This window comes from Macaca thibetana, chromosome 3 (assembly GCF_024542745.1).
Source record: "Macaca thibetana thibetana isolate TM-01 chromosome 3, ASM2454274v1, whole genome shotgun sequence".
NCBI lineage: Eukaryota > Metazoa > Chordata > Mammalia > Primates > Cercopithecidae > Macaca > Macaca thibetana.
Genome location: NC_065580.1, coordinates 49,623,153 through 49,695,241, shown reverse-complemented (window position 1 = coordinate 49,695,241; position 72,089 = coordinate 49,623,153).

Below are 72,089 nucleotides of genomic sequence, written 5' to 3'. Positions count from 1 at the left end.
ACATAAAGCAGAATAAAAGCAATTGGCAGAAAAAGCATTAGCATTGGGGTAGAAATTTAGATTTTGTAGCTGCTCAAGTAATGCAGGTGTCCATAAACTCCACATTCCATTATTGATGGTAAATCCTTGGCTCAAAAGACATCCTGTAATTCACACAACTGGTAAATACAGGAGGTGTTTCAATTTCATTTGGATTGAAGCAACACAAATGTCCTTCAACCAAACTGGTGAATAAACAAACAAATTTTGGTACATTCATAAAATAAAATACCTCACATATATATAATATTTAATATATATTATATAGCTGTATAATTTTAGCTATATATGATATAGCAATATGTTATATATTTATAGTATGTATATAGCTCTAACATTATATTCTATATATACACAATAAAATATGTTACATATTTTATATATATATATATATTAACAAACTCTAAAGGCTACATAGAGTGTGATTCTATTTATATTGTTAAGACAACCTGGAGATAGAACATAAATCAGTCAGAAGTTACCGGAGGCTAGGGCTGGAGGAAGAAGTTGATTTAAAAGGGTCATGAGGAAATGATTGAACTGTTCTACACTTTGATTATGGAATTTGTTTACACTGAAAAGAGTGAATTTTGGAGTGTATAAATTACACCTTTTTAAAAATGTTCTAAAGAAAAAAGGGAAAAAAACTTTGACCTCACATAGTTAATATGTAAATAATGATGTGGTATTTGCAAAGCATATAACATAATAGTATTCAGTATATATAAATAACTACAAATCAATAAGAATAACAGGAAATAACCATCCAATTAGAAATTCTGTGAATAATGTCAATAAAAAATTAACAAAAATGAGAACCTTAGTGGCCAAGAAACGAAAATATGCTCAACTTCATTTCTGAGTATTACAAAATATAGAAATAATGGACTTATTTTGCTAGAATGGCAAAAAATTAAAGAAGTATAATCATACGTGTTAGAATCTGGAGGAAAAGATACTAGGGGAAAATATATTCTTACAGAGTGGAGCATTTCAAAATTGATACAATCCTTTTAGGCAGATATCTATCAGTGTCCTGTAAAGCTGAAAATAAGCACACCCAATTACTCAGAAATTCTACTATTTATTCTAGACAGATTTCTGCACTTGTATAAAATGATATGTGTATACAAAATGTTCATCAAAGAATTACTTATAACAAAGAAATAGAAGCTATATCAGGAAAAATTAGAAGCATCAAATGTGGTGCTATTAAAAATATGGCTGATTCTGGTAACCTTAGCATTGAGTGAGTTTCTTTATCTGTAATAACAGAATTGTACTTTGTCTATCTCATGGTGTTAACTGGAATAAAATATTTCATCTGTACCTGGTATAATATAGGATTATTGATTACAATCATTGACACTCATCTTTATAAACCAGATATATATATATATATGTTTTGTAATGACTATATATAATTTAAGAGATACAGAAAAAATAAAAATCAATTTCTACAACACTGAAATCTCAATCAAAACATCTTCCTCAGATTTTCACATTGTTAGAGTAAGAGAATATATTTTCAGACTTATTCAAATAAATATTCCAATTTTCACTTCATTTTGTGTATACTTATCTTTTTTTTTTTTTTTTAATTTCTACAGACAGTGTCTTACTGTGTCATCCAGGCTGGAGTGCAGTGGTGCAATCACAGCTTACTGCAGCTTTGACCTCTTGGGTTTAAGTTATCCTCCCACCTCAGCCTCCTGAGAAGCTGAGACCACAGGTGTGCATCACTAAGCATGGTCAATTATTATTATTATTATTTTGTATTTTTTGTAGAGACAAAATCTTGCCAGGTTTCTCAGGCTGGTCTAAAACTCCTTGACTCAGCTATCTGCCCACCTCAGCCTCCCAAATGTGTATACTCATCTTGAGAATTTTAAACTTTTCCATATACCTTTTAGATTGAATTTGACCAATTTTACTCCTTCCCAGTTATTTGCAACTTTCACATCATTATAAAAGATATAAGTATAGAAAGAAAAAATTAATGAGTAAACTGGAGAGTATAGCTATAAATACACTGAATATATAAATTACTGTCAAAGCAGATATATTTTTTGAAAATGAAGAGTGGTGCTTACCAGACCAGGAACAAGGACAACTGATGTAAAACCCTGGGAAAACTGAGACAAGTTTCATAATAAATAATTAGTCTAACTACACACAGATCCAGTAAATGTATTGCAACATACACTAGCTAAAATGTCCCTCATTGTAATGAATATATTTTTACTTTTTCTTTAAAGTATTTTTCCATTCTTTCATTGTTACATCTACTGAGTTTCAGGACAGGAGTTAGGTGGTCTAATGCACCACTAAAGGAAATAGATGACATGTTCATTCTTGGGATATCTAGTCTCAAGCTTTCCTATTTTATAGGGATGTCAACACTTTTCAGTATTTTAAATGATTTACCATGAATCATGCATAACCCGTAACTAAGTCATCCTATTTAGGTAGAAATGTGAAGTGAAACCCATAAGAGAACATTATTTAAAGGAAAATCTATGCTCCCAAATTCCTGATGATTTCCAAACTAATTCCTTTTAGAGATCATCTTCAGGGAAGAAGTAGTGAAGTGTAGGAAAATCTCTATCTATCTATCTATCTATCTATCTATCTATCTATCTATCTATCTATCTATCTATCTATCTATCTCTGTCTGTCTGTCTGTCTGTCTGTCTGTCTGTCTGTCTGTCTATCTAATCTATCTGTCTGTCTGTCTATCAATCAATCAATGAAGTTGTCAGTCTGTGGGAATATCTTTTAAAGACAGATCATTTATCATAACAAGTGATTGAAGTAAAGAATATATTCAAATAGTGATAGGAACTTAAGGGACAGAAATAAGCAAAAACAATAATATTTTAAGGTTCCTTAAAGTCAGTTTTACATGATTTTTAGACTATCTCCTTTTCCTCTCCAAAATAACTTTTTATGATATGCTACATAGCTTCTGGTTTTCTAAGTCACCAGGAATAATAGTTTTCCAGATTTATGTTTACCAGTGGTAATAAATACATCATTTCAAATAGTCCTTCCATATTTTATAGGAAATATTGGTGTCCCCTCAATAATAGAAGTTTAAAAATTTATTTTTTATTTCAATAGCTTTAGGGGTACAAATGGTGTTTGTTTACATGGATGAATTGTATAGTGATGAAGTCTGGGATTTTAGTGCACTCATCACCTGAGCAGTGTACATTGTGCCCAATAGGTAGTTTTTCATCTCTCACCTTCCTCCCACCCTCCCCGCTTCCGAGTCTCCAATGTTCATTTCTATTCTCTATGCCTTTGCATGTCATAGTTTAGATCCCACTTTAAGTGAGAACATACAGTATTTCGTTTTCCATTTCTGAGTTACTTCATTTAGAATAATGTCCCCCAGTTCCATTCAAGTTGTGGTAAGACATTATTTCCTTATTTTTCGTGCCTGAGTAGTACTCCAGTGTGTGTGAGTGTGTGTGTGTGTGTGTGTGTGTGTGTGTGCACGCCACATTTTTCTTTATCCACTTATGGGTTGATGGGCACTTAGGTTAATTCCATATCTTTGCAATTGTGAATTATGCCACAATGAACACACATGTGCCAGTGTCTTTTTAATACATTGACTTCTTTTTCTTAGGGTAGATACCCAGTAGGAGGATTATTGGACTGAATGATGGATCTACTTTAGGTTCTTTATGAAATCTCGATTCCGTGTCCCATAGAGGTTGTTCTAATTTACATTAAACATCCACGCCAACATCTATGTTTTCTTTTTTTTAATGGTCATCTGGCTGGGGTAAGGTGTTATGGTGGTATCTCATTGTGGTTTTAATTTGCATTTCCCTGATAAATAGTAATATGAAACATTTTTCAATTGTTGGCCACTTGTATATCTTTTTTGAGAGATGTCTATTTATGTCATTTGCCCACTTTTTAATAGGATTATTTGATGATTTTCTTGCTAATTTGAGTTCCTGGTAGATTATGAATATTAGTCCTTTGTTGCATGAATAATTTTCAAATATTTTCTCTCATTCTGTAGGTTGTCTATTCTGATGATCATTTATTTTGCTGTGCAGAAGCATTTTAGTTTAATTAGGTCCCATTTATTTAGTTTTATTTTTGTTCCATTTGGTTTCAGGGTCTTCAAACCATGGCAAACAATTTATGTCCAGAAGAGTTTTTCTTCAGTTTTCTTCTAGAATTTTTATGGTTTCAGATTTTAAATTCTTTGATTCAGCTTGAGTTAATTTTTGTATATTGTGAGAGATAAATATCTAGTTTCATTAATCTACATGTGGCTATTCAATTTCCTCAGCACTATTTATTGAATAAAGTGTCCTTTCTCCTATTTGTATGTTTTGTCAAAGATCAGTTGGTTTTAAGTATTTGACTTTATTTCTTGGTCCTGTATTCTATTTCACTAGTCTGTGTATCTACTTTTATACCAATACCATGTCGTTTTGCTGACTATAGCCTTGTGGTATAGTTTGAAGTTAGGTAATGTGATGCTCTAGATTTGTTTCTCTTTGTTTATGATTGTTTAAGTTATTTGGGGTCTTTCTTGGTTCCATTTTAGGATTTTTTTTCTAATTCTGTGAAAAATGTTGGAATTTTGATAGGAATTGCATTAAATCAGTAGATTGCTTGAAGGAGACATCAAGTCATTCTCAGACAAGCAAATGATGGGGGAATTTGGCACTACTAGACTAGTCCTATAAAATATGCTAAAAGGAATTCTAAATCTTGAAACAATAGGTCTATACATATCAGAATAAAAACTCCTGAAAGCATAAAGTTTACTGGGCTTATAAAACAATAACATAAGCAAGGAAACAAAACCACTAGGAAACAATAAACACTGTGACAGAAACAGTACCTCATTTCTCAGTATTAACATTGAATATAAATAGTCTCAAAGCTCCATTTAAGAAACATACAGTGGCAAAACAGATATAAAATTTAAAAAATCTACTCTCTTCGATAATAGAAGTTTCTTGACAAAGAAACTTTACCAAGTGTATACTAAGCAGAAAAGAAGTAACATTTTTAAAAAATATTTTTTATCTTTTATTTATTTATTTATTTTAACTTTTATTTTACGTTTGGGGGTACATGTGCTGGTTTATTCTATAGGTAAACTTGTATCATGGGGGTTTGTTGTACAGATTATTTTGTCACCCAAGTATAAAGGCTAGAACATATGAGTTATTTTTCTTGATCTTCTTCCTCCTCCCTTCTCCCTCAAGTAGGCCCAAGTGTCTGTTGTTCTCCTCTATGTGTCCATGTGTTTTCATCATTTATCTTCCACTTATAAGAAGAACTTGTGGTATTTGGTTTTCTCTTCCTGCATTAGTTTGTAAAGGATAATGACTTCTAGCTCCATCCATGTTCCTGAAAAGAATATGATCTCATTCTTTTTGATGGCTGCATAGCATTCCATGGTGTATATGTACCACATTTTCTTTATCCAGTCTACCATTGATAGACATTTAGGTTGATTCCATGTCTTGCTATTGTGCATAGTGCTGCATTGAACACACAAGTGCACATGTCCTTGTAAGATAATTATTTATATTATTTTTGTATATACCCAGTAATGGGATTGCTGGGTTAAATAGTTCTTCTTTTATCACGTTGAGAAGTTACCACACTGCTTTCTGCATTGGATGAACTAATTTACCCTCCCACCAACAGTATATAAGCATTCATTTTTCTCCACAATCTTGGCAACACCTGTTATTTTTTGACTTTTTAATAATACTCATTCTGACTGGTATGAGATGGTATTTCATTGTTGGTTTGATTTGCATTTCTCTAATGATCAGTGATGTTGAGGTTTTTTTCACATGCTAGTTGGCAGCATGTAAGTCTTTTGAAGTGTCCGTTATTGTCCTTTGCCCACTTTTTAATGTTTTTTTTTTTTTTTTGAAATTTGTTTAAGTTTCTTATTGATACTGGATATTAGACCTTTGTCTGATACATAGTTTGCAAAACTTTTTCTCCTATTCTGTCAGTTGTCTGTTTACTCGGTTTATAGTTTCCTTTGTTGTGCATAAACTATTTAGTTTAATTAGACCCCATTGGTCAATTTTTGCTTCTGTTGCAATTGCTTTTGGTGCCTTCATTGTGAAATCTTTGCCTGTGACTATGTCCTGAATGGTATTACCTAGGTTGTCTTCCAGGGTTTTTTATAGGTTTGGGCTTTATGTTTGTCTTTAATCCATCTTGAGTTCATTTTTAATATGCTGTAAGTAAGGGGTCCAGTTTCAGTCTTCTGCAAATGGCTAGCTAGTTATAAGAGCACCACTTATTGATTAGGGAGTCCTTTCCCCATTGCTTGCTTTTGTCAGCTTTGTCAAAAATTGGATAGTTTAGGTGTGTGGCCTTATTCCTGGACCCTCTATTCTGTTCCATTTGTCTGGTGCCTGCTTATGTACCACTACCATGCTGTTTTGGTTACTGCAGCCATGTAGTATAGCTTGAAGTCTGGTAGTGTGATGCCTTAAGCTTTACAGAAAAGGGTTTCCATAAAATTCAACATCGCTTCACATTAACAACTCTCAATAAATTAGGTATTAAAGGAACATACCTCAAAATAAGAATAGTAATCTGTGACAAACCCATAGACAGCATCATACTCAATGGACAAAAGCTGGAAGCATTCCCCTTGCAAACTAGCACATGAAAAGGTTGTCCTCTCTCACCACTCCTATTCAACATACTATTGGAAATCCTGGACAGGACAATTGGGCAAGAAAAAGAAATAAAATGTATCCAAATAGGAAAAGAGGAATTCAAACTATCCCTATTTGCAGACAACATGATCTAGAAAAACCCATAGTCTCAGCCTGAGAGCTCTTTCAGCTCAGCTGATATTTAACTTTACCAAAGTTTTAGAATATAAACTCAATGTACAAAAATCACTAGCATTCCTATACACTAACAGCAGTGAAGCAGAGAGCCAGACCAGGAACTCAATTCCATTCACAATTGCCACAAAAAGATAAAATTCCTAGGAATACAGCTAATCAGGGAGATGAAAGATCTCTACAAGGAGAACTACAAACCACTGCTCAGAGAAATTAGAGATGACACAAGCAAATGGAAAAACAGTCCATGCTCATGGATAGGAAGAATCAATGCCGTTAAATGACCTTAATACTCAAAGCAATTTATAGATTCAATGTTATTTCTTTCCAACTAACAATGACATTCCTAACAGAATTAGGAAAAAACTTAAAAGTCCTATGGAACTGAAATAAAGGAGCCCAAATAGCCAAGACAATCCTAAGCATACATATATTTTTTTATTTTTTATTTTTTATTGTTGCAGGTTTTGTTTTGAGGACATCTGTTCTGCTCCTGAATTGGTCAGTAATTGACAGTCATTATATATCTAAATACATTTGTCTCTTCAGACTTTAATTATGTGAGCACACAGATTGGTGTGAGCCTTTAACATTTCTTCTAATTCAAATACTTGGTTAATATTTTATTTTAATATTGTAATAGAACCTCCCATATTCTATCTCTTTTATTATTTTCATCTCTTAAATATTTCCCCTATGTAGTTTTCTAGTTTTCTCCTTCTTTTTCTTCATGGAGAAACTTCTGAAATAATAGATTTTGTCTGTTTCTCTACATCTAAAACTCCCATTCAATGACACCTCAACTCTCTAATATGGTTTCTTCTCTTGTTCCTTAGCTGAAATTACTACTTTTTCGTTCACCTAGGACCTTTGCATTACTAAACCGAGATAAACTTATGAGTTCTTATCTCACTTAAACCCATTGCAGGACATGACGTTGTGGAGCACTTTCTCTTTTATTATGTTCTCCCTATCGTGGTCTTCCATGACAGTACCATATTCTTTTTATTTTTTCCTACTTCTTTAGGTACTCTACCTTTTTACTTTCTGTACCTTTTTCTTTGGTACTGGTATTCTCCAGTTTCATCTTCAACTCTTACTTTACTCAATCCTGTAAAATTTTATGTTTACATAGAAATAAGTTAATATCTATAAATTCAGTACCACTTATCCTTATGTTTCTAAATCTCTATCACTAAATCAAATTTTTCTTAGGTTCTGTTTTACCACATATAGAATATTTATCTGAATATCCCAACAGAAAGCTAAAATTTAACAAATCGAAAAAATCATTTTAGTTCTCTACTCTCCAAATTTGTTTCTCCCACTGTGTTCTTTATCCTTGCATATTGCACTAGTTATTTAGTTGGCTGTCTTTAAATTATCCTCAATTTTGCTTACAAATTTTTTTTCTTTGTGTGTGTATGATGCAGACATTTAAAATCTGTTCTCATCACATGTCTATGGATGGTGCTAGGTGTGTTAATTCGATTTTATAATTATTACACAATGCAGAAATGTACCAAATTATCAAATTGCATATCTTGAATGTATACAATTTTGTCAATTATACCTCATTAAATATGGAAACATTATCAAACTATTTTATACCTAATATAATATCTTGGGGGGACTAGCCCTGTGATTTTTTTGTGAGTATATATTAATAATCTAATAGCTTGCTGAGTGTTCTCTTGTTTTCCACTCCAACCTTTGTTTAAAATATTGGCATAGCTTGAGCTTTATAAAGCAGAAAAGTTATTCGAGTGCTTGTCCCGTTGGAATCCTTCAATATCTTCTCTTTGATATTAAGATATAGTCAGAATTACTTAACATGGGGTAAAAACCCTTTCATATTTGCTCCTGTCCGTCTTTTCTGACTACTCCACCACAGAGCTGTCTCTGGTGCGTGAATCTTTGGAGTCTATGAAAACCTCCTGAGCCCCAATTCCTAGAAAAGTATTTCATATTGAAAATATTTTCATCTAATCAACAAGAAATGTAGGCAAAATTTGTTTTAAAAAGAAGAAAAGAAATGGTGGGAAGATGTTAATTATATAAGTCTTTTTAAATTGAAGGATAGCTTATAAAATGTAATCAAGGTAATAGAGAATTATATTTTCTCAACTATATAGAATAACGCTTTCATTTAAGAATCAGAAACCTAAATTCTCGTCTTGAATCTCTTATTAATTAGTTGTGTGACTTTCAACAAATTGCATAACTTTTCAGGGACTCAGTTTCTTACCTGTAAAATAATTTCATAGTGTTGTTAGATTATTTCTCCAGCTTCTTCTAGTTCTGACTTTCTGTGCAGCCTGGTACTGTTCCATGGTAGTGATTTAATGAGACACATTAACTTTTCAGGCCTCTAAGGAACAATTTCCTTAGCACTCAAACATAGTGTTTCACCCTAGTGTCTGTCCTATATCTAAGTATGTTTTGCCCCAGGGAAAATAGGCTCAGAGTGCTGTGATGACAGAGAATATTTTCTCATTTCCTTTGGTCTTATATAAAAGGGAAAAAATAGTGTCATAACTCTGGTGGATTTATTTCTTGCTAACTATAAAGCTAAGAAATGCTTGAAAATATATCCCCAATGTCACTGATTAGAACGTCCTGTGGAAACAAATTAATTTTATCTAAATGACTTCTGAAAACTTGTGAAGGGCAAAGAACAGGTGAATACAGCTGTCCAATGAGTCATTTTACAATTTTAGGATGAAACTGACACCAATACCTTGTATGGTATTTGTGGAGCACACAGTACAACATGATTTTTCCCCAACTATGAGCAAAGTAATTCTTACTAATTGAGAAAAGGGAGGGATAACATTCTTAAAAATTATGGGTCCATTTAAATAACTAAATGTGCTATAAAGATGTATGCCAAGATTTTGGCAATAAGACTTGAATGATTTATGGATAAGTTAATACACATAGACCAAGTTGGATTTATGAGGCATGATATAATTAAGACAGTTTGAAAAAGAGTTTTATGTTAATGCAAATTGATAATGATACCGACTCCAGTGTTTGCAAATTCTGATAATGTCCAGAATGTATGTAATAGAATGAAGTAAAAATAGTCAAGCAAATATTAAATCATGTAAGTTTATAAGAATCTTGTCTTTGAAGATGATACTATTACCATAGCAAAATAGTTTGGATGTTCGTGGCATGATGCACTCAATTTAGAGAATGAAAAGAATCAATTAAATGCTGCCTCATTTGGGGGACATAGATATATGATTGAGATAATGGCTTTTTTGTTCTTGTAGAGTGGCTACGTGTTGATAATCACTATTAAGCAGTTTGTACTTATTTTGCTCTTTTTTAATCTTATATTTTGTGGTTAGAATGACTTGAGTCACTGGTATGATATGTTTTATATAATACATTCTTAATCACAGGGATTTGAACCAATTTAAGAGTTGCGAATTTAAAATACCTATTGTAATATATTCATACAAAGCCTAAAAAGTTTTGAATAAGATGCACATAATCTTTTTGACTGAAGAAACTAATATTTGAAATTTTATAACATGAAAATGTTTGAAACATTTCTACTCTCAGCAGAGTGGTGAATCAGACCCTTTGTAGAGTTTTTCTTCTACAAAACACTAGATCTTGGATAGAAATGCATTAGTGAGTCTCAAGAAATAAGGGAAATCTTCAAGGACCCAAACAAGCAAACCGTAAATCTCTGAGTTGAAATCTGAGCAGGAAGCAGTGAAGAATAACATAACCTGAAAGTTCTTTGTCTGAGGATCAAATTCCCATACCAACCCTTGGATCAAAGACCATTATGAGAGTCTATCACAGTGTGAAGACCAAATCAAGCTTCCCTTTCTGTGAGGGCCTTTGAGTGGTTATGAGAATCTCTTGGGTCATACCAGAAGCAGACATAAATCCTCTGTAGCTTAAAGTTTTTCACATTTAGGCCCTAGATTCCCACAGAGGAAGATCAGGAAAAGAAATGCTCATATTCAGAGGTCACAAAACATAAGAAGGCAAAAGGGTTGAGCATCAGGAGCATCAGCATGGAGACAAAGAACATTGGGTATTGCATTCATCGTTTACAGAATTAAAATAAAAACTAGGTGTAGCGTGTAAAAAATTAAAAAATGAAATCACAACGTAATCTACCAACAATAATTAGCAGATTTAAAATAAAACGTATAATTCAGAATTAAAAACTTAGCAGATAATTTGAACAAATGACTAGACACACTGAAGAATAAATCAGTAGTCAGAAAATCATATCAGAGAGAAAGAGAGAGAGACTGATTTAGACTTAGAGAGTCAAAGAAAGAAATTTACTTAGAGTTTAGAGTGAGAAGCTGTAACATATGTCTAATAAGACTTCCAGAATATGGGACTAAAGGTAAAATGAGATACATGAAGAGATATTTCTATAAATTGTCCAAAACTGATGAAATGCATGAGTCTACAGATAAAACAAAGTACAAAGTATACTAGGACAGACACCATCTCCACCCCCTACACACAAAGTTAGATACTTTAGTAAAACTCCAGAATATCGAGACAAAGAAGAGATCTTTCAAGCCACCAGACAAAATATAAAAATAAAGAAAATTGTACTAATGCAATTTTCTTACCAGCAACTGTGAAAGCCAAAACAGTGAAATAATATTTTCAATGCTGAAAGAAAACAACTGTCAAATGACACTTGTATTAACCAGAAAATCATCTTTCAAATATGATGGGCTTATTAATCTTTACCAGTTAAATAAACCCTGAGTAAATTTACCAAAAAACCTTCATTATCTCATAGAAAGGAAAATGACCGTATAAAGAAACTCTGAGATGCAAATAGGGATGGTCACATCAGATATTGCTAAACATAAAAAAAGTGTCACATGCACAAATTAACAGTTATATTAATGAAATAATAATGTCAAAATTGTAGACTATAATTCAAAGAAATAGGTAGTGAGATAACAATGCTATGCAAATGAAGTTATTGTGGTTGAAGTAAAATATCACAAAATCCTGATTTTTCTGGGAAAATGTTGTGATATTATTTCTAGATTTCATTAATTCAATCACATGTTTAAAGATAACTATTAAAAGAAACTATAGGCTGAGCGTGATGGCTCATGCCTATAATCCCAACACTTCAAGAGGCTGAGTCAGGAGGATTACTTGAGCCCAGGAGTCTGAGGCCAGTCTGGGAAATGTGCAAAATCCTGACTCTACAAAAAATACAAAACATAGCTGAACATGGGTGCTGCCTGCATGTAGACCCAGTTACTCATTAGGCTGAGTTTGGAGGATTGATTGAGCCCAAGAAGTTGAGGCTACATTAAGTCAAGGTCAGATCCCTGCATTCCAGCCTGGGTGACAAAGCAAGACCCTATTTAAAAAAATAAAGAAAAGAAAAAAAATATATAATTAGCATATGTAACATCCAAATAGTGAGGAAAATGGACTAGGAAAAACATGACAACTAAACAAAAACTAAATCCTCTTTTACAAAGTAGCTGCAAGGAAAGAGAAAAAGTAATCATAGAAAAAGTAAGAAAGTAGAAAAAAAATTGAATGGTGAAAATAGGTCCAAATATTTCAATCATCCAATGGCTAAAAAAATGATAATGAAGTAAATAAGTCAATTAAAATATGAAGCTTATCAGATAGTATAAGTACAAACTAATAACAAATAAACCACCACCAAAGCAAACTCCAAGTAAGGGAAATTTACAAGTAAAGGTAAGGACACTGATAAATAAAATAATAGAAAATGTTATCACAAAGTTGTGAATGAAAATTATTTTGGTGTCATTGCAGAAATCAGTTAAAATGATTTTTAAAGTGAAAGAGTGTCTTTAAAAACAAAGGGAATCTCAACATAAAGAGAAAACAACTTGAGACTTATCTGTATATAATAAATTAGCCTCAAAATATGTTATATTAGTATAAAAACTGTATGAATCATAGCATATGACTAAGAAATCTCCAACCTAGTAAAAGATTTCAAAATGCCTTTTACCTTTGTTGGATAGAATAAGAGAAAAAAAAGAGGAGGAAAATGAAAAGATTTGAGCAATATTAACATACAAACTGTAACCTGTACCAAGATTACTCTTTCTAAGATATGTAAATTGTTCATCAAATTATTTACATAATAAAATCTAAACAAATTTAAAAGAATAGATATCATACCAATTATTCTCAACCTTCTAAACATTTAGATTAGAAATAAATAACAATAAAACAAATTTAAAATTATCATGATTTAACAAGACTTTTATTGCACTGGTCATGTTTCTAGGCAATAAAGATAACACAGTGAACAAGACAAAGCAAAGCAAAATCTCTACTCTCATGGAGCTCACATTCTATTGGTAGGACATACAATGAAAAAGATAAATAAGAAAAATTTCTAATAAGACAGCAAAAAGTGCTAGAGAGAAGTATTCAGTGGGGATGAAAAATAAGAAGTGAACCTGGGTTGGGATAGTACAACCTGCAATATTAGACAACATGGCGCAGGAAGTACCCACTAAGAAAGTGGCTTTAGAGGTGAGATTAGATGGAAGTGAGAGTGAGCTGTGTGTCTCTTTGAAGAGCATTCCAGGCATTGGGAACAAGTATAAGTGTCTTAAGGCAAGAGTCTCCTGGTATGTTTCAATAATAGTCAAGTCCTGGTGTGACTTCAGCGGAGTAAGTAAAGGGGAATCAAGTCGGGATGAAATAAAAAAAGACTAGGCAATGGTAGAATGTGTGTAGGCTTTGTAGGCCACTGCAAAGTCGTTGAGTTTATGTTGAGTAAGACAAGAATCATAATCCTATTTAACTATTTTAAAGATCATTCTTGCCACTGTTTTGAGTGTATTAATAGATTATCATGCAAAGACAGAAACACGGATCTGCAAAGAAGAAACAGGGATGCCAATTAGAAGTTGCTTGCATGGTTCTTTCAAGAGGCCAATCTTTCCAAGTCATTCTGCAATGCCATCTCTACCATTTATCCACTCTTTAAATGTATGGATTGCTGCTGCACTTTCTATTCAGTTTCACTGTTGAATTTATCTGGTTTTGTGTTACACTGTACTATATTGTCTAAATTATCAGAGCCGTTACGGTAGTTGTTTAATGAGGTAAGCACTAGCCAACTCCTTAGGTAGGCTCCCTCTTAGAAAGTGTCCTATGTATTCTGGAATCTTTCTTTGGGCCTGATGCTGATTACTTATTCTTAGCCAATAATATACTTTTCAACCACATTGTCATTACCATTTAATATTACATTTGACAATTCAACAAATACCTATTAGACATCTATCATATGTGTTGACATGAGCTATATTTGGGGCTGTGGTACTGAACCATGATGTTATGGCTCCTAACTTAGAAGAGCTTATAGTCTTCTGGATTTCTTTTACCATCCTCAAAGATGCCAAGCAATATACATTTTTTAAATGTAGAGTTCAAAGTTGAAGAAGAAAATATAACCATCTTCCCCAAGATACTGAGATATGTAAACTGAGACTGATCCTAAGGAGTGTGCATCTGAGTGTAACTGATTTCCAGCCAGTTACCAATGTGTGTTTAAAGTGTGGAAGGTGTGCACATCTGTATGTTTATTTCATATTGGTGAAAGTCTAGAAAGTCGGTAAAAATCTGTTAAAGCAAAATTAGGAAGCCTGACCCTCAGGGTAGGCAGAAGAGGTGTTACTATCATATAATACATGTGCTTCTAAGAAGTTCCTGCCCTACTAAATAATCACCATCCTGAAATTATGGCTAAATTATAACCATTAGATGATTAAATCTTTAGGTAACAGAATTACCAACTGCTATAATGCAGCTAATTCTTGCATTATTGATGACAGTAGGGTAGGGAGTATTTTAATTAGGTAAAGTAAGATATTTAGAGGATTATGTAATTTATCAGTTACCTTCCAAAATGACAACCCGCCAAAAAAAAATTCAAAATGAAATAGGATTAGGAACATATCTAGAAATTATTCTCTTTGATGCCAGGTGACAAATAAAATGGGGGAGAGAGAGGATCAATAGAAATAAATGACGAATCAGGACTCCCACTTTCTTCTTTTAAAATTTTGTGGGTATATTGTAGGTGTATATATTTATGTGGTACAAGAGATGGTTTGACACAGGCATACAATGAACATGCACACTTTCATCCAGCCTATCTCATTCCTGCTGTTTGAACTTATCCTGTGAAATTATGGAGGGTTTCTTTCTCAAAGACTTTGCCAAGCTGGGCAACACTGCACCTGAAGAATGTAATGAAAACCAGAGAGCACATAAACTAGAAGAGCGCAGGTGAGATAGCAAAGACTTGTCAAAAGATAATAAGGTTTTCTTAATGTTTTTTCTAGAGAGGAGGTGCATTCAAATATAACAACAAAAGACACTAAGTTCTAACTGAGGAAAATATTAGAAGACAAGAAGTGCTATATAGTTCTGTATTCAATACCAATGGCAATGACCCGTCGGAATGAAGTGACAGAGAAGGTAATGGAGTTAAGATCGAGTTAAAATGGAAAAAGATGATCATCAATTGAATGACAGTTGCTGTTATCTGTTGCAGAGCAAATTTTTGAAAGTTTCTTTTGCATCCATAAGCAGGTTTAGGGCATCAGCAGACCCAGCTCCCAATGACCACTGCCAAAGGAAATTCTCCATATGTAGCTGAAACATCATACTTTACAAAAATGCATAAAGAGGATAGAAAAAGTGAGCAGAAGGAAGCCATTTTAATACTCTTCTGGTTGAGAACAACTTCTGTTTTAATGCTAAGGTTTGTGAGGCTTACATAAAATAAAAATATATTCGATTTTTAAAATAAAATCCCTGTCTATGCCACCTAAGTATATATAAAGGGTCCTAGATGGCATAGACCTTGATGTTGAGCAATAGTAAAATTTGATTTTTTGGGGGAAAAAAGGTAGAAATTTATTTTTATTTTTATTTTTCTTCCTTTTTTTTTTTTTTCTCTTTTCCCTCTTTTATTCATCAGACAGATTTAGAGCACAGATGAAGTACAGAAAGGACATAACATAAGGAACTTAAATGGAACAAGTAATGTCTAGCATCAGAACACATGGTTGAGTCTGTGATGTTTTCATTCTTTCCTTTAAATTTTAAATACAATCCCAATTTGAAGAAAGAAAAATGCTTCAGAAAGTTTATGTACCTGACTCCTCATTCTCCCTTGTTTTTATTACTTTCTAAATAAGACCATCTTTTAAGTGATTTTAAGGGGTACTTATGTTCCTTTATGAAAGAATAAATCAAGGATGTTTAACATCATAATTGTCCAGAAGGCTGATGTTAACCACATTTATTACATTGTTAAGGTAATGCTGAATTTCTAAATCAGATGCTGATTATTATTTTCTGCATGACTTTATCAACTGAAAATAATTACTGTTGCCTTTTAATTAGATTTATTGCCAAATAAATGAAATATCTTCCTGAGTTTTAAGCCATGTGTTCTTTATTTGAACTGTTTATGAAACAGAATGGTAGTTAATGTATGTGGTGTTTCCTCAAAAAAATTTTGTTTACCACAGAACAACTGAAATATCCACAAGACAGCTTCACTTTTACTACTTCATCTGGTTTCCCTGAATACATTGTGTGTAGTACTGTTGTCCAAACGAATGGAAATATTATTCTGCTTATGCAAAAATAATTTTGTATATGTTCATTTGTATGTTTGATAGAAAAAAAATTGAAATGCTTCTTATATTCATCATTTTAAAATTTTCCACATATTTCATATAACTCCAATATTTTAAAACAAAAATAGTTTACAAGGTTCACATAACTTTCAGTATAAAGTTAAGTCTATACAGCTGTCTTCATTCAGCCTGGAAAATATTATTTTTTTTAATTAATCACCTACTCTCATAGCAATTTATGTTGGGTATATGACCTTGGTAAGCTAAGATAATATGAAATAGCCACAAAATGGCAAATGAATTACAGTATGAAAGGTCATTTGTAAAATTTCGGACAGTATAAAACATTAGAAGGTCAAAAATCAATGGCACATTGTCCTGTGCTGGAAAACATCTTGATCTAATCAAGACGTTGTATAGGCTTTATAATCCAAAATAATTGTGCTGTCTGTAAAGTCAGACATTCAGATGTATAGCTACCATTTTAGTAAGAAATGAATCAAAGATTAAAAAGAGGTTGCATTTACATCTTTATTTTCTTATCTTTCTGGGTTTTTTTGTTTGTTTTTTTGAGACGGAGTCTCGCTCTGTCGCCCAGGCTGGAGTGCAGTGGAGCCATCTCGGCTCACTGCAAGCTCCGCCTCCCGGGTTCACGCCATTCTCCTGCCTCAACCTCCTGAGTAGCCGGCACTACAGGCGCCCGCCACCGCGCCTGACTAATTTTTTGTATTTTTAGTAGAGGCGGGGTTTCACCAGGATGGTCTCCATCTCCTGACCTCATGATCCACCTGCCTCGGCCTCCCAAAGTGCTGCGATTACAGGCGTGAGCCACCTCACCTGGCCCTACGTCTTTGTTTTCTTACAAGCAAAGATAACTTTCCAATGCAGACATTTCTTTCTTGTATTTACACTTTAATGTTATATTTGTACAGTTGATGTATATTTTAATCTTTAAGAAAATGCCTGTCAAAATGAATAACAAGGTACACATTTAACAATTGTAATTTCAAGGATAATCTATACTTGAGGTTCGGGTTATTATCTTTCATTTAATGCAAATTTAAAATGGTGTCTGTGAGGGATCATTTTGATTAAAGTAACCGCTTGTATTCCCCTAAATACCTTTATTTTAAGATTAGTAATTGCTTTATTTCAAACATAAAAAATTCCAGCAGTTTGGGAGGTCAAGGCAGGCGGATCACCTGAGGTCAGGAGTTCAAGACCAGCCTGGCCAACATGGTGAAACCCCGTTGCTACTAAAAATACAAAAAATTAGCCGGGCGTGGTGGCGGGTGCTTGTAATCCCAGCTACTTGGGAGGCTGAACCTCCCAAGTGGGAGAATCGCTTGAACCCGGGAGGCAGAGGTTGCAGTGAGCCGAGGTCGCACAGTTGCACTCCAGCCTCGGCAACAAGAGTGAAACTCCGTCTCAATAATAATAATAATAATAATAATAACAACAACAACAACAACAACAACAATAATAATAATGATGATTTTTTTTTTTCGCTTCATCTTTTCATCCAGGAAGCAAAAGAATTTTTTAGATTGGTTTAAAAAAACCATCTTGGATGTGAAAATCAGGAGCGAATTGGAGTGCAGTGGCCGGATCTCAGCTTGCAGCTCCGCCTTTAATAATATTAACTATATTCTTGATGGTCTCGATCTCCTGACCTCGTGATGTGAAAATCAGGAGCGAATTTTTTAAGATATTATATATTGAAAAGTGTTAGAAATTGGAGCCAATAACCATGACTTTTAATTCTAATTCCACCACATTCCAGCATTGTGGGAACAGCAAATCATTCTTTGAATTTATTTTTTTTTTTTTAATCTGTAAGAATTTAAAAATAGCCTCATTAAAAACTCACATATTTTTGTAAGGAATGAATGAAGTATGTATTCAGACATAGTAATGGACCACAAAATGCCATGTACATCTATGTTAGCATATGGACCAAAAGATAAAGCACTCTTGATTATTTAGAAATTAGACATATTAGATATCATTTTACTCTGAGAACTACATAATCAAATCAGCATATCACAGCAGAGCTAACTGAAGTCACCAAACAGACACAAGGACTCCTTTTAGACAGAGAAAGCCAAGTAAAAAATAATGACATAAAATAATTAAAAATAACGTGATAAAAAATCTTATTCTAAAAGGGTATTGATAGTAAAAGATTTTAAAATTTTAAAAGATTTTAATATTTTAAAAATCCAATTATCAACTGTAAAACCCCCATTTGACTCCAGGTTGATAGTTTACCATGACCTTTAAATTCAATTAGTATTTAATTAAAACTGATTTCACTTTCGTATACCATGGAGCTCAGTTGTCTTCCCCAGATCTCCAGGGTTTCTTGGGAGGAAGAGGGCTATTCCAAATATTTGTAAGTCTGAGTTCTCAGTTCTTCTTGTGCTGCTTTTACCGTGCTTCTTTATCGCTAAAAAGCCTTTCTTTAGTTTTTCCATCTTCCTATAGAGCTACCCAGATGCGAACCAGAGCCTAATGATGTGAAATTTGTGGCAAAAGCCCAGCAGCTTTGCTGTGGTTACCAATTATACAGCATAGAACAGCATAAACCTTCAACGTCACTCAGCAGCCCGATCCAATCACTAAATAATTTCACAGTTCATCTCTCCTTAAAATGTCTCAGCTTCCTGGGCTGCTTGTTCCCCCTTTTTTTGCTTGTCTCTCCTTAAAACAAAAATCAATGACGTTGAACACCTTTTCATGTACCTCTTTGCCATTTGCATGTCTTCTTTTGAGAAATGTCTATTTAGATCTTTTGCCCATTTTTATTTATTTTATTTTATTATTTTTATTTCTATAGGTCTTTGGGAAACAGGTGGTGTTGGGTTACATGAGTAAGTTATTTAGTGGTGACTTATGAGATTTTGGTGCACCTGTCACCTAAGCAATGTACACTGTACCCAATTTGTAGTCTTTTATCCCTCATTCCCCTCCAACCCTTTCCCGCAAGTCCTCACAATTATTGTATCCTTCTTATGCCTTTACATCCTAATAGCTTAGATCCCACATATCAGTGAGAACATACGATGTTTGGTTTTTCATTCCTGGGTTACTTCGCTTAGAATAATGGTCTCTAGTTCCATCCACGTTGTTGTGAATGCCATTATTTCATTCCATTTTATGGCCTAATAGTATTAGTGTACATACACTAATTAAATATAAATATATATATTTATTATATATATTTAAAATATAATTATAAAATATACATATTATTAAATATATATATATTTAAAATGCCCTTTTAGAATAAGATTTTTTACCATGTTATTTTTAATTACTTTATGTCATTATTTTTTACTTGGTTTTCTCTTGTCTAAAAGGAGTCCTTGTGTCTGTTTGGTGACTTCAGTTAGCTCTGCTGCAATATGCTGATTTGATTATGTAGTTCTCAGAGTAAAATTATATATATATATAAGTTTCTTTATCCAGTCGTTGATTGATGGACATTTGAGCTGGTTCCATATTTTTGCAATTGCGATTTGTGCTGCTGTAAACATGAATGTGCAAGTATCTTTTTTGTATAATGACTTCTTTTTCCTCTGGGTACATACCCAGTAGTGGGATTGGTGGACTTAAAAAGGTAGAACTATCATTTGATCCAGCAATCCCACTTTTGCCCATTTTAAACAGATTGATTTTTTAATATAGAGTTGCTTGAGCTTCTTACAAATTCTGTTTAAGTCTTTATCAGATGAGCAGTTTGCAAGTATTTTCTCTCATTCTGAGGGTTGTCTCTTTGCTTTGCTGATTTTATCCTTTGCTGTGCAGAAGCATTTGAATTAGATGTGATCCCATTTGTCCATTTTTGCTTTGATTTTCTGTGCTTGTGGGATATTACTCAAGAAATTTTTGCCCAGACCAAGTCCTGGAGAGTTTCCCCAATGTTTTCTTGAAGTAGTTTCATAGTTTGAGATCTTAGACCTAAGTCTTTAATGCATTTTGCTTTGATGTTTTGTATATGGTAAGAGATAGGGGTCTAGTTTCGTTCTTCCGCCTATGGCTATCCAGTTTTATCAGCACCATTTATTGAAGAAACTGTCCTTTCCCCAATGTATGGTTTTGGCACCTTAATCAAAAATTAGTTCACTGTAGATGTACGGATTTATTTCTAGGTTCTCTATTCTTTTCCACTGTTTTATGTGTCTGTTTTTATGCCAGTACCATGCTGTTTTGGTTACTACAGATGTGTAGTATAATTTCAAGTCAGGTAATGTGATTCCTCCAGTTTTGTTCTTTTTGCTTAGGACAGCTTGGGCTATTCTGGGTCTTTTGTAGTTCTATACAAATTTTAGATTTTTTTTCTATTGCTGTGAAGAATGTCATTGGTATTTTAATGGGTATTGCATTGAATCTGTAGATTCCTTTAGGTAGTATGGACATTTTAACAATATTGAGTCTTCAAATCCATGAATATGAATTTTTTTTGGTGTCCTCTTCAATTTTTTGCATTAATGTTTTATAGTTTTCATTGCAGAGATCTTTCTTTGATTTAATTTACTCCCAAGCATTTTATTTTATCTGTATCTATTGTAAAAGGTAATGCTTTCTTGATTTCCTTTTCAGATTATTTACTACTGGCATATAGAAATGCTACTGATTTTTGTATATTGATTTTGCATCCTACAACTTGACTGAATTTCTTCATCTGTTCTAATGCTTTTCTGGTAGAGTTTTTAGGTTTTTCTAAATATGAGATCATATAATCTGCAAACATAAATACCATGAATCCTTTTCTTCCAATTTGGATACGCTTTATTTCTTTCTCTTGTCTGATTGCTCTAGTTGTTACTGGATGAAGGTGCCCAGGTTCTTGGCGTTTTGAACAAAGAATTGAAAAAAAAATGCACAAATAAAACAAAGAAAGAATGAAGCAACAAAACTGATTTATTGAAAATGAAAGCACACTCTTCTCCCTGAGCAAGCTGCTCAAGGGCCCTGATTACAAACTTTTCTGGGGTTTCAATACCCTCTAGAGGCTTCCCATTAGTTACTTGATGTATGTCCTATGTAAATGAAGAGGATAAAGTCAAGTTACAAAGTCATTTACTCCATATAAGCTCTATGTGAATGGAGTAGATGAAGTGAAGTTACCAAGTGTAAATAGAGGGGATGTTACTCAGTGTGTGTGGCTTATGTAAATGGAGAGGATGAAGTGAAGTTACAAAGCCATTCACATTCCTGTCATTGCTAAAGTGTTTGCATTTTATGTAGTTCTAGGAAGTCAGCATGAATTGGCCTTATGTTCCCTGCCTCTAGATCCTATTCTCCTGCCTCATAACTAGGACTTCCAGTGCTATGTTGAATAACAGTGGCAAAAATGGGCATCCTTGTTGTATTCCAGGTGTAAGAGGAAAAGCGTTAAGGTTTTCCCTATTCAATAATATTAGCTATGGGTCTGTCATATATGGCTTTAATTATGTTGAAGTATATTCCTTCTATGCTCAGTTTTTTCAGGGTTTTTATTATGAAACTATGTTGAATTTTAACAAACACTTTTTCAGCATGAATTGAAATGATCATATGATTTTTGTTCTTCATCCTATTGATTTGCTCTTTTATATTGATTGATTTGCATATGTTGGACCATCCTTGCATCCCTGGGATAAATCCCACCAGGTCATGATGAGTGATCTTTTGTTATTGTGTTATTGAATTCATTTCTTTAGTATTTTATTGAAGATTTTTGAATCAATATTCATTGATGATATTGGCGTTTTAGTTTTGTTTTTTTGATGTGTCTCTGTCTGGTTTTGATATAAGGATAATTCTGGCCTTGTAGAATGAGTTTGGAAGTGTTCCGTCCTCCTCTCTTTTTCAGAACGCTTTGAGTAGGATTGTTATTAGTTTTTCTTTAAATGTTTGGTAGAATTCAGTGGTGAAGCCATCAGATCCTAGGCATTTCTTTCCTATGAGACTTTATATTTTGGCTTTAATCTTGTTACTGGTTATTGTGCTGTGCTGTGCATGTGTTGGATTTCTTCATGGTGCAATTTTGGGAGGTGGTAATTGTCTAGGGCTTTGTCTGTTTCTTCTAGATTTTTCAATTTATTGGCATTTGGTTGCTCATGGTAGCCACTAACAATCCTTAGACTTTCTGTAGTATTGGTTGTAATATCTCCTTTCATCTCTGATTTTATTTTTTATTTGGGCCTTTTTCTTTTTTTTCGTAATGAGTCTGGCTAAAGGTTTGCCAATTTGGTTTATCTTTTCAAAAAACCAGATTTTTGTTTTGTTGATCTTTTATATTGTTTTCTTCATGTCAAATTCATTTATTTCTGCTCTGATCTTTATTATTTTTTTCCTCTACTAATTTTGGATGTGGTTTGTTCTTGTTTTAGTTCTTTAAGATGCATTGTTAGATTGTTTATTTGAAGTTTTTTTTTTTTGGCTTTTCTGATGTACATGCTTATAGCTGTCAACTTCCCACTTAGTGCTGCTTTCACTGTAGCTCATAGGTTTTGCTATGTTGTGTTCATTATTGTTTGTTTCAATACATTTTTTAATTGCCTTCTTAATTTGTTCCTTGACCGACTGGTCATTCAGGAACATATTATTTAATTTCCATGTGTTTGTATAGTTTCCCAAATTACTCTTGCTGTTGATTCCTACTTTTATTCACTTATGATGAAAGAAGATACTAGATATTATTTCAATTTTTTGAAAGTTTAAAAACATGTTTTGTGACTGAACATATCATCTAACTTGGGAATGATCCATATGCTCAGGAAAGAAATTTGTGTTTTGCAGTAATTGAATCAAACATTCTGTAAATACCTATTTAGGTCTATTTGGTCTACACCACACGTTAAGTCCAATATTTCTTTGTTGATTTTCTTTCTGGAAGGTCTGTCCAATGCTGAAAGTGTAGTGTCAAAGTCACCAGCTATTACTGTATTGGGCTCTCTCTCTCTCTAGCTCTAATAATTGCTTTATATATCTGGGTGCCCCAGAGTTTGTGCATATGTATTGTTATATCCTCTTGCTGAATTGACTCCTTGTTTTGTGGTTTTTCTCTTCCTTCTTTTCTCCCTTTCAATGTTACTTTTAGTGAAGGTAACTTTTCACTTGTCTTGGAATTTAATTTAATGCTTTTTATTTTGTGTGCATCCATTGTATATTTTTGATTTGCTATTACCATGAGGCTTACAAATACTATCTTATAACCTATTATTTTAAGTGGATAACAACTTGAAACTGCTTATATAAAGAAATACACAAACTAAAAAGCAAAATGAAAATGAATAAAAACTCCGTAATTTAATATCATCCCCCTGCTTTTTAACTTTCCATTGTTTCTATTTATATCTTATTTTACTGTCTATGGATTGAAAAGTTGTAGTTATTCTTTTTGATTAGTTCATCTTTGATTCTTTCTACTTAACATTTAACTAGTTTACCCACCAAAGATACAGTGTTATAATATTCTGTTTTTTTGTGTGTGTACTTACAATTATTAGTGAGTTTTATACCTTCAGATGATTTCTAATTATTTATTCACATGCTTTTCTTTCTGATTGAAGTACTCACATTAGCATTTCTTATGGGATAGATCCAGTGTTGATGAAATTCCTCACTTTTTGTTTATTTGGGGAAATATTTGTTCTTCATGTTTGAAGTATATTTTCACAGGATATACTATTCTAGGGTAAAAGGTTTTTTCTTCAGTACTTTAAATATATCATGCCACTCTGTCCTGGTCTGTAGAGTTTCCACTGAAAAGTCTGCTGCCAGACATATAGGAGTTCCATTGTATATAATGGAATATAATGTTTCTTCTCTCTTGGTGTTTTTAAGGTCCTTTCTTTACTCTTACTCTGTGGGAGTTTGATTATTTAATGCACTGAGATAGTCTTCTTTGGGTTATATCTGTTTGGTGTTCTATAACCTTCTTGTACATGGATATTAATGCATTTCTTTAGGCTTAGGAAGTTCTCTGTTAGTGTTCCTTTGAATAAACTTTCTACCACTATCTCTCTTTACTGCTAGTAACTTCCTCTTTAATGCTAGTAACTCTTAAATTTGACATTTTGAGGCTATTTTCTAAATATTATAAATGTGCTTTATTCTTTTTCTTTCTTGTTTTCCTTTGTCTCCCCTGCCTGTGTATTTCGAAATAGCCTATCTTCCAGCTCAGTAATTCTGTTTGATCCATTCTTCAATTATGAGACTCTGATGCATTTATCAGTTTGTCACCTGCATTTTTCAGCTCTAGAGTTTCTGTTTGATTTGTTTTAATTATTTCAATCTCTTTGATACATATATCTGGTAGAATTCTGAGGTCCTTCTCTATATTATTTTGAATTTCTTTGAGTTTCCTCAAAACAGCTATTTTGAATTCTCTATCTGAAATGTTACATAACTCTGTTTCTCTAAGATTGATCCCTGTTGCCTTATTTAATTCATCTGGTGAGTTCATGTTTTTCTGGATGGTCTTGATGTTTGTTGAGGGTCATTGGTGTCTGGGCATTAAAGAGTGAGGTATTTACTGTAGTCTTCACACTCTGAGCTTGTTTGTAGCAATTCTTCTTGGGAAGGCTTTCCAGGCATTCGAAAGGACTGGAGTGTTTTGATCTAAGCTGTATCTGCATTAGGGCCAGCCCAAGCCCAGTTACACTGTTCTTGTGGACTCATAGAAGTACCACCTTGATGGTCTTATATATGATGTGGAAGAATTATTTAAATTACCAGGCAGTGACTCTTGTTCTCTTTCCTAACTTTCTCCCAAACAAATGGAGTCTCTCTCTTTGTGATGAGCCACCTGGAGCTGGGGGTGGAGTGCCACAAGCATCCCTGAGGCAACCACCACTGGGACTGTTCTGGGGTCACACCCGAAGCCAGCACAGCATTGGGTCTCACCCAAGGCTGCTGTAACCACGACCTGGCTACTGTGTATGTTCATTCAGGTCTCTAGGGCTCTACAATAAGAAGGAGATGAAACCAGCCAGGTTTGTGTCCTTCTCTTCAAGGTGATGAGTTCCTCCAGGCCTTAGGTCAGTCCAGAGATGCCTTCTAGGAGCCAGGGACTGGAGGCAAAAACTTAGATATCTACCTGGTGTTCTTTTCTACTGCAGCTTTGCTGACATTCAAACCATGAGACACAGCCTTTTTCACTCTTCTCTCCCCTTTCCACAAGCAGAGGAGCCTCACCCCATGGCCACCATCACCATAGGCCAATGGGGAGCACTGCCAGGGTACCAATGATGTTCACTTAAGATCCAAGGACTCTTCAGTCAGCATTTGGTGAATGCTGACAGGCCTGGGACTCACCCTTCCAGCCTGTGGGATCTCCTCTGGCCCAGGGAAGGCCCAGAAATTCTGTCCAAGAACAGAGGCCAGAGATCAGAGACCCCAACGTCCTGCTTGGTGCTCTACCTCACTGTGACCAAGCTGGTACCTATGGTGTAAGACAAAACCCCCCTTTTTTCCCTTTGCTTTTCTTAAGCAGAAGGAGTCTTTCCCCATTGCCATTACAGCTGGGAATTTGCTGGGTCTCACCTTAAGCTGGCAAGTCTTAGAGTCTCACCCAAGGCCCATGACATATTACCTGGGTATTGCTGCTGGTTATTCAGGGCCCAAGGGTTCTTTCGTCAGCAGGTGATGAAACCTGTCAGGACTGGGTCCTTCCCTTCAAGAAAATGGATTCCCTTCTGACCCAGCGTGTCTCTAGAAATGTCATCTCAGAGCTAGGGCCTCGACCTCTTGACTCTGCCCAGTGCCCTATTCTACTGGGGCTGAGCTGGTAATCCAGATGCAAGGCAAATTTGTCTTTCATCCTCCCTCTCCTTTCCTCAAGTGGAAGGAGAAGGTGTCTTGTGGAGCAGAAATCTGCTGCCTGGGGTTGGAGAATTGGTGGCACAAGCACTCCTTTCGTCACCCTGACTATTGTCTGAGTAAGTCACATACCCTCAAGTCCACTGGCACTGAGCAAAGTTCAGCACTAGGGCTTGCCTATGATTTGCAGTCTTTGTGGCTTAGATTACCTTTTAAGTTTATTTAGAAGCCCAGAGCACTTTAGCCCACAGTGCTCAGGGTCACAGGAACTCAATTTTTGACCACTGGGATGGGTGAATCCCTCTAACTAGAGCTGGTCAAAATACTCCCGCTGTGGGCAAGTGTCAGGTGAGTTCAGTCCAGTTTGGCTTTCTGCTGTGACAGGGCAGCATTGAGTTAATGCAGGGTCCACCAATCACTGCGCTCTCCTTCCCCCAAAATGCAGATTCTCTGCACCACATGGCTGCTGTTGGGGGATGAGGGAGGGGTGGCACTGGAAATTCAAGTCTGTCTTTCCTGATCTCTTTAGTGCCGGTTTCAGCAATATGAAGATAAAACCAGGTACTGTTAGTTCGTGCTTACCTGATTTTTGGTTCTTACGAAGATTCTTGTTTTGTCAAATGTGGTGTTTCTGCAGGAAGGACCATTGGTAGAGCCTTCTATTCAACCGTGTTGCTGTGGCTCCTCATTACATTATTATTATTATTATTATTATTTTGCTTTTACCTCTTCATGCCTTACCTTCCACTACCTATGAATTTACTCTGATTTTAATTATATTATCTTTATGAATTGGACACTTAGCTAATATATTTTCATTCTCTTATTTTCTAATAGAATTATTTGCTCATTTCCTGTAAGAAATATTTTAATGTAATCATTTTATTATTGTTCTATAATACATACATTCTGGTTTCTATATATGATTTATACTGGGACCCATAATTATTTGAAACATGATTTCAAAGTTTCTCTAACATATTTCTCTCATTTCTTGTTTAGAATATCTAGATTTAGTAATTTTGGTTAGAGAATAAGAGCTACATAGTTATCTGTTCTTTGGTATTTTGGTTATTTATTTGAATCTTAGTACATAATTATATTTTATACATGTTTCATGCATTTTGATAGTAGATATATACTCCTTCATAATAAGACTTCAATTAATATTTCGATACTATTAATGAATGAATGGTTACATGGATAAATGAATGCATAAGCTGCATGTCACAGAACTAAAAAATCAGAGTTAAAATGGTGAATAGGTAATGGTTATCCTGTCAACTTTTTAAAAATTAGTTGTTTGTTTTTGTATTTTGTTTGGTTCCAATTGATTTTTTTTTTTTTTTTTTTTTTTTTTTTTTTTGAAACAGAGTCTCGCTCTGTGGCTCAGGCTGGAGTGCAGTGGCACTATCTCGGCTCACTGCAAGGTCCGCCTCCGGGGTTCACGCCCTTCTCCTGCCTCAGCCTCCCGAGTAGCTGGGACTACAGGCGCCCGCCACCTTGCCCGGCTAGTTTTTTGTATTTTTTAGTAGAGACGGGGTTTCACCGTGTTAGCCAGGATGGTCTCGATCTCCTGACCTCGTGATCCGCCCGTCTTGGCCTCCCAAAGTGCTGGGATTACAGGCTTGAGCCACTGCGCCCGGCGGGTTCTAATTGATTTTAACACGTAAACTTGATATTCTAAGCATGAGACGTCTCTCAGATATCAAAGTGTAGAAAATACATAGGCAAAGGGTCTATAAATATGGAATTCAAGAGTAAAACTGGATTAAAATATAAAGTTAAGCATCATTAGCTTATTAATAGCAGGATTCAATGAAATAATGTATAGTTTACATAAGGTCTTAATCAATATTTTTAAATGATTTATTAATTGGTAGTATGTGGGGTGTTCTGAAAAGAAAAATAAAGAAGACTTTCAACTAAGCCCTGAAACTGTCCAATATTAGGAGTCAGGTGGAAAAGGAGAAGGCTGTGCAGAAAATTAAGAATGAGTGTCAACACGAAAAGAGAAAAACCATGAAAAAGGGAGAATGTAAGCAAGGGAAGAGGGAAAGGTGTTTCTAGAAGGAATGAATCCTAAATTACAGAATTGTTCTAAGATGTTAAATTTTTAAGAAGACTGAAATACTTCTTAAGACGCACTTCATTCCTCAGTAGTGGTTGCTTTATTTGCCTACTGTACACCCTAAAACCCTGTTGATAATAAATCGTCTAAATGTGTGTCTGTATACCTGGAGGAGATTTTTCTAACCATGATGTGACCTCAAATTACTGCTGTAGTATAATAAGACAAACAAGCTACCAGAAAAATCTTTAGCTACAAGTTCACTAATCAAACTTTAGAGCAGTAACTTCAGAGCAGTGGGAGAATTTATTCTTCTATGAAATATAACACTAAAGGAAGAAACCTGGCCATGACCATTTGCAAATAAAGACCTACATCAGACACACGTAGGATGAATGTCAGGAAGAAGAACACCTGTTTGGTACATGTGCACTATCTAATTAGAGAGAAAATCAACTGCTGTTGAAAATGTCATATTTGAAAAATGTTTTTAAAATTCTACAGACAAAGGCAAATTTAGGAGAAAAGCAAAAAGTCATTTTAAGTATTTCTGAAATGTATTAAATGGTAAGCTCTTTGGGAAGTTAGGTCTGTGTGTTTGTATATTTATAGACATATTTTTATGTCTGAGTATTAAGATTTTCAAGTATTAGAGAGTTGACAGGACACGAATGTTTCTGAGAGCAATAGGAATTGGAAAAAGGATGGTAAAATAGTACAAAAATACTTTTTATTTGGACAGGATCTCTGTAATTTGAGAGTAATTATAGACTCAACATTTTAGAAGTATAAACATGAGTCCTTTTATTAAGTTGTAAGTTTTACATATATGTTTTACACATATATACATGTGTTTTATATGTCTGTGTACATATACATACATTTATATATAAATGTATATTATATATAAAATACATGTATATTATATACACGTATACATGTATATATACATATATGTATATAATATATACATATATAAATGTATGTATATATGTAAAAGCCACTTAGGTTTGGGTCTAAACTTAAAAACTTGGATACACTTTTGTTAATGAACCTGTTATCTCTTTGCATAAATTTGCAAATTTTTTTAAATGAAACTATTGATGAAAAAGTACTTTCTTTGTGAGATTTGAGCTAAAATATGCCTAATTGCTAAAGTACAATGAAAACTTTTTTTCAGTCTAGAAGAGATATATACAAATATTTAATTTCACACTCAGTTATTAGCATGCTAGTTCAGCCTTTGAATAAGTGAGACCCAGTCTATAAATAATTAGACAAAACATGAGAATACTGATAATATAGTTCATTTCTTATGGACAGTAAAACTCAAATGATAATATTTGATCTTTTAGTCAAGTCATGCATGCAATTTTGTTTATTTGAATATCATTTTTATTAGTGACATCTGCTCTTGGTTTATATGTAATCTACTTCCAAGCTTATAGAACTCAATAATGGATATGAGAATAAAATACTTAATCAGGGCAAATTTGATGCATTTACCATTATTTTTGTAAGTAGGCAATTCTATGTGTGATGTGAATAAACCAAAAATGGGAATTGTCTTTGCTCCACGTGCTTACCAAAACAAGTATTGTTAGACTTATAAAAATTTTTTCCTTCTTATTTATTGGCCATCTAGTTTTCCCTTCTGGGAAACATTTCTTCATACATTTTATACTTTTATTTTCTATTGTCAACAGCTTTCCTAATTTTTCAAAAATTCATTATATGTTTTGAATGCAAACTTTTAAAAATAATTTTTGTTGCAAATATTTTCTCATATATTTGGACATTTTGCTTTTAGCTTATGGTGGTTTTCATAAGTAGAATGTTTTTATTTTAATGTAATCAAATTTGTCAGCATATTATTATATTATTTACTATGCTTAATTGTTTTTAAATAAATATTGATCTATTTCTAGATAAATATGTCTAGTATTTATTTGTAAACCATTTATATTCATACTCTTCACATCTTAAACTTTAATACATTTGGAATAGACTTTTGCCTACTTTGATAGGGATCAGTTATCCTCCAGTAACTATTTCTAAGTTAATTGCATTGTCATCAGAGATATATAATCTATAAAATATTGATTTTTCAAACTTTGTGAAATTTTAATAATTGTGCATTTGCAATAGTCTTTAATTGTTACTAGTACAATCCTGTATATGTTGATTAAATTATGCTTCTTAACTGTACCATTGAAATAATTTATAGTCTTACTAGTTTGTATGTGGTATATTGAAATACTGTGATCACAGATTCATCAATTTCTGTTTCTTTATATCTGGTAAAAGTTTTTAGATGATTTTTTCAATTTAGAATTTTAATTTCTTCCAAGTCAATTGAAACTAATATGCCATCACCATTATAAATCTCTTAATAATCCTTCTTGCCTTAGAATCTATTTTGTTTTATATTGATAACACTACATTAGCATTCTTATAATTGCCATTTTTTCTGTATGTTACCAAGACTTTACTTTCATATTATCTGTATTCTTGTATTTGGAAGACACATTTTATAATGAGCAAAGAGTTAGGATGAATCTTTAAATCGAGCTAACAATATTTGCCTTTTAACTTGTTTATTTCACTAGCATGTAAGGTAACTGTGAATATATATATTTATATATATATATTTAAAATATACATGTATTAAAAATTCACAGGTGAATTTCAAGTATTACCAATTGAAGAACATAAATGGAATTTTAAAATTCAAATCTAGTACAGGAAGAAAACTTAAATGGGAAAAATGTATTAATGACAAACTAAGAAAGGAACAGATTGAAAAAGGAAGATAAAGTGTAAATGTATATATTTTATATATATATACACAAAATATATATTTTATATGTAGCATATTATTTCTAATAAGAAAGGAAGTTTATTTCTAATAAAGTAAGAATGGAACAGGATGGAAAAAGGAAGATAAAGCATAAAATTATGTATTTTATATATATTAGAAAAATATATTTTATATATTAAAAAATATATATCTTATGTTTTAAATTATATATATAATATATAATTTTATACTCAATCCTGTTCCTTTCTTACTTTGTCATTAATAAATTTTTCCCATTTAAGTTTTCTTCCTGTACTAGATTTGAATTTTAAAATTCCATTTATATTTTTCAATTGGTAATATTTGAAATTCATCTGTGAATATTAAACAGTACTATTTCTAGACTGAATTTAATATGCTTTAATTTGGATCATATACACACACATCTTCTTAATAATGGAATTATTGTCCAGTAATTTAGTTCTTTTAAGTTTATGTCAAATAATATTTGTCTAATTTACAACCACTATGGAAAAGAGTGGAGATTCTTAAAGAACTAAAAGTAGACCTGCCATTGGACCTAGCAGTCCCACTCCTGAATATGTTCCCAAAGGAAAAGAAGTCATTATATGTAAAAGATACCTGCATACACATGTTTATAGCAGCATAATTTGCAATTGCAAAAATATGGAGACAACCCAAATGCCTATTAATGAATGAGTGGATAAAGGAAATGTGATATATGTATATGTATATCACTGTGGTATACTACTCAGCCATAAAAAGGAATGAAATAATAACATCCACAGAAACCTGGATGGAATTGGAGACCATTATTCCAAGTGAAGTAACTCAGGAATGGGAAACCAAACATCATATGCTTTCACTCCTAAGCTGTGAGGATGAAAAAGTGTAAGAATGATACAATGGACTTTGTGGACTCAGAGGAAAGTGTCGGAGTCAGGTGAGGGAGAAAAGAATACACATGGGGTACAGTGTACACTGCTTGGGTGATGGGTTCACCAAAATCCCAGAAATCACCACTAAATAACTTATTCATGTAACCAAACAGCACCTGTTCCCCCAAAACCTATTGAAATGAAAATAAATTTTACAAACAATTCCATCTTACCATAAAACAAGGATGCTTATGGACTAATTAGCATTTGTTTATTTTCCCTATTAAAGGTCTTTATACCATGATGGAATGGAATCTGAAATCTGGATACTAAATAATGCTGTTTCAATATATTGTCCTAGTAATCTATTAAGGAAAGGGTGTCATTCAGGGCTTATCTAATTTACAGGATGAGTATTTAACAATCTGAAGTTATAATTTCATTTGTACCTGACAAGTGCTCTCTTTTTTCCCCTTTTTAAAAATTTAGGTAAAGTCAACATACTGAAAATTTTAGCATCTTAACCATTTAAAAATGTAGAGTTTCATGGTATTAAATACATGCATAGCATTGTGCAATCATTACCGTCATCCATCTTTGTAACTCTTCATCTTGTAAAACTGAAACTCTATACCCACTAAAGAGTAACACCCCATTTTTCCCACCTCAAGCACTAGCAAGCAGTCCATTTTGCCTTTTTTCACTTTTTAAGCTTTGGTTACTTACTGGAAGGTACAGAATTTGTAGATATTCTACCATGATACTTTTCTTACAATTCAGAACCCGACTCTCTCACAAGCATTCTGCATTTCTGTAGCTTAATTGCTGTGACACATTTTCTATGAGATCTAATTCATACTTCCCTTTCTTAAAGAGAAGGTAGAGATCTGAAAATCAAGCTGTCCTTTTTGATTTGATTTGATTGACAAAACTTGTCAATGGCTGTGATTCCTTTTATTTTCTGTACATAAAAGAAAAGATGTAAGAACTCCTCATATTTGAAGGCAGAAACTGTCCTCCTTTGAAAGTAGAGAGCATCCGGCTTTTGTAGTGGGTTTGTCTTTTGTAAGGCAGCAAAATTACCCTATTTGTTTTCACCACAACCGATAAATGTCAAATATCCTCAGTGAAAATGATAAACATGTAATTTAGCTGTCATATATATGCTCATAAAGCAAGGACATGTTTGCTCAAACTTGGAGATGAAGTTTAACTTGGATTAGACTATTGCAAAGTCAGGAATATGTTTGTAATTTGTATGCATCAATCCTCAAAACAGAATTATTTGTTATTTAATTGTTAATACATTTTATAAGGAAGCATTTATGTTCACTATTCCCTAATAAAAGGAATTTGTATTTTTTTGAAATATGTTACATATATCTGTATGCAATTATGATATTGGGTGTGAGGCCACAATCAATCTTTATACAGGGTATGCTATAACATTGAATGTAATCAATGACTTAAAATTATATGTAATCCTCAGACCACAATCAAGCTTTATGCAGGGTATGCTAAGATATCGAATGTTACCAATGACTTAAAATTATATGTAATCCTTGACAGGGTGTGAAGTTGAGTTAGAATAAAATACTAATAGAAATTCAGTCCATATACATACTGTCAGAGCCTTAAGGATGAACACAGGTTTATTATTCTACAAGCATTTGTTTTTCAGAAATAAATGGTGAATTTCTTCCACTGCCATTCCAGTATATTCCTGTCTTTGTAAGAAGCACCAGGGATCATATATATATACACATACACACACACACACACACATATATATGTATATATAATGTTATATTTGATGTTAGTCAAAGAAAATATATCTGGCATATGTTAAGGATTCACTAATATCTGTAGAATTATTTCAATTTATTCCTGTTTCAAATTGTAACAAGAGAAGTTTTCTAACATCCTTTAAGTTGCTATCATTATATGATTCTGATAAATGGATTGACCTATGCTTCTACAATAAAATAATTATATGGGTTCTGGAGAGGAAATGAAGTCAAATAAGCTTTGTACTTCTTTCTCTCTCTTTTTTTTTTTTTTTTTTTTTGAGATAGGGCCTCGCTCTGTCTCCCAGGCTGCAGTGCAGTGGCACGATCTTGGCTCACTGCAACCTCTGCTTCCTGGGTTCAAGCAATTCTCCTGCCTCAGCCTCCCAAGTAGCTGGGATTACAGGTGTGTGCCACCACACCCAGCTGATTTTTTATTTTTGTATTTTTAGTAGAGCTGGGGTTTCTACCATGTTGGTCAGGCTGGTCTGAAACTCCTGACCTCAGCTGATCCACTCCCATTGGCCTCCCAAAGTGCTAGGATTACAGGCATAAGCCACTGCGCTCAGCAAAGCTTTGCACTTCTTCAAACAAGAAGAATAATTATATTAAAAACCGTGGTCATCTTTTAATCAGAGTAGTAGCTGTTTTCCAAACATTAGTAAAATAAACCATGAATGCAAAGGCACTGCCTACGCCCCTCTCTTGTTTAATAATATTTCTTCCCAATCTAGTCATCTCCATGCCCTGTAACTCAAATCCCAGGCTAGAAATCTGTTATTCATCCTTTTGACCTCCCTCTCACACCCTCTCTTACAAATAATCAGTTAATGGTGACGTTCACTACACTTTCTAAATATTTCTGAACTCCATCATCTCTCACTTCCGTCATTCTGTCCCTCTTGCAAGTAGACATCTCAGCTCTCTATGTATTTTCAGTGGAACAGAAAAGTTCACTTCCCATGTCAATGCACTTCTACTTGTTCCCTCTTCAGTCCAATCTCCAGAATGTCCATGTCATTCCTTCTTTTCCAACCTTAAGGGCGCTATAAATATCAAGCTGAAGTCCATGTTAAAGTCTACGAGCCTGAATGGCCTCATCCACATCTAACTTCCCACCTTCAGTTTCCACTGTGTTTCTCTCTTGTCTTTTGTGTTCCAGCCTTTCTTACAATCTATTCTTCCTGTCACATTTTTTTCTTCCACAGAAAGCCTTTGTACATTCTCACTGGAATATGTACAAAGTCCATAATGCCTGGAGTCTATCATGCATGGCATAGTATTTTCTCCATTCTCATTTAGTTGATATCTGAAAGAGAAGTATGAGACATTTTCAAGTTTTAGTTCTAGCATTATAACTTTGCCTGAACTTCCCAACAAATGTGTCCTCTTAGAATTTTCCTTTCTATTCTCATGTATGACAATAACAATTTCACATTTGGGTAATTATTTGGTTAATGTCTACTTTTGTCATTACACTGTAATTCCATGGGGACAGGTTTGTGTTATTTTTCTCATTGTTTTATCCCCCTTCTTTAGCATAGTGTCTGTCTGCCACCTAACTGCATATTGATCCAATAAATGCCTATATCAGTGAGAAAATGAAAATATATGTTAAGATGCTGAAAAAAAATCAGAAGAAGGTAATTTTAGAGATGGAGTATCTTGGGAAGTAGATCATCCTAAATAGAGTTTGAAATTGGGTTATATTCCCCTGGTTGCAGATCCTACTTAAAATAATGGTAAATCTGCTCTTATAATAATAATAAGCATAAAAAGTTTTATTTATTGAATAAAACTATATCTCAGGAACTACACTATGTACTTTACACAGCGTTTTTTTAAATTGAGCTTTGATTACAAAAAGCATCTACAGTATGAGAAGATGTTAATGTTACCAATTTCTGTGACATCTTTGTTTCCAGCAGACAAAGATATTTGCAGAAAAAGATAGCTCTGCCGCAGCAGAAAAGACATCAATTTAAATAAATATGTAAACAAAATATTTCAAGATGTAGACAAAATAAATTTTCTTGATATTTTCAATGATCCCATATGGCAGAATAATTACATTTTTTGAACAGTGTCAACATTTTTCTACCCCAGAGGTTAAAGTTTCTGTCCTGCTTAAAATGAAAGAGAGACAATGGAAAGAGAAGTCTAAAAATTAAAAGCTGTTGTACCTTAGGGTTCCCAGGGGTAAGAACCTAGAACTCCTGTGCAACCAGATCAGAAGACGACTCATGCCACTGTTGTCTGATGGAGCCAAGTATGCAACAAGATCCCAGAGTTACTTCCCTTTCCTGCATAATGTGGAAGCAGAAGAAATATCTGTGTCAGTTATCTCATCATATAATGTTCAAAAAGGTATATTGAGTTAGTAGACCGTACCCACCAGACCTTCTCATAGTTGAACTGTTGTTTGAATATCTCAGTTATTCACTTGGCTGTTTATCTTGTGCAGATGAGACCACATTTGCAACTAGCTTTCCTCTTGAAAATGAATTATTTGTATCACTTTATGATCTTGTTTAAATAGAAAATTCTAGCTCTCAATTTCCAAGCCTCACAGACTACAAAATTGGCAATGTACTACTTAAGGGAGGGCCTTTTCTTATTTATTCTAGTAAACTGGGTAAGAAAATCATCTGTGACTGGAATCAATTCCACTAGAAGACTCTGAAAAACTGTGTAAAACATGCCTTATGATAGCCCTATCAGCAGGTGGGGATTCTGGGACATTATCCCCCTACTCCTATCTGCTGTTGGTTCATGGTTTTCCCCAAGACCTTATATTCCTCATACTTCAGGGTTATGCCTGTCCACTGCCTAGCAAACTTCCCCAAGCCACAGAACGCTAGCCCTCAGGCAGATTAACAAAGAGCTGCAATCGCTTGAGATACAAAGCTATCCTTGTGTGAAAGCTACCTGTACTCTTTCATCTTCCCATTACATGCCATACAGAGTGGGTCAAAGGGACACAGATGGGGTGAAAACAGTGTCTACTATGCATCCTTGTTGCTCCTGTCCCTTTAGGTTCAGAGCTTCAGATTCCTGGCCTGGTCTCTTCTCAATCTCAAAAGTTACATCCCATCTACTTATATGAGGGGATTAGGCATAAGGAAAGGCCATACCTACCCTGGCAACTGAGATAAATTCAGCCACCCCTAGCCTACTTGAGGATGTGAGTCTCCTTAAGATGTTAAACATATTTCATATTGGATAAGAGACTAAAGATGATACTAAACATTGTTTATATGCTGAATAGTCCAACTTGAGAAAAACATTTAAGTTATATTTCTTTTATGTGACATTCTGAATACTTAAACATTAAGCATAAACCTATATACTAGAATAATTTTTTTATTTCTGAAAAATTAGGGAAAAAGAAACATAATGAAGAAAAAACTTACCCACAAACCAATTCCTCAATATAACTACTACTAAAAATGTGTGTCTTATGCGTCCAAATTATTTGCCTCCCTATCTATTTATCTATGCAATTCCATGCTGTCTATTATTTCAGTATGCAAACAGGAATGGAGCAGAAATATATTATAAATTTAATCTGTGAATCCGTTTTATTTCTGGTTTTGCTGTTGCTGGAAGATAAATCACATAGACCTAAAAAGAATTATCCATGCATTTCCTCAACCATTCCTACTGTACTTTCTATACCTTTAAGTTTTAGCTTATTAAGCTGATGTTAAAAGAATTTTGCAAACTGTGGCATTAAATGAGTCACTAACAAAATTCACTTTATAAGAGTAACATGAAGAGAGAGTGTGAGAAGACAGGAGAGAAAAATAAAGGAGAAGGGACAAGAGGGGAGGGTAGAGAGAATGGAATATGTTAAAAATTGGTATTAGCCAGAGGGCTCCTACAGAGAAATGAGAGCTTGAAAATGTAGACTGACTAATGCTCTTCAGCATCCTAGAAGCAAAGTGTCTTGTATAAGGTTAAGTAGTGGATGAAACTACATTACTCATAAGGCAAAACATATTTTGAACAGAAGTCCATAGGCCAAGAAGGCAAGGTTGCTTAAAAAGAACTAGATTTGTTACTGCCTCTGGGAAAAACAGAAATCCTATTGACTATGTAAAAGCAAGCTTTTCCTGCAGTCTTATGATTTTACGGCTATTCTCTCAGGTTTCAGAGAAAATAAATATACATGTATTTTGAACAATAGAAGTTAAAAAATAACTTATTTAGAAGAGCTTTTCTTTCCTGAAATAGAATAAATATGCCAAGCAAGCATCTTTAGGGGGGTAGGGGGTTGGTTTGAAAGCATTAATGCTCATAAATACACATTATAGTCACTATTATTTTTTGTTTTGTTTTTCTTCACAATAGCTTAATTTACCTGTTCAAAGACACTTTTCAAAATCTGTATCACTAAAAGAAAAACATGATATGCTTCAAAAATAAAATTTATCTTGTTACTTGTTTTTTTACTTTATTGCTGACAACTCCACTGGTTACTATGGAATAAAAAGTTTGATTGCAATAGGGAAACTTCATAGATTGTCCTTCAATAAGCATAGCCATGGGTCTTTTTTCATTACTATGTTTAAACTACTTAGTGAAAACTAGTGAAAAGACCATTTTATTATTTAACATGTTCTGAACTGGAATCAAAAGTCTAAATTCTTCTCGGGGTTTATATATGAATGCTATATATCATTTTTAAGAGATATCTATTAATATATATTTTTCCAAAAATAACAAAATGCTATGCACATCAGACCAAAGCATATTTGAATTTAGCCATGACTTGAACTATTAATCTTTGTTGTTCTTGCTATTTAGAAAACACTGGCTGTCCATCAGGAAGGCCAACAGGCAAAGGGGCAGCATGATGCCATTCAAGAAGCACTAGTCTGCAAGACAGGAAATGAGGGACAAGGGACTCCTTGACTCTATTCCTAATAATGTTGTCTTTATTGAGTGCACCTACATTTTGCCTCACATTAGTTCTGAGCTATATTAAAATTTTTTTTCTTTCATACCCAGAAACAGTATAATTTTTGTGTACTCCCCTACCAAGTAAAACAGAAGTATATTCAGCTTTAATAAATTCCAAGTTAGCAAGAATGAGAGATGGTTGTGTATGCCTATGACCAATAAGCATGAGACTCAATCCATAAGTATTAATTAGTTCTATAATAATTACTGTGAAAGGCAATCTGCTATCATTGGAAATAGAACTAGATTTGATAACAGCCAAACCTAGGTTGATTCCAGTTTTCATACTTTTTGGGTGTGAGCTTTGACATATTCCTCAAATTCCTGTGCCTCACTGGTGGTACAGACTTAGCAGTATCTACCTTCTGTGTTGATATAATGATTAAATAAATGATTTATGCAATATGCCTCACACATAGTAAGTGTTCTAAAAATCATTATTTTTGTACTAGAAAACCTCTGAAGCCTCACAGTAACTGATAGTTGCATGGTCTTCTTTCAAAAAAAAAAACCTCAGTTACCTGCTATTTACTTCGTCCCCATTGGAAATTTGCGAAGAACTTGGTGGTTGTTCATTCCACCACTGAGACGAGAGGCTGAAGAACAGCCCTTTATACAGAGATTATCATACCTTATGCCTTGTGACTCTGCCACTCTGGCTAGCATTTGATTGGTCTATAACCATTTGACTGTGCAAAGAGTTAGTAGTCTATGGCTGAGTGTAGGGATATACCAAGAGCACAAAAGAGGCAGTTATATTCCTTTTTGAGTAATTTTGAATATAATACCCATAGCCATGTTTGTTTTTCATCCTATTTCCCATTATATCCTCATAATAAGTCCCCATGCATTGAATTGCCTGAGTATGTCTCTGTTCAGTACAACCAGAAAGATAATATATAACACAGCTTTCCACTTTACCAATAAAATGGTATCTAAGTGATATTGTTCACAGGGAACATTTCTCCTGTAAAGAATCATGTATAAGTGACCATAATCCACTTTATTTCCAAGAAATAGAACTGCACCATTGAGAATTCCCCCAGAAGCACAAGAACTAGGAATGTGAAGGATAAAACTATCCACTGGACCAACTTCCTGATAAAATTGCTATTTAAATATCTAATGCTTATCCTGTTGATTAGCATAGTAAATGGTTAATTGGGGAGAAATTGATGAACAGTTTAGTTTTGAGATGTAACGGTTGCAAAATTAAATACAATGCCACTAAGTAGAAATTTTAGGCATAATCACTTTCAAGGGAGATAAAATTTTCAAATAGCCACTTTAGTAGCTTACTTAATTCATGTTTATAAATTATGTTGAAGATGAAAAGCACCATTTAAATGTTAAAGTATCCTCTAATGTGCCTCAAATAATTTAATTTATGTGCAAAATGACAATTATGATATTTCAATTAAATAGTAACAGAGAGTAATGGTCTAATGTTTTGATGACAGACACAGTCATTGATAGTAACTGGAACAGGGTCTTAAGTTGGTTGGTCTTGGGCAACCTCTTGTATTTTCCTGATCATATCAAATAAAATTTTGTTTCCATGGGAATTTTAAAAATATGATCAGAGTGTTTAAATTTGGTCTAGCATTCTAAAAATCTGTGTTAATTAATTTCACTAGAGCTAATCAACTATCTTTTTTAATTGTTAAGTTAAAGAAGTTAATCATTGTCTTCTTTAACTGTTAAGGCATGAGATAATGTATACATATATGCATGGATAAGTTCTATTTTATCCTCAGAGTAAAATTACTATAGTCATTTATGTGCCTTTATGTACATGCATATACATCTGTATACATACATATGTACACATACTTATATACACATATATATGAATATGCAAAACAATGATTTAAAATAAAATATAAAGAGTTGTGTATGCTATAATGTTGTGTTTGTTAGTGGTAGATTTATCAAAAGACTCTTCAATGAATTTCATGTAGACACTTAACTATAGCATTAATGCATTATATCAAATCTGCAAGCCAATAATTATCTACATCCCAGTCTTACTTAACAAATGCACTTGGCTGAGTGTGGTGGCTCATGCCTGTAATCCCAGCACTTTGGAAGGCTGAGTTGGGCAGATTGCTTGAACCCAGAAGTTCAAGATCAGTCTGGGCAATATAGTGAAACCTTGTCTATACTAAATAAATAAATAAGTAAATAAATAAGTCAGGTGTGGTGGCAAGTGGCTATAGTCCCAGCTACTCAGGAGATTGAAGTAGAAGGATCACTTGAGCCTGGGAGGTTAAGGCTAAAGTGAGCTGAGATCACACCACTGCACTCCAGCCTATATGACAGAGCAAGACTTTGTCTCTAAAATAAAAAAAATAAAAAAATAAAAAAGGATCCACTTAGAAGGAAACAGACCTGTATCTAAACTGAATCATTGATTTTTTTAATCCTTAGCTCATGATTACTGATTCTCAACTTCAGTGGTAAATCAGAGTCTTTACCAACCACCCATCTATCCATTTTCCATCCATCCATTCCCTTACTCAACAAATTATCATTGAAACCTTTTTTATGTGTCTGGATACTCTGCTAAATTTAGAGAATGCAAAGAAATTTATATCTCATCTTCCACCCAAAACAATTCACTCTCCAAGGAATAGGATCCATAAATAGATTAAGTAAACAATACATTAAATTGTGAAAATAGTACATGCACTGGATTTTATGGGAGAATTGATGAAATATTCCAGCCAAGTCTGGGAAAGAATACAGAAGGCTCTCTAGAGTGTGTTTCCTGAATAAAGTATTGAAAGATAAGTAGCTCTTAGCCAAGCGAAGTGAGGAAAGTATGTAGTGGTTATATGCCAGTGAGATGGAGCAGTTTTATGAAAGATGAAGGGAAGACAGAGCATTAAGTTTGAATATACTATTGTGGTATGTGTTGGAAAAGGTACTACTAGGGAATAAGGTTAGGAGAGAGGCAGGGACCATTTCCATATCTGGAAAATGCTGAGTACATGTACCAGTTAATTTTTGTGGCGAGGAAACTTATTGAGATGTAAAATTGTGAGTGTGTGGGAGGGTATGCTATGCTATTACAGTGTTTGGAACCCCCCCAGGGAATTAATTCATTTCCATATCTGGAAAATGCTGAGTACATGTACCAGTTAATTTTTGTGGCGAGGAAACTTATTGAGATGTAAAATTGTGAGTGTGTGGGAGGGTATGCTATGCTATTACAGTGTTTGGAACCCCCCCGGCCCCCATTAATCTCCGATCCCCAAAAAGCTTTTCCTCCTTTGTTTCAGGAGCTCTTTCAAGCCCAAAGCATGGACTGCTAGCTATTGTTAGGACAACCACACATCTCGCTTTTCCTGGGACATTTTAACAGTGCTGTTGATGACAGTTTTACCTCCCCACTCCCCTACCAGATTTTCCTGGGAACATATCCTAAGAAGATGCTTTAATACAAATCAGAGTCTCTTTCTGAAGAGCCTAATCTAAGACAGACTGCTGTATCTGTTGCATTGTCAGGACTGTTAATAGCTCTTCCCCGAAAAGGCCCTCATTTAAATAACTATTTATGCAGGCATTCAATCTATTACAAAAAGACAACTTTTTGAGGACATTATTCTATGTTCCCAAATAAGATATGGAAAATGATAAACAAGTGGGTATGGGGTAGGAAACCTTCATATGGCCCGGAGCTGTGTATGTCTCAGCCCTAATAATGATCAACATTAAATTTCCTGTTAACACCAACGGATGGAAATAAGTCACGTTTAATTAAATTTAAATAACATAAAGTAACATGACCTTTTTCTGAATATCCAAGCTTTTGGCTACAGATTTATAACATCACATTTTATAGAATTGTATAATAAAGCTAATAATTATTAAATTTCTCTTTAAGTTTTAATTATAACTTCTTAAGAACCCAGAATGACCACCAAAGAATTTTTGTATTTATTTGAAGCTTGTGAAATGAATCTAATTTCTAGTCTTAAAATGTGAATAATATTCAGAATCATTTTGATGTTAACTTCCAGTGATCTCAAAATAATATCCATGAAAGTGAGCCAAATATTTCAGGAGCATAAATGCACAGACAGAATGTGATTAGATTTGTAGGATTTCAAATTGAGTATTACAATTAAATAACAATCACCATGCTATCATGCATTCATAAATCAAAAAAATCACATATAGGGCTGAAGTAAAATATTAGATTCACCTTTATTTAATGGAAATATAAATTAAGTCATATGAACAGGATGATATTAAACATACAAAACGAAAGATTATATTTTCTATGGTGTTAAAAAATGAGCTGTTAATCAATTTCCTTGGCTGAATTAGCATAACAAGACCCCAAATTTTAAATGCACTTAATTTTTTATTACTAATATTCCTTCAATGAAGAAATAAAATTGAGAAATTAGAAGACATAATGAATAGCCTTTATTGTAAGGTCAGATATCATATACTCAGAGCTAATAGAAAATATCATTCTAAGCCATAGCAAATGAGCCCTACCAGCATAACAAAGTGCTGATATCAGCCTGGAAACTATCTTGAATGTCAAGGGATATGGTCTTCATTTGTGGTGTTTGATTGTTCATATAAATATTTAATGGGAATATTATTAGACCATTCAGTTGAGTGAAATAAACTGATAGTACAAGTAGCTAAAGAAGCTTACTTAATATTCACTAAATGAAGTGGCATAATAATTTATTTTGCATATTATATAAGTCTTTTGAGAGGTTTTATACTTTTAAACTTTTTAGCACTGTTTAAAAGGTGTCATTACTGCCATAATTATGAGTTTTTAATGTATTTTTATGGTTAATGAACATATAGCACACATTTTATAGGAAAAATGAAGACTCTTATCCGCATTATACCTGGTGGAAATAAGGTACCTCTAATTCTGAAGGTTGACTTACCTTTAATATAGCTTCATTGAATCTTACCATAAATGTTAACTTTATACTACATAAAATTTCTCAGTGAACTTCTCAAGAGTAGAACTTAAATGATTAAACAGATAAGGTAGAAAGCTTTTTAACTACATGTAAGCTTTGAATTTTTAGAAAAATTTAGCCACCTATTCAAGTCAAGCATATTTTAAACATTATTTTAACATTTAATCTGAAGAAAATTTTGGAAACACAGATTTTTATAGAATTGTTGGTTTAATATATTTACATATAATACTCAAATTGTCTCTATAAATGCTGCATGCATTAGTTGTTTTAAAACATTATTTAAGGATCATGTAGCTTTATGAAGAATAGTAAAATACATAGAAAATATACAAAAATTAAACTCTATCTTTTAAAGGTATGATTTTATGGATGATTTTTTGTTGTTAACTAGCTTTTGTTTTTGTTTTGTTGTTGTTGTTGTTTTACTTTATCTCTTAATTTTATCCACTTGAAAAAAAATTATTCAACCTTAGAGCAATGGCAATCTAGGAAATTAGACCAACCTTGAGACAGAGAAAAATTTATTAAAACTCAGTTTGAAGTCAGCACAGAGCTGCCAAGGCAGTGAAGAATCATGAGGTGAAGACCTGGGAAATGAATAAAATCCAGGGAGGTTAGCTTCATACTTGGGGTTGCTGATTTCTGTAGGTAAATCTCAAAAAGACTAAGAATATAAGCAGAGTTTGGACAACCTCACAAGACCTGGAAACAAAAGTTGGTGTTCAGGGAGCATTAAGGAGAGAGGAGACTGGTGCATATCCCTCTCTCTGGATAAAAGGAAATTTTGAAGAGACTGATATTTCAAAATATTTTACTTGTGGATCTCCTCGATAACTAAATTAGATCAAGGTGCTGTGAATTGCATGTGGCCCTGACCATTTGCTACTAGAAAGTATAAATATTCTCTGTGGGAATATAGTATCATTCTTGTGGGAATATAATATCAGACTTCAATTTATTTCATGAAGTTAAAAATAACTAGGCATATGAAGTAGCAAAATTTAAAAAGTAAAAACAAAATTAGAAGCAGAAGACAAGAATAAGAGGAAGAGGAAGAAGGAGAAAAACAAAGAGGGAAGGAAGACTATGAAAAAGGGATCCACGTGGAACCCATTTAATGGAGTTATCGGGCACAAATTATAAAATCACTTTTATTAATATAGTCAAGGATATAAACCATGAAATTAGAACTTTAAAAAAGAATATATAAGAATTACATATTAACATATGTGTGTATTAATAAAAGATATTAAAATCTAAATTGAAACTGTAGAACTAAAACATAAAAACTAAAATTAATGGCGAAATAGAGCAATATGACTCTGTATTAGATACAATTGAAGAAAGCATAGTAAATTGGGAGGAGAGTCAGAAGAACATATCCTGAAGAAAGCCCAGAGACACAAAATGATGGACTTCACAGAAGAAAAGTGAGAAATATATGACCAATAGTTGTGAGCTAAGGTATATACAAATAGAAACACAAAAGGAGAAGGGAGAGGTTAGCCAATAAAATTGCTTATAAACCTGACACAACAAAATAAGAAAAATAGTAAATCTATCTAATCTTATTTTAAAATTATTAAATATATCTTTTAAAATTTTTCGACAAATAAAATTACATTTTGTAGTTGTTTTTGTCAGTTTCCACCAAAATGGTTAAGAAAAAAAAACACTCCAATGATATGACAGAGAGATCTTTTCATATTTTATGAGACAAAGATACTCTATACCTAAACCCAAAATGACATTAAAAGGAAGATACTGGGGCAAAATTTCACATTAAGCATAGATTTTTAAAATATCAGCAAATTAAAGCCATGTCAGATTTAGTAATAGATAAAAATTATGATATATCATGATCAAATTTGGTTGATTTACAGGTATGTAAGGTTTTCTTAACCTTCAATAATCAACCAATTAAATCATCCATTTTAACAAAATAAAGAACAAATGTCACCAATTTAATCTACTAAATTGAAAATGAAAATAGATTTTATAACATTAAACATATTCATGATTTTAAAAAATTAAACTTCTAACAAATTATGAATAGATGAAACTTCATTAATTTGATAATGGGTAGGCACAGAAACCACAGAAAAAAACATACTGGATGTAGAAGTGAATTATTGAATACTTTCTCTTAGAGATTAAAACTGAAACAAAAGTGTCCCCCATCAACATTTCTATTAAGCATCATGCCTGAAATCATAACAAATGCAATAAGACAACAACAACCACAAAAATGTAAAATTAGCGGGGTGTGGTGTTGTGTGCCTATAGTTCCAGTTATTTTGAAGGTTGAGGCAGGAGGATTGCTTGGCACGGAAGCCAGGTAGGTGTTGGAGGCTGCAGTGAGCTATGATCATGCCATTGCACTCTAGCTTGCTTGACAGAGCAAGACCCTGTCTTTTAAAATTAAATAAATAAATAAATGTAAACCAGTGGAAAAGGAAAAAGAATAAGCATATAATTTTTAATAGCTAATATACAAATTTTACAAAGTTGTTGGATACAATGTAAAAAGGTTGAAAGAAAAGTATATGTATGTATAAATGGGCTATGCAATACCATCAAAATATTTCAAATACTTTAAATTCTGTGAACGAATGCCACACAGAGCATTAGAAAATGTTAAGGCAGACTTAAGAAGACCTAAATAAATGAAAGTGTATACCTGGTCCAAGAATGGAGAGATCGATTTACTTATTTGTTTATTTGTTTTTAGTTTAAAGCTTTTTTGTTTTTTAAATGTTTTATTATTTTTTAACTTATTTTAAGTTCAGAGGTACATGTGCAGATTTGTTATGTAGGTAAACTTGTGTCATGGTGGTTTGTAGAAGATGTTATTTCTCCCCAAATATATTGGTATACTCAATATAAAATTAAATATAAAGAAGCATGAATCCCAGCAAAAATACTAGCAGATTTTTATGTGAACATTGGCCAACTGCTATGGATTTGGAAAGGCCAGGGACATATTCAACCAACCAAGACACCCTTGAAAAAATAGAATAAGATGATAGGACTTGTCCTATGTGACAAGGATGACACTATAGTAGGGGAAGATTGTTATTTCAAAATGGGGCAGTACTAATTGGGTGTTTATTTGTATGCCAAAAAAAAAAGACCTTAACCTTTACTCATATCATACATAAAGTAACAATGGCTGGTGCACTGTAGCTCTAAATATGGAAGGCAAAACATGAAAAATTTTAGAAAACATTGAGGATTTTTGCATCGATGTTCATCAGGGATATTGATCTAAAATTCTCTTTTTTGTGTGTCTGCCAGGCTTTGGTATCAGGATAATGCTGGCCTCATAAAATGAGTTAGGGAGGATTCCCTCTTTTTCTATTGATTGGAATAGTTTCAGAAGGAATGGCACCAGCTCCTCCTTGTATCTCTGGTAGAATTCGGCTGTGAATCTGTCTGTTCCTGGACTTTTTTTGGTTGGTAGGCTACTAATTATTGCCTCAATTTCAGAGCCTGCTATTGGTCTATTCAGGGATTCAACTTCTTCCTGGTTTAGTCTTGGGAGAGTGTATGTGTCCAGGAATTTATCCATTTCTTCTAGGTTTTCTAGTTTATTTGCGTAGAGGTGTTTATATTATTCTCTGATGGTAGTTTGTATTTCTATGGGGTTGGTGGTGATATCCCCTTTATCATTTTTTATTGTGCCTATTTGATTCTTCTCTCTTTCCTTCTTTATTAGTCTTGCTAACGATCTATCAATTTTGCTGATCTTTTCAAAAAAACAGCTCCTGGATTCATTGATTTTTTGAAGGGTTTTTTTTTGTGTCTCTATCTCCTTCATTTCTGCTCTGATCTTAGTTATTTCTTGCCTTCTGCAAGATTTTGAATGTGTTTGCTCTTGCTTCTCTAGGTCTTTTAATTGTGATGTTAGGGTGTCAATTTTAGATCTTTCCTACTTTCTCTTGTGGGCATTTAGTGCTATAAATTTCCCTCTACACACTGCTTTAAATGTGTCCCAGAGATTCTGAAATGTTGTGTCTTTGTTCTCATTGGTTTCAAAGAACATTTTTATTTCTGCCTTCATTTTGTTATGTACCCAGTAGTCATTCAGGAGCAGGTTGTTCAGTTTCCATGTAGTTGGGTGGTTTTGATTGAGTTTTTTAATCCTGAGTTTTAGTTTGATTGCATTGTGGTCTGAGAGACAGTTTGTTATACTTTCTGTTCTTTTACATTTGCTAAGGGGTGCTTTACTTCCAACTATGTGGTCAATTTTGGAATAAGTGCGATGTGGTGCTGAGAAGAAGGTAAAATCTGTTGATTGGGGGTGGAGAGTTCTGTAGATGTCTATTAGGTCTGCTTGGTGCAGAGCTGAGTTCAATTCCTGTATATCCTTTTTAACTTCCTGTCTCGTTGATCTAATGTTGAAATACTGGCAAACTGAATCCAGTAGCACATCAAAAAGCTTATCCACCATGATCAAGTGGGCTTCATCCCTGGGATTCAAGGCTGGTTCAACATATGCAAATCAATAAACACAATCCAGCATATAAACAGAACCAAAGACAAAAACCACATGATCTCAATAGATGCAGAAAAGGCCTTTGACAAAATTCAACAGTCCTTCATGTTAAAAACTCTCAATAAATTAGGTATTTATGGAAAGTATCTCAAAATAATAAGAGCTATTTATGACATACCCACAGCCAATATCCTACTGAATGGGCAAAAACTGGAAGCATTCCCTTTGAAAACTGGCACAAGACAGGGATGCCCTCTCTCACCACACCTATTCAACATAGTGTTGGAAGTTCTGGCTAGGGCAATCAGGCAAGAGGAAGAAATAACGGGTATTCAGTTAGGAAAAGAAGAAGTCAAATTGTCCCTGTTTGCAGATGACATGATTGTATATTTAGAAAACCCCATTTCTCAGGCCAAAATCTCCTTAAGCTGATAAGCAACTTCAGCAAAGTCTCAGGATACAAAATCTATGTGCAAAAATCACAAGCATTCGTATACTCCAATAACAAACAGAGAGCCAAATCATGAGTGAACTCCCATTCACAATTGCTTCAAAGAGAATAAAATACCTAGGAATCCAACTTACAAGGGATGTGAAGGAACTCTTCAAGGAGAATTACAAACCACTGCTCAGTGAAATAAAAGAGGACACAAACAAATGGAAGAACATTCCATGCTCATGGATAGGAAGAATCAATATCATGAAAATGGCCATACTGCCCAAGGTAATTTATAGATTCAATGCCATCCCTATCAAGTTACCAATGACTTTCTTCACAGAATTGGAAAAAACTGCTTTAAAGTTCATATGGAACCAAAATAGAGCCCACATTGCCAAGACAATCCTAAGTCAAAAGAACAAAGCTAGAGGCATCACACTACCTGACTTCAAACTATACTACAAGGCTACAATAACCAAAACAGCATGGTACTGGTACCAAAACAGAGATATAGACCAATGGAACAGAACAGAGCCCTCAGAAATAATACCATGCATCTACAACCATCTGATCTTTGACAAACCTGACAAAAAAAAGAAATGGGGAAAGGATTCCCTATTTAATAAATGGTGCTGGGAAAACTGACTAGCCATATGTAGAAAGCTGAAACTGGATCCTTTCCTTACACTCTATACAGAAATTAATTCAAGATGGATTAAGACTTAAATGTTAGACCTAAAACCATAAAAACCCTAGAAGAAAATCTAGGCAATACCATTCAAGACATAGGCATGGGCAAGGACTTCATATCTAAAACACCAAAAGCAAAGACAACAAAAGCCAACATTGACAAATGGGATCTAATTAAACTAAAGAGCTTCTGAACAGCAAAAGAAACTATCATCAGAGTGAACAGGCAACCTACAGAATGGGAGAAAAATTTTGCAATCTACTCATCTGACAAAGGGCTAATATCGAGAATCTACAAAGAACTCAAACAAATTTACAAGAAAAAAAAAACCATCAAAAAGTGGGTGAAGGATATGAACAGACACTTCTCAGAAGAAGACATTTATGCAGCCAACACACACATGAAAACAATGCTCATCATCACTGGCTATCAGAGAAATGCAAATCAAAACCACAATGAGATACCATCTCACACCAGTTAGAATGGCAATCATTAAAAAGTCAGGAACCAACAGGTGCTGGAGAGGATGTGGAGAACTAGGAAAACTTTTACACTGTTGGTGGGACTGTAAACTAGTTCAACCATTGTGGAAGACAGTGTGGCGATTCCTCAAGGATCTAGAACTAGAAATACTATTTGATCCAGCCATTCCATTGCTGGGTATATACCCAAAGATTATAAACCATGCTGCTATAAGGACACACACACACACATATGTTTATTGTGGCACTATTCACAATAGCAAAGACTTGGAACCAACCCAAATGTCCATCAATGATATGCTGGATTAAGAAAATATGGCACATATACACCATGGAATACTATGCAGCCATAAAAAAGGATGAGTTCATGTCCTATGTAGCGACATGGATGAAGCTGGAAACCATCATTCTCAGCAAACTATTGGAAGGACAAAAAAGCATACACCACATGTTCTCAGTCATAGGTGGGAATTGAACAGCGAAAACGCTTGGACACAGGAAGGGGAACATCACACACCGGGGCCTGTTGTGGGGTGGGGGACTTGGGGAGGGATAGCATTAGGAGATATACCTAATGTAAATGATGAGTTAATGGGTGCAGCACACCAACATGGCACATGTATACATACATAACCTGTACATTGTGCACATGTACCCTAGAACTTAAAGTATAATTTAAAAAAATTTTTAAAACATTGAAGAACATCTCGATGACATTGAGTAGAGAAATATTTTTAATAAGGACTCCTAAAAGTACTAACATTAAAAAATTGATGAATCATACTACGTTATAATTACGTATCAAAACATACTATCAAGACAAAAGACAGAATGGGGAAAAAATTGTGATCCTTATCATCCAGAAAGGCTTATATCTAGAATATGGAAAAAACTACAAACCAACAAGCATAAGACAAAATCTGAAAGAAAAGAGGCAAGAGACTTAAGCAGGCACTTTACACAACAGAATTTCAAAATAGCTAAAAATGGAAAGAATAGAAAAGAAAATGTATACAACTTCACTAGTCATTTGGGAATTCAAATAAAAATCACTACAATGTATCATGACACACCCTACAGAATGGTTATACAGATTGATAATACCAAGTTTTCACAAGAATCTGGAGCAACAGGATTTCTTGTTCATTGTTCTTAGAACTCAAATCCAGTATGCCACTTTGTAGAAAACTATTTTGTACTATTTACTGACTTTGAAAGTAGATAGCTATATGACTTTGAAATTCCTTACCTGTCCAGCATATATGGGGGCACCAGTGCAGAAAGACATGTTGAAAATGTTCACAGCAGCCTTATTTTTAATTGCTACAAACTGGAAATAACACAAATGGCCATCAAGAATGGAATAAATGGCTGTGATATAATCATTCAATGAAACCATGTATGGCAATGAAAATCATCAAACTTCAGCTACATATACAACATAGATATAAACATAATACTGATTAAAAGATGCCAGACACAAAATAAAAACATTTTGTATATTATGAAGGCATTAATTCAGAGGACGAAACATACATACAGCTGACCCTTGAACAACAAGAGGGTTAGGGGTGTCTACCCCTATGTAGTCAAAAATACATGTATAACTGTTGACTTCCCAAAAACTTAATTACTAATTACTAGTAGCCTCCTTTTGACGAGAAGTCTTACCAATAACATAAACAGTTGATTAACACATAATTTGTATGTTAAATGTATTACATACTGTATTTTTACAATACATTGAGCCAGGCAAAATAAAACGTTATTAAGACAATTATAAGGAAGGGAAAATAGATTTACTGTAAGTACTGTACTCTATTTACTGATACCATAATTTTGTGCTGTTTTCTTTTTTTTTTTTTTTTTGAAGATGAACGTCTGCCCCAGTGGAGTGAGAATCCCCCGGGACCACTGCCTCAGCCTCCCGAGTAATAGTAGAGACGGGGTTTCACCGTGTTAGCCTCAATCTATGGTGCCTCCCAAATCTGGGATTACAGTAAGCAAACCTTGAACGTCTTGTAATGACGTCTGCAGACCTCAATCTATGGTGCATATGAAGTAAGCAAACCTTTTCTTGTAATGCCACGACTTTTCTCTGTTTCTTGAGGGCACTTCCAGCATTACTAGTGGCACCTCCTATGGTTTCCATGGTGTTATTCAAGGTTTATGATATTGCACTAAACATGATGAAAAATACACGAGAAGCACAAGAGATGTTTTACTGAGATACGCAATTTCCTGGAGAGATGAGCCGCTGATGCAGAGCTGATTAACATCACAAAAGTGTTTTAAGCAGACACTCTCAACACTTGACTCCACCACAATAGCTACAAGAGGGGGCTACAAAATTCTTACAGTAGTTGAGTGTGTACTACAATTAATTTTAAGCCAGTTATGACTTAATGCTGCATCTTTACATTCATTTACATTTCTCTCAACTGCGATTGGTGCCATGTACAGTCTGTGTTTGTGTGGGTAAGTTTTGAAAAATTTTAACTTTTTATAATCTATTTGTGTATATTTTATGGTAGTAAATGGTAAAACAGACTAGTGTCTCTGTATTTTTTATGCATTTATGGCATACATAACTTTTTCTTAATTTTTGATATTTCTAGACTACACAGTTTGTCTGCAAGTTTTTTCAAATTGTCACGAATTTCAAACAAAAATGTTCCAACATAGTTATTGAAAAAAAAAAATCCATGTATAAGGGGACTAATGCAGTTGAAAACCATGTTGTTCAATATGTTTAGGGTAAAACTGTTTTCCAACATATGTATTCTCTAACTAGAATTTGTGACACTGAGCAAAATGCACTGCATATAACATGCTAAAGAAAGGCTTGCTATTGGATGAATTCATTTGTTGGATAAATGTTTTAGTGAGTGATTTCTATTATTCCAATTGGATTGGATCTGTTGTATAACTCAGAATCATCCCTCCTAAGCACTTTTGCATTTGGGTTCCATACAGTTAAACCAAGGGGAATAGAAAGGGTACAGAATAAAACAGAAAAGATCTTGTTACAAACCATATGACATTATTGATCTCTTAAAATAATCACTTGGAGTGAGTTTCTACCTACCAGGCCAGCTCAAAATTTTTATTTGGTTAGGGAAAGTAAACTGATTTTCTTAGAACTGAAATCACTTGTCAGAAAAGAAGACTATAAAACGTGATGTGGACACAAGTACCGGTGATAGGTTTGACGGGATGTACCTAGAAGCTGTGTTTCCAGGCTCTGATGATAATTTAGTTCAACTGAACTATAACATTAAGCCTAATTCCCCCTCCTAAAATACAGCAATTACAGGTATAAATCAGACCCCTATTCAGGATCAGTATTCTATGGCAGTGGGGAATATTTAAGAGACACTGCTACTTCCTTTCTTCATGATTTTGAGAAGTCAAGTAGAGCCTTTAGAAAGACATTCCAACTTTTTTCTCTCCAAGTCAAACTTTTTAGCTGAATATTACTCTAGGGTTTTTCTGTAATACTAACTAACATATGGCCAAGGGTCGATCTCCTGAGGTAATGAGTCTATTGTCCTCTTGCTACAGAGAAAATTGAAACCAAAATGCTAAAGAAAATCAATATGCTGAAATCTGGGTAAATAACTCATAATGTGTTTCTTAGAATGTCAAAACTGAAACAAGACACTGAACCTCTCTTGATTAAGCTTAAAAACAATAATTCTATAATATAGAATAGGATCTATGTGGATAAGTGAATATATGTATTTCTTAAAAGAGAAAACTGAGACTAGCCTATGATATAAATCTAATATTTGAACATTAATTTTAACATGAAAGGTATTTTTAGTGAGACTAAATATCTTGTGACTAGATATCATTCCACAGAAATCACAGATAAAATCCTATATACAGCATCATCATATTGCTCTTTATCTCCACTGGAAAAATAAACTTAAGCTATAGTAGCAGAAATGCAGTCACATATATTAAGGACTGCCTTAATAGCAAAGGTCATTGGATTCAAGAATGGACTTATTTGAAGTAGAATTTGTGGATTCTGCTACTGTGTAGTTATTGAATAATAAGACTCACCTGTCTATCATGACTTTTATGCATTTTCAGCTGAAGCCAAAAGAATGAATCAGATACATTTCAAGGATCTTTGCCATCATATAATTCTTCAAGATTGATTCAATATATTTTAAGAAGCATAATTCAAAGATCAGAAGGCAGGGGCATACATAGTATCGTTGTGAATACAAATCACTTCTGTAATATTTACAGATGTGGATAGATGGTGGATATTGAGCTTTTTGCTATCTTATCATTTGTCCATTTTTCATGAAGAAAACTATAAAATTACTGATATACTAAGCTTTCCAATGGTTGTATTTTATTATGTGAAACAAAGTTTAATATAATGAGGAAAGCATTTCTGATGAGTTTTATTTGGAACCAGCACAGTTTTGTAATAACATGAAATCCCATTTCTTTTGTAGACAAATGTGTACCATATATTGTTGTTACCAAAATACTGTTAATTTGATTTTTTAAAAATTGTTTTCAGTTACTCCAGATCTTATCAGAAGAAAAATTAATGAAAATCAAACCCTCTAAAAAGGCTTTGTGTGGTTGAGATTAAATTATACCCTTTCCAAAGCTTGCTGTTTGTATACTAAATGTTATCACCACACAATTGTGGTTTTATCACCATATCTTTCTGGGCCCCATTTATTATCAGCAAAAAGAAAGGAATTTTAAAATCTACATTTTGATGCATTATATTGCATTTCCTTAGTTTTCAAATATCTGTGCATTTGCCTTAAAGTATCATTTTTATGATACATGGCATTTCCTTTTTATTTCCTTTGAGTAAACATCATAAAAAGAATGATGAGAATACACAACATCAGAATATCAATGTTTAGAATAAAACATCAATTTAAGAAGTACTGGTCATTTTCTTTATGGAATAAATTCAAACTTCTCTTTGTCTTTAGTAATAAAAGTTTGGAGTATCCCTTTGTGTCAAAAATAGATCATTTAGGGCAGTTGGGTGATGAGGTGTTTATTGCACCAACAAAAAATCACATCAGACGCATTGGATGAAGAAATTCACACAGGCTATGATCAGTTAGGAATGAAGGCAGTTATCACACTCTGCTTATTTTTTACCACTTTTGTTCACCTCACATTTCATAGAGAGCTGAATTATTTTAGCAATATCCTCTCTGCTCTGGTGTGTCTGTCTGTAATTTGAAGTCATTTCCAGTAGATGGCAAAATAGGTATCGTATCCAAGAATACAGTTCTATCATAGCAGACATAACTGCTATGATAATGGATGCCGTAGAAGATCATAAGCAGTGGCATTTTTTAGAGCATATTAAAGAGTACTGTTTATTTTTAAATAAAATATGTAATGCAACTAGCAAAAGGAAGCTAACATGTACTGAAGATAATTTGGCAAGCAATAATTTTAACAAGGACAAAATACTCTGAAATCTATTTCTATACCAGGCACTACAAACATTTTCAATTTTTCTCACTAGGATATATAATGTGTCATAGTTGAAGACTTTCCAGGTCATCTATTTTCACAGATTTCAATCTAGCTTGTTACCTCTGTATATGGAGTTCCTACCTCTGATCTACCCTGGCCCTTTGGAATTTTATGCGTGTCTCAGCAGGCAAGACACTCCAGCCACACCTGCAGTAGCTTCATATCCTCTCTCTACCCTTCTCCTATTTCTGAGATCCTGGCCTACACGTTATCTGCATTTTTCTGACCCTCTCTTTACATTTCTACATTAATTTTGCTCTTTCTAGGCTTGATTGTTGCATTCTCTAAGGATGCAGGCTGGGCACAACCCTATTTTCTCTCTTAGCTCCTCGGATGGGATATCCAGCTCCCATATTCTCTTGACCTGTCACTGACCACCTGGCAGAGTCTATTCCACATCTTATAAGAACAAAGTCCTCAGTTCTTAGCTGCCTAAAACATAATACATCTAACAAATGGTGACTTACTTTTATTTCTGGCAGAGTTCTTAGAAGACACTTTTGCTCCTTAAAGAGTTGACTGAGCATTTGCCATGTGAGCATAATCAAATATAAATGACCTTCGATATTTCAAATGTCTGGAGAAATTTGCCAATGGATTGCTGTTCCCACTTAGACATTTCTGATTTTAAATTCTAGGAAGTACCTACAGACTAGAAAGCTGAGAAAAGAGATAACTTTGTTTTTTCAATGAAGCATTTCATTTTTCAACTTTAATTAAAACAGATGTCTTATGTGAAGATTCTTTTATTTACATAGAATACACTGCTGAAACACAGGCTTTCACTCTCTGAAAAGCCTTTATCGACCAGGAAAATGAGGCCAAGCTAACTCATCTTCATTTAACTACTTTGAAATTTCAAACATTTCAATTTCAAGTGCTCACCACAGTGTCTTTCATACCAAGCTCTACGTATGGGTCTGCACAATGCCAAGCGAATTATCACAGAAGGAGTGAGAATGACAATTGACCAATCCTTGATTTTTATTCTTGAATCTGTCAAGACTTCTCAGTGGGAAGTGGGTTAATGTTTGCAGAAGCCTCTCAATATAAATCACAGCGGCTATAGGGCTAAACTTTTGAGTGCCCATCTTGTGAATCCCCTTAATAGCTATGTAACGTTCTGCCCTCTACAGTCTTTATTTTCAGATTTAAAATCTGAAAATTCCTAGAGTTATATTGTCAAGCCTGAGGGTGTGTGACAATTTGCTGATTTTGTGAAACTTACTTTACATACTTTTTTTCTCTCATCTGATAGGTTGATGACTTTTTTACTCTACGAAGAATTCCTCTACTTATATCCTAAGTAGATAATAATGAAAGTCACTTCCCCTCCTCACTTTTTGTTTTTAGGTTTTCTTTCATTTATTCAATGTCTCATTAATTTCTCTTTCTATCAGGGTTATTTCCTCTGACTAAGGTATTTGAAAGAGGTACTTTTTTCCTCTTTTTTTCTGGCTCCGACCATGCCAGGATGTCACCAACTGCAATGCAAAAGCTAGAAGAAGTAAGTTTCCCTATTTTGTTTCCTTTTAAACATGTAGTGAGTGTTTTACATAAAATGACTCACAGCATTTTTTTTTTCAAAGACTGATTGATTGACCTACCTTTTCAATATGAGGTGATGTAGCAGCCTCATAAAATGTTAGTATTCATTTCTCATGTCACTTTTCTGACAGAACATGCGTTATACAGGGCATTTCCTGCACTTTAATTGAAAACAGGCCTTATAGATCATCCTCAGAAGATTTAAGTATGCATAAATTCATACATCCTTGGTGAGATTTCTTTCTTGCTGACTAAAGTTGAGAATGATTTCTATTTCTATAGGAAAAAATAAAACAGAAAAAGCATTGCATGGAACTTGGTGAATGATCAGTAAATAATAAACATCAACAATAATCATTTATTTTGAACAAATACTTTCAATTTTACAATGTTAAAGGTAAAAAATTAACTGAGATTTTTCAAAATATTCAATATCAAATTGTATTTAGAAAGGAAATGTTCACTCATAACTACTAAAAATGCATGAAAAAATGGTAAGTAGATGATTCAAATATTACCAACCACGATGATAATCATAGTGACATACTAATAGAAATAAAGTTATATACCACTTGGATGATGATGAATAAAGTTTCTCTAGAGATCATTTCTTTCTTTCCAGAGGCAATACAAGTTTATGGTAAAAGAAAATTCATGATTCTACTATCCTTGTAAAAATACGAATTACTAATATTAAATTATTACAGTTATCACTTCTCTAAGATATTTTTACCTCAGAATTGGAAATTATCAAAATTCAAAACTTAATTCAATTTAAAAAGAAATGTAAAACTTTCCCTGATATTTAACTAAAATGACTAATATTAGATAGTTTAGGTTTTTTAGATAAAATAAGCCATTTTGACTAGAATAATTTAGTTCTCAGGTTAACTAGAGATATGGTTTATAGGGAGGCCTGTAAAAATATATTTCGCAAGGTATATATGGTAACACTACATTTTCAGCAAACTCAACCCTATAAAATAAGCTTAGAACTGAAAAGGCTGCTTCTTATATAAAAGTATCTAACACTAAATCCTAGTGTTGCCTTTATTTAAAATCTATTTATAGCTACTACATTAAAAATTATTTATTTGATGTCCAAGATGATAGTTGGCTGTAACCTCTTTTTTTCTACTCAGGTTCCCCCAGCAAGGTGAATGTTCACTGCTAAAGACTTAGAGGCTCCTCTTTGACTGAAGAAATTTTCCTCAGCTAAATAGGAGCAAACTTGTCTGGGAGATTAAAAATCTCTATCCCAACATTCCCACTTCTCCTGCACAGAACAGTCATCCCAGACTGACATGAGGGCAAATAAACCTAGAGCATTTGCTTCAAGGTGCAGAACAACTCTATGGTTTAGTCCATGTTCTAGTACTTCTCATAGGACCAGGCTGAAGTTAGTTTTAGCAAAACCACATTCTTGCTTGGCTTGTTCCCTTTTCTAGCCTGCTATGCTCATGTCTTCTCCTGAGAGTCCTCCCTTGATATATCACTTTAACAGAATCCTCAACTCAGCCTCTCCTTCTAGAGAATCAGAGCTATGAAAAAGTCCCAAAAGTTTAGAATCAGAAAATTAGAAGATTGTGGAATGCTAAAAATAGTCAAAATTTAAAACAAAGGCATGAAAGATGACAGTTTGAAAAAATACAATTCGAGAGAAGACTCAGGACTTGCCTTTCAGCCTTGGTAGATTAACTGGTATCAAACTCATCTTCATACTCCAGGCATTTGACAACAGACAAGAGAGATCGGTGATTCTCCAAAGAAGTAAAACACAAATTATGCCTCGTGTTCCTATTGGCTTTCTCCCTGGGGAACTCTGACAGTAAGCATGGAGGTAGTGCCCAAAAGTCTGAAGCATCTGAGGTGACTGCAGAGTGGGGTACATGAGGAAGTGCTGCTGAGCAAAATAAGGCATTTGAGACCTGTGAGGAGTTTTCTCTATGGTGTTTGGTCCAGGGGTGGCCTGTACACTCAGAGAACAAACCTCAGCAAGCTCTGACAAGCTGCAAGTAGCTCAGATGCACAATAAGTTTGTTTATGGTTAAAAGATGTGGAGAGAATTGCTGAGTTCCTCAGGCATCCAGTTGAGAAACCATACAAATTATACCTTAAGAGTAAGCACTATGCACCAGAATTAGGGTCATGATCTAGGGCTAAAGGATGAACCAAAATATAGTCCTCCTAACAAAGCATATAGCCAAGTATTTGACAAAATCAAGAGAACCCCCGAATAGGTAAGCTGCCTGCCATAACTAAACAAAATAACCTTTAAAGGAAGACAACATAATCAAGCCTCTATAAAATGTACATTTTCTAGCATACAAGTAAAAAGTATCAGACATGAAAAAAGAATGTGACAAGTAATCTATAGAAAGAACAGTCAGTAAAAACCAAGAACAAATTTTTTCAGATGATAAAATTAGCACAAGGACTTTAAAACAGCCATTACAAACATGTAAGAGATACGATGGAAAATATAGACATAAATAGACATAATGTGTGAAAAGCTGAGGATTCTTAGCAGAGAAATAGAAACTGAAAAACAAGGTACCACATGGAAATTATAGAACTGAAAACTACCTTATCATAATTTAGAAAAAATGACTACATTATATAAATAGTAAATTGGACATGCCAGAAGTAAAGGTCAGTGGACTTGAAGATAGATCAATAGAAATTACCTAAGCTGAAGAACAAAGAGAAGACTGAAAGAAAAATGGACTCTTATTTGGTTTCCTGTGAGACCATACCAAGCAATCTAAATCCAGAAATAAAAGATAGAAGAAGTTGGAAAAAAATTGAAAAATAATGGTGAAAATTTTCCACATTTTATTAAAAACATTAACCTTCAGAATTAAGAGGTTTAAAAATAATACATGCCAGGTTAAAACACACACACACACACACACACACACACATTGAAAACCAAATATAAGGAGACAATTTTAAGAGCAGCCATAGGAGGAAAATAAGACAAATTATATATAATAGTATTACAAAAACAAATTATGGCTGATTTCATATCAGAAAGAAAAAATGAACGCTATATTTAAAGTACTAAAAGGAAAAAAAAAAAGGCTTAGTCCAAAATTCTATATCCAGTAAAAATTACCTTAAGGAAAATGCTTGCAATTTTCAGCTAAATTGAAAAGAGAGTTTGTTGGGAGAACAACTATACAACATGATATGCTAAATGAAGTCAAGTTGTAGAGAAATAATACTTGGTAGAAATTCAGATCTACTGGTAAAATAAATAGCAGAGGTTATAAATATTTTAGCAAACAAACAAAACTTTCTTTTATCCCTGTTCTTAAATTATGCAAATAATAATTGACTGAATGAAGCAAAAAAGAGCTGTATTGTACCATATGGTTTCTATAGAATGAAACGTTCACTTCCCACCATGTCTTGCTTCATATGTTGAAGCTCTACCCCCCAAGGTGATGGTGTTTAGAGATTAAGAGGTAACTAGGATGAGATAAGGTAGAATCAGAGGCCTTATAACAAGAGAAAGAGACATTAAAGAGCTTGTTCCCTCTCTCTCCATTATGTGAGAAGACAGTGAGAAGGCAGCCATCTACAAGCCAGAAAGAGCCCTTACCAGAAGCTAGCCATGATGGACCTGTGATCTTGAACTTCCCGGACTTCAGGACTTTGAGAACAGATTTCTGTTGTTTAAGCAACCAAGTTTATGAGATTTTGATTTGTGTTTTTGTGAACAGATTAGTACAATTGTATATACAGGTTGAGTATCCCTTATCCAAAATGCTTCAAATTTCTGATTCTTTCAGATTTTAGAACATTTGCAGATATATAATAAGATATCTTGAAAACGGGGCCAAAGTCTAAGCACAAAATTCATCTGGGTTTTATATATAACTTATACAGATAGCCTACAGGCAATTTTATATAATATTTTGAATGATAATGTTCATGAAATAAAGTTTGTTTTAAAGTACTTATGTGTGGAATTTTCCATTTATGATGTTATGTCAGCTCTCAAAAAGTTTTAGCTTTTTGAGCATTTTGAATTTCAGATTTTCAGATTGGGGCTGCTCAACCTGTATTATACTGCATGATTTATGACATATGTATGGGTAAATTATGTGATAGTAATATCACAAAATATGGGAACTTAATGGAGATAATAGGTTAAGGTTTTTATATCTTACATGAAATAATATGTGAGAATTAAATTATAGGTAATTACTAGGTCTGCCATTATAAAAAATTCAATAGTGAAAATATAATAAAAAGTATTCAAAAAGCAACAACAAAGCAAGAAGCAATGAACAAGAAACAGATGGGAGAAATGGAAAATAGTGGATGGTAGATTAAAACCTAATCATGTCAATATTTGCATGAAATATATATATAAATTAATACTAAAATTAAAAGAATATAAGAAGCATTTCAATTCACAGGAATATAAAATAACAGCATATACATATAAATCATAGCCTTAAATATACTCAGTAAAAATTACATGAAAATCATAACTTTATGCAAAGTAAAAAATAAAAACAAGAAATAGAAGCATTTATAACTGTCAATGGAGATTTTAGCTTATTTTCCTCAATAACTGAGAGAACAAACAAGACAAAAGTATTAATGAGTGTATATTGAACCACAACTAATAAAATACGCAATTTGCAAGCAAAGAGTACTTTAGCAATTTCAGGATATTCATTACTCAATTTTCTTACTAAAATTGAAAATGCACATAGGATACACATAAATAGAAGTTTGAGGAGAGAGGAAAGTTATGAATAAGTCTAGAGAGTGAAGGAATGGTTAAACTAGGGAAACATGATCCTTTGCCAGGTAGCATTAGGGTTTATAGTGTCTCACATGTTTATAGTGTCTCAATCATATAAGATGTCAATTTATTTAATCCCAATATATGAGTATCTCTAAAGATGTAAAGTCAGGAAATTAAAAAATATATATATTTTATTTCAAAGAATCCAAGATGGCATTAGTCGTAAGATGTATCAATTGTATGTACTGCTAAGAAAAAATAGCTGCCAATTAAATTATGACACGATTTTTTATGCAATTAATTTTAAGAAATATTGACTTACGGGTATTAAAATGTGGGGCAAAAAGGCATGTTTTTGATTGATAAAGTATAGTATGAGAGAATCTAATAGAATAAGCATTATAGAAAAGGATATTAATACCTGTTTTGTGATACTAGTGACAAGAATCTATACTCAGAAAAGATATATGCTACAGAAAAGTACTCCAATATTAGAGTTAGAGTGAGTTAGTCCAATAACAGATTTAGTCTGAGCAGCAATGAATGGACATTGATTCTCACTTTTTTTGGAGTGGGGGTGTATTTTAAGGAGGCAGATGTACAAAAATTTAGAGCATGAAGTCTGAAGTTTGAATTTACCACTTACTATGTGATTTTGAACAAGCCATTTAAATCTGTGTTTCAGTTTTCTTTCTGTGAGCCTTGGCTTAGAAACAACTACTTTAGAAACTTCTCTTGAGGATGACAAGAGAGACTATATGCCTACTATGTAATACATCAAAACTTTATATCTAGTAAATAATCAGTAAAAACAGTATTACTGCATCTCTCTCTAATAAAAATATACAAAAAGACCTGTTAGGTGGTTGTTGCAGAAGAAAGAAGAAGGGATAACAATATTCCCTACCCAGCTCCTATAATGTGGTTCTTTTCCAGGGACTTTGTTGAATGGTTCCATCATCATCCACTAATACAAGGCAGACATCTGAGAACTATCTTCGGCATTTCTACCCCATTCCTCACCTCCCCCTTATTCTACCTAAATCAGCGTCCTATATCTTTTTCTCCTTAATAAATTTCAAATGTATCCACTTACCTGAATCTTTACCACACCAACTCTAGGCCAAACTATTAACCCTTATTGCAATCTCTTAGCCTAATTCAAAGGCCTCTACATTGTCTACCACAGGTAATTCTTACCCTCTCATCTCCATGACAACTTCTATTCTCTTATCAAACTCTTCAACTATTACCATTGCATATAGGACAAAATATAATTCCTTCGAGATTCTTCACAATCTGGCCCAAATCTGTCATCGGTTGTGGTAATTAGGTAGGAAGGGGAAAAAAGTACATTCATTAAATCCAACTATATTTAAAATTTAGACCAATTCTGTGTTATTAAACTGGCAAAAGGAGGCCATTTTGTGTTTGTGGTGAACATGCACTACATTATTACAAGGATAAAATTCTTTATTAGGATTAGGAAAATGATACTAGAACATTGAAATGAGCAGTATATCAGGTGGTGTGGGGCTCTAGAAACAGGAAATCAGGGACAGGATGAAAGGATACCTTGAGCAGTCACCTTGAGGTGAGTCTCACGTTGGCATAGGCTGAACTCTGTACATGGAAAGCCACAGGGAAGTTTGGATGGCGCAGATTTAAATCCAGGCCAGCTATGCAGACATCTAGCAATTAATTAAGGTAAATGATGTGATTGGCAGAATAAGGTGGGGGTAGTACAAACTGGCTCAAGGAGTTATTGAATATCAAAACTAGGGATGAAGCAAGTTCAGGAGCATGACCAGGACGGGATTTTGAACACGCAGATATCCCCTACTGCCACATCCCCCTTCCCATCCTTATTCTGTTATTCTAAATATGACCTAATTACATAAAAATTCATTTTGAGATTATACATATTACGTTTTTCTATGTTGCTGCAGACTATGTTAAGTAGTTCTTAATTTTTGATGCAATTAGAATCACCAGAGAAACTCCTAGAATTTCTGATTCAGTGGGTGTGGATTAGGGCCCAAGAATCTGCATTTCTAATGAGGTCACAGGTGATGCTGATGCTATTTGGAGACCACATTTTTAGCACCACTAGGATATATGTAAGTGGTGTAAAGATATAGAAAAATCCGAATTCATCTGAACTGCCTTTGGGGAGGGCGTACTACATATTAGGAGGAAATATTTGTGTTTGAAGAGGGGAATGAGACTCCAGAATGTATGCTTAATACGATGGCTTCTTATTCAGATACTATTGTTCATTAGAAGCCTCTTTGCTTTTCTGAGCTTTGGCATGAATTGGGATATGCATGTCTGTGGAGCAAAGCTAAGGCTGAATTTAATCTCTCAACATTAAAAAGAGACAAGGAATTAAAATATGTCAGAAATAGAGTGGAGAGGGGCCAGGAAGAATTCATGCAGAGAGGAGAAGAGAAGCAAAAATAAGTCTCTAAGCAATGGTAAACCTCAAGTGGAACTTAGCAAAAGGAAAATGTGTAAGGGATTTTTAAGCAATTAGTTCTGGGTAAGTGAGATTATAAATGATCAAAAATGCTTTGAAGCAAAAGAATCCTTTGCCATAGTGCTGTGTGGACACAGGAATCAGAGGAAGAGGGGGAAGCCGATGACTGGTTAAAATAGTCTTATAAACTATGATTAAAATAACAATTTTACAATTTAAATTCAAGCTGGAATTATGATATTTTATCTGTCATAGTTTAACATTTGCTATGTATGCACCCTTTCCAAATGAAATAAACATTTCAGAGCTGTCAACTAACAAGAAATTAGAATTATAAATCTCAAGAGCTTGTGGGAAAAGTAGATCAGGTAAGAATGAATATTTCTTCAAATGATGAAAAATAAACAAATTCCAACTCATTTAATATCCCATGTTTCTAGAGACACATTAAAGTCAAGGTCATAATATCTAAGAATATTCCCTTGTTCATAGTCATTAATTCCCAGATTTATTCATCTTTGCTAAAATAACAAAGTGCTGACCTGACTAGTTAATTAGACAAGCAAGAAGAGAAATATTTTACAAAAACAAAATAGTAAATGATCTGGAGATCTTTGTTTTTTAAAATAAAATCTTCACCTCTCTTTTTCTAATCTTAGAATATATACCTTTATGGAAAAGGAAAAATATAGAAAATTAAAAATCATAAAATAAAAATCAGCTGCACTGCAAACTGGTACAGATATTTTGGCATATTATTTACCTATATCTGTTCTTGTACACATCACAGAAAAAAACAATTAAATACTCTACATTCAAAACTGCATTTACATATCACTTTATTTTTATTTTTGACTTTTCAGCTTCAGATGTTTCTCATATAAGCAGTATATTCTTAAAGCATGTATTGCTTTTATCCAAACCAGATAGGTGTTCTCTCTTAGTGGGAAGTTTAATTATTTTACATGTGTTGTAAAATAACATGTATGTTATTTTTATGTATTAGTATTTATGCTATTTATTTTCATTAATTGTCACATTAATTATATAGGTATATATTGGCTTTCACATTTTTAAATAATTTAGAGTTTATATAGTAGAGTTTAAAATATTACATATGATTAAATTTATTTTCAAAGTTGTCATATTCAGGATGAATATCATTACTTACAACTCTCTCAATGTAAAATGAAGAATCTAGTATAGTATTCTCTTGCTCTCCAATTTCTCTCAATGAAATATGAACTGAGTACGTACACTCAAGTCATTATTATTGATTTTGGGGGGGACATCAACCTTTAAGAATCATTAATGATGTTTTCTTTTTGTGATTTCATTCTCATATTGTCAAATATTTTTGTCCTTCATACTAGCATTATGATATGCTAGTATATCCCCAGCACATTGGTGTGCAAAAGTATTTGTTGAATTAATAAGGAATCTAAATTTAATATAAAATACCCATAACAAAGATGAAGAGATAGAATCAGGGCTTGTGCCATTCTATAAATCCATTCTTCTCTATTTCATAGTTTATATTTTCAATTAGTGCATTTTCAGGGCAGATTACAAAGATCATTTTTTATTCTGTGTTCTAATTTTGCATGTCCAAGAATCTTTTCACATTGCCCTTCTACATTAATGACAAGTTAAAAATAAACCAGGATTGAATGAGTTTAAGATGAACCAGGGTTACATTAATTTTACCTAAAAGTGGTCTCATTATTTATACATGTGTGTTTATTTTTTCTTTATAATCAAAATTCAAGACTTCTTTAAAATATGTCAAAAGGGTGTTCTTTTAGTATTATTTGAACCGAGAGTACAGTGAATTCTTGTAGTCAACAGTTTACTTTAAAAAAAGTAAAACATCATGGAAATATTTTTGAATATCACAACATGTTTCTGTTTTCTTTATGTCAGCTTATGTCTTAAAATGTAGTTCATCCATGACTTAGAACTATACTCTCTCTATATTCTCTGCTTTTGATATTCATCATGTTTTTCATAGCTATTGTATTTAAGGATATTTTTGGTCTATTTTCCAAATTGTGGATTTGACTTTGTGTATGGTAGATTCTGTTCTTTCTTAACTCTTAATGAAAATATGTTTTCTGCTTACATCTTTAGTTTCTTAGCATTTGTTGCATATATAAACCAGTTCTCTTTTTATTTAATCTTTGATACTTTATTTTAGTCAGACTATTATTTCTTAATATTTCTGAAAACTCAAACTGAATATAGTCTTACCTATACTGATGTATCCTGTAGTAAATATTTTTATAGCTCTTCCTTCTGCTTATTTTAGGGAAACGGTTCCATGCTCATGTTACAGAATATCTTATAAGTCTCTATATTTTCTTCTTAATTTTCATTTTCCCCACCCTCCAATGTATACAGTTCTAAAGCAGTAGAAATCTATTTTGATTAAGAGGTGGCTGATTGTCCCTCTATGCTTTCTTTATTTCCACAGATGTTTATTTCTGAGATCTTAAGTTATATTATTTAGATGAGTTTTGCTCAGGCCTTACTTTCCCCACTTTGTATTAAGTACTTATATCATGTAGTTCTGCTGCCCTGACACGAGGATTTTACATTGTTTCATAGCCTTGTTCTGGTCATAATTTGAAGAAATCTGTACGTCTTTTTTTTTTTTTTTTCCCCATGTAAACACTGTTCTTTCTAGAGCATAGAGCTGTCTGTGCTCATTTTGTTTTTCCTTTGTTTTACTTTACATGACTTAACTCAGAATAAAAGGCACCATGAGAGATCACCTTCTGTCTCAGACTGTGTGGCCTTACACAGAATTGTCTGATCTGGTATATAGTAAATAGTGAGGCCCAGAGGAGGAAACAGTTCTCCGGCCATAAACAGAGGCTTCCTTCAGGAGGAAGACTGACCTAGAATCTTTGGTGGCACGGGATCTAAGTCTTCAATGTGGAAGCGAGGTTGGGAGGAAGGCTTCTATTTTCCTTTTTGTTCCCCAGTTGTTTTGTTATTTCAGAAATCAGTGCGAGTCACTGTTTTACAATATTCAAATCTGACCCATTCATTTGTTTGAAAATTCTGTTATCCTGAGTAAAAGAAGCAGCATGGCTCAATGCATTGTGGCTTGAGGAACCATAGTGATTCTAGGAACTAAAACATAGCCAGCTGCATCAGAGCATTTCAAGCAAGAGTATGATGCAGAACAAAGCTAGAGGATGCAACAACACAGCACATCTTAACAGGTGTAAAATATCAGCCCTTTAAGAAATGTTGCCTTTCTCCTAAGAACAGTGGTGAGCCATCGATTTCCAGTGATTTTCCATTTTTCCTAGAGTAAAAAGCAAACTCCTCTCCCTGACTCATGAAGTCCTGTGTTCCAACAGGCTTTGCCTGCCTCGCTGGCACCATCCACTCTATTTCTCCGACCTGCCCTAGCAGCACTGCCCCTCTCTCCATTTCTCAAAGATACCAAGCTTGATCTCACCTCAGGAATTTTGCACAAATATTCTATCTATCACACAATTTTTATGTTGATATTCATGTTTGCTCATTCTTGTCATTCATAGAGACATTCTTTGACTCCCTGCCCCATTCTGAATTTTTCTTTTGTATTAACTAGCTGTAATTTTCTGCAGAGTCCCTATCACTAATATATATATATATATATATATATGCCACTAATATATATATTTATCTCTGTGTGTGTGTGTGTGTGTTTTCTTTGCATGCTTATTGTCTATCAGTCTATTATCTCCACTCACATAAGCTCTGTTCAAATGGAGGTCTTGCCTATCTTGTTTACTTTTTTTTTTTAATGAGGGAAAATAAAACTATATAATATTAAGTATGAACTCAACGATATTTATCATATGTGGAATGGATTCATCTATTCCTGGCTCACATAACAGAACACATATATGAAGATTCACAAAAATAGAAAATATTAGAAGACATTTGCAGTGAGGAGCTGGGAGGGGAACATACTGCATTGCAAATGAGATACTATTGAGAAAATATGAAATACGACAATTACTTGGACATGGGTAAGAAATACCACTTGAATTGTGAATAAATGATACTTAGGTCTTGAGTGAAGATGGAAATAACTAGGAAGAGATTATGGGTTCAGATCATGATATTGTTTTATAAAGCTTCTGCACACATTTAAAGTCAGTGATTTTCACAACACTAGTGGTAGTCAAGGTTCTCTTAAAAGATGATGATAATGATGACAATGATGATGATGACATGTGTGTATAAACTTGGAACTCCAAAACGAATTCCTAGGATTTGAATCTCAACTTTGTGTGACTCTTAACTTCTAGTTAACCCTCCTGTCTCTTAGTTTCCTCATCTATAAAATGGGAATAGTAATGCTTTACACCTTATTGGTTTCTTATGAAGATTAAAATAATAAGACATCTAAAAATAGTGCCTAAGAAGTAGAAAATTTATGCTAGCATGGTAATTACAAGCATTTTTTATGTCTTTCTCTTTCTCTCTTTCACACTGGTATATAGTTATATATTGCAAAATGAGCAGTTCAAACTGAAATAGGCAATTTAATTGGAAATGTACATATAACTGTGTAATCAACACACCAATTTAAATATAAAACATGTCCATCACCCCAGAAATTCACTCAAGTCTCATTCTACATAATAACCTTTCTTCCTAAAGGCAAATCCTATTTGGAGTTCTGTATTGCCTGTTTATGAAATTCATATTAACAGAATCTTATAGTATGTCCTCTCTTGTGTTTGACTTTGTTTGGTCACTACAAAGGCTTTGAAATTCTTCCATAGTACATCCATAGTTCATTCCTTTTTATTGTTAAGTATCACATTATCATGTGAAATTATCAAAATTTGTCTCTTCATTCTTCTGTTGATAAAATGAGTTATTTCCAATATATTGCTATTCCAAATAAGGCTTCAAAAGTCACTTATGTAGAAGGTCTTTAGTCTGATATATATTTTTGTTTTACTTAGGTTAAATATATTAAAGGGCTGGACACAGTGGCTGATGCTGGTAATCCTAGCACTTTGGGAGGCCGAGGCAGGCCGATCACCTGAGCTCAGGAATTCAAGACCCGCCTGGCCAACATGGCGAAACCCCATCCCCACTAAAAATACAAAAGTTAGCCAGCCATGCTGGCCGGTGCCTGCAATCCCAGCTACTTAGGAGGCTAAGGCAGCAGAATCTCTTGAACTTGGGAGGCAGAAGTTGCAGTGAGCTGAGACTGCACCACTGCACTCCTGCCTGAGCAACAGTGAGACTGTCTCAAAAAAAAAAACAAAAACAAAAACAAAACAAAACAAAAAAACCTTAATTAATTAATTAGTTATTTAAAGCAAAATTTAAAAATCATGACATAGATATACATTTAACTTCTTAAGGAACTATTAAGTAATTTCCCAAACTATTTGTACAGCAATATATGAAAATTCCAGTTAATCAAAATTCACTCCTACATTTAGTATGGTAACATTAGTAAATTTAGCCATTCTAGTGGGTAGAAAATGGTATTTCACTTTGGTTTTTATTTGTATCTCACTGATAGCTATTGAACATTTTTTTTCCCATGTATTTATCGGCCATTTATATTTCTTCAAATATAAATTTCTTCATTTATATTTCAAAATCCATTAAGTGTCATCCAAGACATTTGCCCAGTTTTAAGTCAGATTTAATGTGCTTTTTGTTACAGGTTCAGAGGAGTTTTAAAAAATATTTATTCTGGATATGAATCCCTTGTCATGCATATATGCATTGTGAATATTTTTTCCCTGTTTATGGCTTGCATTTTCATGTTCTTAATGATATCTTTTCATTGATATTTTTGTGTAGTCCACTTTATCAATATTTTATTTTATGGTTAGTGCCTTCTGTATTTTGTGTAAGTAAGTTCTCCCTTTCCCTAGGTTACAAATATATCATATTAAGTTTACATTTGTGAATAATATAAAGTAGGAGTCAAATTTAATTTTTCCCGTATCTTGTGGTTCCTGACCATTTGTTGAAAAGAATCTCATTAAAGTCTATTTAGCTACACTGATGACATTTCTTTATTCAAAAACAAACAAACAAAAAATGCAATTAACTGCAGACCAGCATGTTTATTTCAGACATGTGTCTTTATTTTGGGAACATCTATTCTATTCCACTAATCTATGTGTCTGTTCTTATGCCAGACCCAGAACAGTGTTACCTGTAGTTTTAGTGCCATCCTGTAAGTTATCTAGCTTTATTCAACATTAGAAATGGTTTTGTTTATTTTGGGTCCTTTTATTTCTAAGTAAATTTTATTATCTAAGTACATTTATTATTTCTAAGTAAATTTTAATATCAGCTTGAAAAGTACAATAAACATCTGCCATTTTGAGTGAGTTTTCATTGAAAGTACAGATCAAATTGGGTAAAATATTTACAATATTGCATGTTATATGTTTATGCAGTTATATATCTATATATTTATTGAAGTCTTCAAACATTTTCTCAGAAGTAGTTTGTAGTTTTCAAATTTGAGACATTGAAAATAATGCTGTATTTTAAATTTCACTTGCAATTTTTTTCTTGTTAACATATAGACATGCAATTTTATTTTCTAACATTGTATTATTGAATATTCTTAAACTTGATTATTATAAACCTTTTGGATTTTCTATGTTTAATTATGATGTCTATAAATAAAAACTACCTTCTTTCTCTTTTCCCAAACAATATGCCTTTTATTTATTTTTCTTGCTTAACCAAACTGTCTTGAACCTCTAGTACAATATTGAGTAACATTGTAAAAGCAAACATCCTTGATTTTTCCTGATATAAGGGGAAAGGGACTAATGAATGTTTCTCTAATAAATAAGATGTTGCCTGTAACTTTCTAAAAATGTCCTTATTTATGTTAATAATGATCTTTTCTTATTTTCTGAGAGCTTTATTATTAACATCTATCAATATTTGCTAAATGCTTTTGTGTTTGTATGTATCTATCTATATAAACTAATGAATAATTATATCCATCTCAATGTTTTACTCCTTTGTTTGTAAGATTAATTATACCAAAAGTTTAATTTTTTTCTTTTTTGAAAAGGACTCACTCTCTCACCCAGGCTGGAGTGCAGTGATACAATCTCGGCTCACTGCAATCTCTGCCTTCTAGGTTCAAGCAATTCTCCTGCCTCAGCCTCCCAAGTAGCTGGGACTATAGCTTCCCAAGTAACTGGGCCTACAGGTGTGCACCACAACGCCTGGCTAATTTTTGTATTTTTGGTAGAGGCGGGGTTTCACCATGTTGGGACTCCTGACCTTGTGATCTGCCTGCCTTTGCCTCTCAAAGTGCTGGGATTACAAGCGTAAGCCACTGTGCTGGCCAAAAGTTTAAAAATTTAAACCAGTGTGCATTCCTAGGGCAAACCACACTTGTACATGATATAGTTTCCTTTTAACATTTTGCTGAGTCTGATTTGCTAATATATTTTTAAGGAATTTTTAATGCCTGTATTTATAAGAGATACTCACCAGTTTTTCTCTTTTTTGTAAGGCCCTTGCCAGATGTTTATGTTAGGTTAATTTAGTCTCATAAAATAAGTTGGAATGTATTCAATCCTCTTTTATTTCCAAAAATATTTTTTTTAAGATTGGTATTATTATTCCTTGAGGTTTTGATAGAATTTACAAGGAAATCTATGTACCTACAATGTCTTATTTGTGGAAAGTTTTGATATAATAAATTTATTTTATAAATAGATGTTAAACTACTCCA